The sequence below is a fragment of the Calidris pugnax genome, unplaced genomic scaffold (assembly GCF_001431845.1).
Source record: "Calidris pugnax isolate Ruff unplaced genomic scaffold, ASM143184v1 scaffold211, whole genome shotgun sequence".
Lineage (NCBI taxonomy): Eukaryota > Metazoa > Chordata > Aves > Charadriiformes > Scolopacidae > Calidris > Calidris pugnax.
This window is the reverse complement of record NW_015091083.1, coordinates 1391943-1453300: the sequence shown is the minus strand read 5'-3', so window position 1 is coordinate 1453300 and position 61358 is coordinate 1391943. Positions and strand designations below refer to the sequence as shown.

Here is a 61358-nt window from a genome sequence, read left to right as displayed (position 1 = left end):
AGTGACAGGACGAGGGGAAATGGCTTCAAGCTGGAGGGGAACAGATTTAGATTGGAGATTAGAAGGGGGTTCTTTACTGTGAGGGTGGTGGAGCACTGGAACAGGTTGCCCAGGGAGGTGGTTGAGGCCCCATCCCTGGAGATATTCAAGGAGAGGCTCGACGAGGCCCTGGGCAATCTGGTCTAGTTGGGGGTGTCCCTGCTGACTGCGGGGAGGTCGGACTAGATGACCCTTGGAGGTCCCTTCCGGCCTGGGAAATTCTATGATTCTATGATAAATATGATGCCCATCTACAAGAAGGGCTGGAAGGAAGATCCAGAGAACTACAGGCCCGTCAGTCTGACCTCGGTGCTGGGGAAGGTTATGGAGCAGATAGTCTTGAGCACCATCACATGGCACATACAGCACAACCAGGTGATCAGACCCAGTCAGCATGGGTTTAGGAAAGGCAGGTCCTGCTTGACTAACCTGATTTCCTTCTATGACAAGGTGACCTGCTTAGTGGACAAACGAAAAGTCTGTGGATGTAGTCTACCTAGACATTGGCAAAGCCTTCAATACCATTTCACACAGCATTCTCCTGGAGAATCTGTCTGCTCATGGCTTGGGTAAAAAACTGCCTGGATGGTTGGGCCCAAAGAGACCCAAAGGTCTTTTCCAACTTAAATGATTCTATGATTTTGAAAACTGCTTGCAAGCACTGGTTCTTGCATCCTGGCCTGCTGCGGCACTGGGTAACTCCACCAGTTTGAGAGTGGAGTGGAGTCTGGGTGGTGTCTGGCAGCAGTACCATAGCAGGAAAAAGACAACATTGCTGTTGTCTGTGCAGGCTGGAGTGGTGCTTATTCCTACACCGGCCTCTGGAGGTTACAGCCACCACCTGGGCTCTTCTAACCAGGACAGAGCTGCACACTGGGAAGGGCAGCACGGGGGTCTTGCACCCTGCCCTCTCCAACATGAACCTGTAAGCATGGGGACTCTCTGCCTCTGAGCTCTGTAGGTGCATTGTTTGCTTGAAGAAATGGCTTGGATTGCGATTTTTTTTTATTTTGGGGGTGGGTGAGGGAGAGGGCGGTCCACACAAGTGACATTGAGGGGAATGAATGAGCTTGTTCCAGCTCCAGCTAAACTGCATTGCTGTGAAGGCCTTCTTCCTTCATGGTCCTCATCTTCAAGTCCTCTTCCTTCACTTTCTGACTCCTTTCATAACATTGCAGTACCTTTCCCTGTGCTAACCCTTTGAGGCTGGTGTTCAGTGAAGATGATTCTACCTCTTCCCTTTTTAAACTACCTTTCCCACCACAGTGCCCCCCAAGGCTGCTTCCAATGCCCTGTCCCACAGCCCACATCTCCGTCACTGGTCCCTGAGTTCAAGTCACATCCTTCCCAGCGCTGTGTCCTGTTTGTCTCTGACCCAAGCCACAGAGCGGTGGCTCAGCAGCAGCTCCTGCAGTCACTATGGTGACAGCGATGGTGCAAAACAGGGCATCGGTTAACTCAGGAATTTGGGGCTGCTTTGGTGAAAAACTCCATTCAGTTCTAGCAATAGTAACCTCCAGAGGCTTGTTGCTGCTTTGGTATCTATTTGGGGGTCAACTGTTTCCCTAGCTGTCAGTTATATTTCTAGTGACACCTACATACAAAACCAGAGGAAAATTAGGGGTTGTGGAGTTCAAAACCACTGCTGCCAAAGTTCCTGTCTTCATGGTGCCTTTTGTTATATCAGGAAAAGTTCCAAAAAACGGTAGCCTGGTTACCACTTAAGGAAGGGTTTGTGGTTTCTTGCTGACGACTTCTTTCTTTCTTTATTCCTTTCTTTCTTTCCTGTTTTTAAATAACCAAGAGGGGATATAGTGGAGCAAACCTTGTGATAATTAAGCCTCTGCTGCATTGTATCTCAGTACATCTGATACAAAAACACCTACTGACATGTGCTGTGATTCTTAGTGCTGTTGTAAGCTGAACTGCTCTGGGAAAATTTCCAAGGAATAATGGGCAGAATTCTCAAGGACAAGACAAGGAGGACAGCACAAGGTATCTGTTCAACAGCAGTCCTGGGAAACTAGTGTGGCAGGGAGGCTGTTGTAGCAGTGACTGGCATTAATAATAGTGTTACTCTTTATCTTGATGTGCCAGCGGAAAGATTTAAGAGGTTTTTATGTGTGGATGACCCTCGAATTAAGGGCAAGACTTGAGTGTGGATTTTGCAGCAAAGACTTGAAGTTATACAGCTGTTGGGGGAATAAACTATTTTCACTGGAGTAAAGACCTGCAGCTGACTGCTTGGAGATGGTCATCTCTGGTAAAAACATACCCTGTGACAGCAGTCTTTGAAGAGCATAGCTGCAACAATTACTTCTCTGCTGTGAGCTATCTCTGGGTGTTTGATACAAAGGAGTCTACAGACACATGCTGCGATTTTTAATGCTGCTGTCAGCTGAACCACTCTGGGAAATTTTCCAGGGAGCATTGGGCAGAGTTCTGAAGGACAGATCGAGAACAGCGCAAGGTATCAGTCCTAGGATACTACTGTGCTAGAGATGTAGCCTGAAAGGGGGTGTGTAGCTTCTTTTAAGTTAGTACAAGGAGGCATGATCAAGTGCTTGCAAACAGCTTGTGTTACGAGCAGCCCCCAATACTCCAGTTTAACAGTATCTAGGCCCATGCTTAAGTCCCCTTTTCTGTACATGAGTGAAGTGGAATTTCAGATATAAATTCAGATATAAAGCTGTGTGTGTCCTTTCTTTAGGTAGAGGAGTATATTATGCCTGAAGAGTGTTGTAATTCTCAAGGCAGTAGTTGGAGTATGACATACTTCTCCAGTGTTGCTTTGTCTGCTGTTAGTGAATGTTATCTAAGCCCATCAGATCATGCAGTTCATGTTGATTTTGGAGCCTGGTGGGTGATACTATCCGGTGGTCAGGGTAAACAGTTCACGCTGCAGCCAAAGTTCACTCTAGTGGGTCTGAGTTGTCATCTCTGTTTCCAGTTTGCATTGCCAAAATGGTATAAAAAAGGGAGGGGTTTAGTAGAAGCGGGTGAGGCAATTCAACTCGTATTGTTGATGTGTCCATTCAAAGGGCAACATCAGAATCAGCTGAGCATGAGTAAATTCCCATTTATGAGGGTCTGACCTTAGACTCTGAACCTCCACAGCTGGGGAATCACTAAAGGGCCGCAGAATTATGTGTCCACTGAAACAAGGATGACTTGAACTTTGATGTAAATGTCATGTCCACCTCTGCTTTGTAATGTGCTCTGAGATAACAGCATGTGTTACTTCAGAGGAAGTCACTTTGCCATCTCACCATAGACCTGTTGGCTGGGACCATCCAAGGGCCAATGCTTTTACAGAGCTTATCATCTCCAAAACTTTCTGTTCAGAAGACAACTCTAGGTGAGGAATTTCTGCTTCCTGTTAAGGCTGGGTGTGCAGCAGATTTTCTCTGTTGACATTGGCAAGTCTCTTCAGGCTTCATTTTAGTGCCTTTGTAGTTCTTTGCTTGGATGTTTCATTCCTTCAGTTGTATGTCTTAAGTTTTAAAACACAACATCTTCATCCAGAGCAGAAGGGCAACAGTCTCTTTGCAATGACTTCCACTTATGAGGGACAGCAAAAATATTGGTCCTGTAGCCAGGTTTGAAGGCTTTGGTTTTTCCAACTTCTACCAATTCCCTGTCTTTCAGATGCTCTGGAAATGGACCTGGAAATGGACCAGATGAGTTAGCAAGTGAGACAACAGAGAGGGCTGAGTGGCACTTCCATGAAAGATGGCAACAAGAGAAGAGGGGAGGTAGAAAGAATGGGACCAGAACAGAGGTACGAGTGGCCTTGACAGGAGAGAATAACAGGCACAGCGATGGCCCAGGAGATGGAAGTGCAATAGCCAGTGGAAAGTGGAGACTTTGGAAAGATTACTGAGACTAAACTGTACTGAGGAGGAAGGACCTTGGACTGAGATTTCCAGGCAACTGAGCAAACATTGTGTCATGTAGTGAAGGACATAAACACACATACTCCATGTGGTAGAAAGCACAAATTGAAAAGTAAGGGATTTTTATGTTTCCTCCCCCACTTTTGTGAAAAAGTTTGCCCTTTCTCTAGAGTTCCTGACTTTTATTCTAGAAGCTACTTCTTCAGAAGCCATGGTCAATTTTGCAGTTCCCCAGAGTGTGGACTTTAACTACATTTGTCTGTATAATGCCTTTGTTTGGAGAAGTGTTGTGCGAAAAAAGAAATCTGAGTTTTTACAGCTGGTAGAGTAATAAAGTCATAATGGTCTAAAGGGAATTCCCCTCTCTGTACAAATCAAGGCATGCCGAATTCACCCCTCCCCTGAAGCTTGTGCCACCACCCGTGCAAGCAAGGCAACTAGTTGGAGCCAGTAACATTTCTTATCTGCTTTGAAGTTCCAGTCAGTGGCGGATCAGACCCACTGAGGGACTGAGTGAAATCTGTTCTATCAGCTCTAGCACTCACTTAGCAGGTTCACAGGGTTGATATCACTACACTGTTGACTCGGTAAAACTTTGAAACTGCCCTAATTTTGCTGATTTCATTCTGTCTTGGGCCCTAGAAGTGGCATGCAAGAGCTCAGGTGGTTGTTTCTTACCTTTTTCCTCAAGTTCACCCCAGTATACGTGGAGGACTGGCCCTGCTTTCCCTTTGACAATCTAGGAAGGGCCCCATTATTCAGCTTTGCCTCAGGGAAAAGTTGAGGATGGAATGTCTTGCTGCAGGAGCACAAAAGGAACATGAAGCACCAGGAATGGACACTGTCCATCCTCCATAACCAACACCATCTTCCACGGTATTTCCAGTCAGACACCACACTGAAAGAGTTTGGGGATAGGTTGATACAGCCAGAAGAAAGCTGGGGTTCATTCTAGCCACTACTGACAGGCAGTGCTTTCCTACAGGATATGTCCCACATGGGTAGTGGCAGCTCTCAGCTTGCTCTGGTCTATATGACAGCTGGCACAAGCTCAATCCAAGATCTGCAACTTTGGGGCTGCCTTTGGCCAGATGCTTCTCACAAGCAAGATCATGAGGCTTGGTTGAATCAGAATGACCTCAGTGAAGGCCTCAGCATTCAGAACAGATGGTCCCTCTGGCTTAAGAGCTTTGGCAGATGCTCCTGCTTTCATGTTCTCTTATTTTGCATAAGAGGGGTTACTTAAAAGAAGACTTAAAAACCTGGCACTCTAGACAAGGTGCTTTTGATGCTGATTGTTTTTACCTTATTAGAAAGCTCTTTGCTCCCAATCATGGATGACTACCCCTCACTTCTTAGATCCTCTTTGCTGAGCTTTTTGGGATTACTTCAGACCTTGGAAGTAAAAGGAAGGCTCCTAATAATTTGAATGATTGCTAGTTTTTGCTAGCTGAACAGCTTTTACTGTTAAATACCCACTACACCGTAGTCTACTGAAAGAGAACCACTGATGGAGGGAGCACTGGGTCCAAGAAGGCTGAAGAGCTGGAACCGAGGCGTTACTGACCACCACAGGGTCTGAGAGAACTTGGCTATGAATTGTCAAGGATTTTGTACAAGTTATGAACATAAAAGATTAACATTGGCCTTATCTGCTAAATAATAAACTCACGCAAATATTAAAGAGACACCCAGGACCTGACAAAACCCCTAATAGTCCACAGCATTGGCTGCAGGTGAAGTAGTAAGTCCATGACTGAGGTGTAGAGAGGAGTCAGCAAGGGATACTTAGGATTCTCCCTTTCTTATGCTGAATTGCATCAGAAGAGTGAGTTGGCTCTCTAGTACAGGATGTAAGAGCCCTGGGATACAGCACTAAAGTGTGTGCTGATAGCAATAAACAAGCTCTGTGTGTTTTGGGTGAGGGGAGTTGCCACACTAATCTCAGCTGAGACCATGGAAGAAAAACAGCAACAGAGTTGAGTAAAGAATGGGACACTGGGAGAGAAGAAAATAGGGAAGCAATTTAATTACTACAGGGCAGTACAGTAGGGTCAAAGGGCATACAGTACCAGTGTGTAATCACAGCTAAACCACTCTCATTAGGCACATCATCTGCCTTTCAGCCTGCTTATGGTTTTCATCTCACTTATTTCCTCCTCCCCCAGCTCTTCTCCTTGAGTCATGAAGTGGACGTTCTGTTTACAGAAGTGGACGTTTCCTCAATATGAAGTGCTAAAGCTGCACATCACTTGTCCCAAGTGCTCCCCTCTCCTTGTGCATTTGTTTAACAAACAACTTTCATTTAGAGATGCTGCTGTAGTTCAGTTTCCCTGGATATGTCCTTGGCAGATGAATTTCCTCATTTGCATGTGACATTGGGTCCCAGAGGAATAACTACTCCACAACTGTAGCCTTCTCTGTGCAGTGCATGCTCTGTGTAGTCTGAGTACACAGCATTTGAGAAACCTGGCCAAGGCAGCCTGCCCGGCACACTACAGTCCTAGATGCTCCAGCGGGAAGTAGCAGCCACTTCTTGCCATTGCTGGGGCTACAGCTTTGGTACGCAGGCTCCTAGGCTGAGGACTGGAGCTGTGTCTGCGCATCTAACACTGCCACTCCTGAAGATCCTTGATCGAACTACTTTGTCAGAGCCCCTTTCCTTCTGAGCCCCAAGCAGTAGCAGCTTGTCTTAGGATGGGTTTCATCACACTGAAATGGAGGTATGCTATCCAAATAGCCTTTCTGTGCTCTGCACACCTGGGATGGATTAAGCTGCCCTCTGCCAGTGCCATTGGTTGGCGGTGAAGATGAATGGGTTGAACACTGGAGGAATCTCTCCTTTGAATACTGTGATGACTAGCTTTTAGTAGATTCCCAACATAGAGAAAACTTGAGTTAAATGAACATATTTCTTCCTTCTTCTCATATTTATGTATTGAAATAGTATTTTCTATTCAGCAAGTCAATTACCTGTGCCTGCCACTGTGCAAGAAACATTGGAGTTTGCTTTGATTCTTCTTTCAGAAAATTCTGCTTATCCTGCCTATATACAAGATATCTACCTACAGCTTACTTAGGAGACCTCTATTGGCATGCAGTGACTATATGGTATTTTGGAATAGCTGATTTGTTTGTCCCTGGTAGTATGTTCCTAAAACAAACTTCATGAATGGGGTGGACGGTGGGTATAAGAACTCTTTCAGAACTTGGAAGTGTTTGGTTTGGTTGATGACATCTTGTCATAAGTGACACGAGTGAACTTGGAGGAAAAAAAATGAGATGTTATTTACTGGTGTGTTTCAAGAGGTTTACGCTGCTGAGTTGGCAACTAGCCCTGCTTTTATTTCACCCAAAATCGAGGCATCTATGCTTCACATCAATTTTAGTGTCAGCTACAGTGATTTGCAATCTTCCATTCCAGAAATGAAGTTTCTTAACCAATATAAATGAGCAAAAGATGTTTCTTGACAGCCACTTTATCTGTCCAGAAGTGATAAGAATTAATCTGACGGACAGAGGTATTTCATGCTTACAACAGTTTGGGAATCTTGCTAGGAAGTGTTTTCTGATGAAAACATAAGTCTTTAGGATATGATATTAAAAAGGTCTTCATACTGTATCTCCTTCTTTCCCAGAATAGCCCTAAATACTGGAGTGCAAGTCCTTGCTATTCTTGGTGATACTGGTGGCAAGTGCAGTTCTGGTGGTTAGTGTGATAGGGACAATCTTCTTTTACCAAGCATTGCTTTGTAGAGGTGGGAAGTTTAAAAGACATGGAAAATCGGAAAAGCACTTGTCATAAAATTTTACTCATAATGTCTCCAAGGTGTTTCAGTGTTGGAGAGATGGAGGAAAATGAGGACAGCATAGGGAAGATTATTACAAAAGCAGAGATGATCTTCCTTACAGCTATGGTAGCTCCACCTGTCTCAAACAGGCAGACTGGCAACTTCTTTTTCTGGCTGCTGGAAGCTGTGGAATTGATGGGCTGTAGACATCTGGCCTCACTGCTGTGGAGGAGACCATCCTCTAAAAGCAGCCTGCCTTCCAAGGCACTGATGAGTGCAGACCTTCCATGTTTGGAAAGGCACTGGTATGTTGCTGATTTGTGGAATTTCCATTTCCTGTGATGATTTTGTCTCAGAAAGGACAGCAGGGGCTAAGACTGGAGCTGGAGAGATTTTGATTTGTGTGGGGTTTGTAGGGGAGAAGAGGGAGGCCACTGTTACCGTCTCAGAGAGGCAATGGGAAGGAGGACTATTTCTATGAGAAGTGCAGATATTTCCTAGAGTAAGATCTCTGAAGTACCTGCTGGCTGAAACATTCCAGGCATTCCTGTGCTGTGCTGCTAAGCTCACACAGCAGCAGCTAATACTGATCAGGCTGCAGCAGCCTGGCCTTGGCAAGTGGATTTTAGTCACAGACTCTCAGATCCACTGCTCTAATTAGCAAATTTACTATATGGAGTAGCACTGCAAGCTGTGAATTTCCAGTTGCAATTGCAAGAGAAGATGGATGTGGTTTTAGTGTGTTGCTGTCGTGAACAAGCCTGCCAGAAGCAAGTGGAAGGACTTCAGTGGGCTATCCACCACTGTTTTCTCCTAAAGTTTCCTGGGTGCTTTTAGCACCATCCAGAAACTGTAGTTCTCCATAGCCCTTACCTCCCCCCCATAGGTGCTGTGTCAAGTTGTGTTTACATGTACTGTAAGGGGCAGAGATTCAGACCATCTCAGTGTCAACAAGCTTGTAAATCATCTACTTAATAGTCACAAGTAAGATAACACATTAAATACTAAAGGCACTAAGAAATCCGTCCCACCTCACTCACCCTCCCCACCAAGTACTGAATCTTGTCCAAAGCTGCACAAACAGGATTCTGAGATAAAGACCTTGGGTAAGAATTACTAAAACAAACAGAGTGTGGAGTGGTTTGTTAAGGGACTGGCCTTCTCAAGGCTGAAGGGTGGGTGTGGAAGAACACACCTTACTGAAAGGAGAGCTCAGAACATTAAAAAAATACATCTTGGAACAAACAAAGCCCTGCCCAGAAGTCTGTAATATCTTAATTAAATCTATGTTGCGTAGAGGGAGAATCATACAAGTATCATGCACTCTGTGCAAAGTATACTGTCTGGGATTTCAGTAGTTAGAGGCACAAAAACTTTCTAGAAGCAGAGGGATCCTATTCTGCTTAGCGTGACGCAGTGCAGCAGAGTTACTCAGAGTTAACGCAGCTCTGGCAAGGAATCTACATGCTCCAAACTACATTTTTGTTTTTCTTTTAAAAGTGCTTTAAGAGAATTTACCAATTATCTGCAAACTCACTGCCCGGCTGTGAGCCCAGAGAAAAAAGCAGAAATTTCCCAGTTTACCTCTTCCCTTCTCTGCCATATGCAACAAACCCTTCTGTAGCAGTGTGTTTCCTGGGGGCACGTTAGTTCAGTCACCGTGTGGTGCCTGTCTATTGATGACTGGCTTGATGTCAGAGTTTTCTATTTTTGTTGTCGCATGGATGAAATCCACTGCTAGAGCATTATCTGCTATTGATGGGGGCTATGTTATGATTTAAAAGCAAAAAACTCCAAATCTGTGATTTTGCTAGCCTGTGATAAGGACCTGGGGGAGATACTTGTAGGTGGAAAAGGATGGACCATAGGACTGTAGTTTTAGGTCAATAACACCTCAAAACCTCTTCCTTTTGTAGTTTTTTCCCTAGAAGAATATGTGTTCTATAGCTTTAGTCAGAGCATAGAGGCAATGGCTACATCCCCTTGACTTAATGCTTGTTTAACTTTCCTGTGCTGCTGCAGAGCTATTGTTAGTTTGCCGATAAGGCAAGTGCTATCGTTTTAGCGCAGTCTAAAAGAAAAGGATAGGAGGGAGTTATTAGATTCTCCACTTTGTTACTCTCTGCCTGGTAGCAGGGTTGTCCTTCACACTGATCTCTCAGCTGTGGTAATAATAACAGTAAAGCTTTGTTTTTACTGGTTATTAGCCAAAAGCAAGAGCTAGGCTACACCAGAAAATATCATCCCTTATGCTTTTGCAGCATGTGTGCTGAATATTTGTGCTGATGCTCTGATACTTCTCTAGATCTTTCCTGAGGAGACAAGGGGACACAGAGATGTTCATCCCACCCCAAACAACCCGGTCTACCAAACTGTGGCCTCCTGACCTCTTCTCAGGAGACTGATGCTCTCCTGCCCTCCCAATGTAAATCAGCAGTACCTCCCTTCTCTCCTATATTGTTTTGCTAGGTTTTTTACAGCTGCCTGTAATCTGCCTCTAGCTGTTGCTGCCTCTGCTTTCTCTATGGGCATGACAGTCTTTCGTCTTTTCAAGGGGGCCCTATCACAAACAAGTCGCCAAGTCGTCTGAAACTGAGGAAGAGGAAGGATGTGTGTCTGACCAGAAGCCTCTGAAGGGGCCAGAACTGGGAAAATACATGGACTTGTCATGCGGGCACTTTGTGTCTTTCTGGAGTGCAGATGCTCTTTAAGGAAATAGCAGAGACTGTCCCACCCAAGGTGTTGAGGACCATACTGAATTTAGGTGGATCTAATCTCATTTGTTTATGCCGTGCTTTTAAGGAAAGAGAACCTGCTGCAAAGGTTACAAAGCAAAAGCAGTAGGCCCTCCTACTGGAAAAAAAGAGCATGCTCCTGGCAAGCTGATGGCACGTGGCTCAGCTTTCCCTTCATTTGTGCGGACAGTGGGAAAATAATCAGCAGGCAAGTCGTGTTCAGACAGAATTCAGAGTCACTTTGGATGGTGTTCATCTTCATTCTAGTCATCTGCAAAATAGATGTGTACACCCAAGCTTCCTGGTCTGAGTTCCTTTAATACCCAAAGGAAAGAAATTGGCACTTGTTTGAAGAATTTTCAGGGGTAAATGAACCTTGCCCTTGGTGCTGTTGACTGTACACAGGAATTTGGGCTGAGCTGAAATGCCTATGTCTGTGGTGAAATCCCACCCTTAGTGTAATAAAATCTGGGAGGAGATCCTGGGCCTTGAGTTGTTCTGCACTGTGAAAGAAACATGTGGAGCACAGGAAGACTGTAAACGAACACTATCAAGAACAAGAAAGTCTTGTTAAGGTTGTGACTCTACCAAGTTTACGTACAGATGGATAGGTTTTGAATAGGGAAAAATAAGGCTAACAGGCCACTGTGGACTTCAATATGGATGACGAAACACTGCAGACAGCAAGTCATCCATTTCAGGAGTAGTTTGCTGGATTGTGGAGCCCTAGGACACTGGTAGAAAGCCCCTGCAGGGCCTGCCAGTAAGTGTAAATGATGGAAATAGGATTTTCTAGGAAGGCAGGTGGTGATTGAACAGCGCTTCTATTTTTGATTTTTGAGGTCACTCTATTTGTTTTGAAGTCATTCTAATTCAGGGCTGGAAGGGAGCAGGAGTCATTTTTTTGGCTACAGACTTTGTTTGAACTTTAACTAAGAGGCGCCTTTCTATGGCAGTTAGCCATGCAGCCACGAGGAAGGATTTTGAAGGGCAGCTAGAGCCAGCACGGGCAGCATCCCTCAGGCTATGCTGACAGCCCAGTCACGCGTACGTGCCAGAATGGTCTGACCCAGGCTGGGGCCATCACCGCTGAGCCTCTGCCTCCCAGCTCCTCGGGATAACACGACCACTGGGGCTGTACCAGGGAACACCAGCTGCCTGGCAGGTATGTGGACACTGTTACCCTCTAGGGACAAATGCACAAAGTCCCAAGCCAAACAGGCTAATGACAGGGAAGAGATGGCTTGGCTCTGCACTTCTGTTGACATGCTGTGTGGCTGTGTTTTTGTCTGTCAGGTTCTCGAGAGTGGACCTCTAGGAGGAGGGGAATGGTAAGTCACAAGAAAAGAGGATAGCAGCATGTTTCAAGACATCTTCAAAACATGCATACATGGGGAGCACCTTACCAAGATCTTTCCAAGCTCCTGTACACTCTGTCAATGTGCTAAGCGAGTTATCCATTCTTGAATAAAACCTTTTTTAGCAATAGCCTTGGCAGCCATAGCCTCAGTAGGCACAAGTGAAAAATGGAAACCTCTTATGAAGGCTTAAGTAGGCCTTTTCATCCATTCCTCAAGGAAAAAACTTCTTGTCCACTAGCGGGTTTCAAAGAGCCTTGCAAAACAATGTCTGGCAAAATCAAGAATAAGGAAACAAATTGCCTACTTGTGCTTGGAAGAACTTATACTTATTTGAATGTGCCTCTGGAAGAGAGCCTCCCGAAGACCTCAGAATGACAGTAATCTTGCAGATATTGTGCTTGGAGTCAGAATTAATTTGGATTTTTTTTCTGTTAATGTGGAGCCCTGTAATCACAATAATTTTTAGTTTACTTGGTTGATGAGCTAGAATTATTTCTTGTAGTAAAGCCAATTGCTGAGATAGAGATTTATTTTGGTACTTGTCCATCTCAAGCGTGCCCAAAAAGCATACGTCTTAACTCTTACATGTTATTGTTTAGAAGCTGGGAGAAAATCCTCTAAAAATAGTAATGGCTGTGACACTAGTACAAAATTGCCCCCTTTCCCTGAACCCAGCATGAGAGAAGGGCTGAGAGTGAATTACACAATAATTGACCACACCTTGATTAGAATACTTTCTCTGCTCCAATGTTGCACTGAGAACTGCAAAGTGGCTGAGGAGATCTTTTTTCCAAGCAGGAGAGGTGTGCATCAAGTCCAGAGCAGCACTTCTTGTAGTTCCTACATTAGTTGTTTCAGCCTATGTCTGACGTAGTTGTTCTGCTGGGTACCACACAGCTCTACTTCCCCAAGCTGATGTTCACTGCCACTGAATTTGCTCCTGGCATTTCTTCAAGTGGCAGTACAAGCTCTTCCAGGCAGCTGGGGTGCAGATGCCACAGTAACATGCAGAGGAACAAGTACTGTGGCCCCTCTCATCCTCCTGCTCAGATGCAGCAATGAACCTCTGGGTGCATTACCTGATGACTGGCTGTGGAGCATGCCACGCTTTGGTGAGGTGCATAGCTGAGATCCCTGACCTCCCCCCTGGAAGTCGTATCAGAGAGGTCTCATAGGCTGCTGGAGTTCTATGCTCTCTCAGGGTAGGTAGATTTTCCAGGCCCATGTCAAAGCTTGAGGAGAAGCTGAGGCATATCTCCATCTGACCAAATCCTTCCCAAAATGGACCTCCCAAAATGGAGGCTCATTTTGAAGTGAACTGTCAAACAGAATTCCTGTGGCAGATAAGGCAGCTTCTGTAGGGAAAAAAAATACGGCTAGAGACCCTCTGGAAACCAACAGAAGTTTGTTTCAGCCACAGAAGCTAGCTTGCAATAGCAAAAAAAGTCCTTAATACTAACTAGTTTGTCAACCAGTGGACAAAAGAATTTCTTGCACAATTCAGAGCAATATGCTAGCTAACTGCATATGTAAGGAAAGGGTTTAAATTGCACAATGTGCTGAGGAAGTGGGGATTTTGTCTCACAGCTATTGGCAGTTAGAAGGAATGGAGAGATAACTGAATTCACTCTGCCCTTCATTCCATGGAGTGTAGGGAGACTCAACCACAGCAGATACCGCAGGCCAAAAAGTATTCAGTTCACATGCATGGGATGTGTCCGTGGCAAGGAGAGTCTGTGCAGAGAGCAGTTCAATGCGCAGTGATTTTTCTGCATGTGCTGTGGCGCTGTGAAAAGCATATGGTAGTGACAGTGTCACTTGGAAAATATTTTGGCGGGTTAATTGGATATTAGGAAAAAGTTCTTCCCTGAGGGCATGGTCAAGCACTGGAACAAGCTCCCTGGGGAAGTGGTCATTGCACCAAGTCTGTCAGTGTTGAAGAAGCTTGAAGTTTGTTCATTGGACAATGCTCTTAGATGTATGGTTTAACTTTTGGGTTGCCCTGTGTGCAGTCAGAAGTTGGACTCAATGAGCCTCATGGCCCCTTCCAGCTGAGGATATTCTATGATTCTAATTACTCTGAATTCAGTGGCTAGTTAGGTATTGGTTATTTACTTCCAAACTTTTGTGATTTATGTCACGTCTCACATGGTGTGATGCTCTAAGCTTTGATTCCAACCACTCCTCTTACAAATTTTACTAAGAAAACAGTGTTACTCTGCAAGCTAAGACAATGCATAGGTTTACTTTCTGTGCCTTTAGAAAAGCAATGAGCTAATATAAGAGACAAGGGTATGCCAGGCTTCCTACATTTAAAAGGTTGAGATCTTTTGATGTAAATGTACTTATTTAAAGTGCTCAAAACAAGAACTTAATTTCTGTGATGTAAAATTTTTAAACATTTGCTTAGTGAATTACAATCACAGAGCCACTCTTAAACGTGACTATCCAAAAGACTTGGAGATTTAGAGCAGCTGGCTTGTGTTACTCACAGTCCACTTACTCAGACTGCCTGGAATGGAGCATACACGCTCTTTTCTCTACTTGCTGGCTTATGAATTGCTAAGACAGAAGTGCCCAGGGGACTTCTGGGAAACTCATTCGTGTTTAGATCTGTAATTGAAATGTATCCAGAAGGATCTGTGTTCATCCTACTCAGAAGAACGACTGGATTCAAGGCTAAGGGAAGGAGATCTCTATACGGCAACAGGAGAGTAGATTGCTAGTGTAGATGTGACTCACAATAGTTAGTGTAAAAACAAATGGGATGGCACTCCTTTTCCCTTGAGCTTCCTCCAGCTGATGAGAGACTCCTGTTTTCCGAAGTGTGGAAGATAGCTTTTCATTTTGTTGTTGGATGTTTCCTTCACCTCAAATTCCTTCTTCTGGATTTTTTGGGTAGCAGTTGTTATGGCATCTGTATGTCAGGAAAAAACCTGCATGTCTCCCTCTCCTCCTGCTTTCAGTGCCCCACAAAAAATAACTTCTTGTGTCTCACTCTCCTCTTCCCAGATGTTACATCTATCTTGAGTATAAATGACTGAATAACTTAGTACTTATACATGATGTGGTACCTTTGATTTTAGAGCATCAAAAATAGATTCTGATATAGAGAGTGTCAGCATCAAAAGTGAAGGGAAATGCTCTGTTCTCATGAATTCAAAGTGAAGTAAGCACTTTGTTGTGAATCTCAAATGAACTCGGGAGGGAGTGGTCATTTCTAAAGTGGTTCAGCCGGCACCTGTAACCTCTTAAACTACACTCATATCTCTCATGTGATTCAATATTTGAACCAATATTTACTTAGGACTCAGGCATGATTTATATGGGAGTCTTGGTATTGCAACAACTTCTGTGTTACTCAATCAGATTCCCAGATGACTGGTTAATACATAACAAGACAGATTTGCAAATTCAGTTGGCACAAGTTATCATCAGATTGGAAAGGACAAATTCATTATATCATGTAGTATTTAATTCATAAATCTATTAAATACCTGTAATGGAGTGCAATGTGCCTTGTTTAAAGAGACAATGGGTTTCATTCTATTTTCAGAGGGTTCCTAATCTGGATTAATTGCTTGGTGACGATTTTCTAGTTTTCACGAGCAATTGTGTTATTCCTCTGTGTCAAAATGGGGGGAAAAAAAAAAAAAGTAGGATTAAATTAGTTAATTACAAAATGCCACAGTAAAAAACCTTTACAGTGTGCAACACTATTCCAGTAACAATTAACAGTAAGCTTAATTCTGGGGTGAAAACCCAGCAGTTTTTAAGTTTAGGTATATCACAAAATCACTTTGGCTGTACATAAAGTTACCCTCACCTCTGCGGCATTACCAGTGATTGTTTCTAAATGAAAGCTATTTGTTGGGATGATATGGAGTGTTTCACAGAAAAATCAACCCCACTAATTTTATGCCAATATGGCAATAAAAAGAATAAAGAAAGTCTAAAGACCTTTACAACAATAAGATATTGTTAGTCAAAGATACTAGGGCAAAGAACTGACTTTGTAAATGCTATTGGATCTTTTGGAAGAGTGTTGTTTGTTTTTTTTTAATGAAATAAATCAGAACAGGAAATTTAGAGCGGTGTGTTTCCTCCTATAAATGGAAATGATGTGTTAAAACTCTTCAGACAGGCTAAGAAATCTTCAGTGTCTGTGTAAAACAGACAAGAAGCCTATTGTTTTCCAGGTTTCAGCCTAGAACACTTGAAAATCACCACGTGTGCGTGTGTGTGTATATCAGGAAGAAGAACACAGCCATCTCCCTGAAATGCTTTAACTTCTTTGTTCTGCTGATCCTCCTGTATTTACCCTGTCTGCTCTACAGCACGTGTATGTTTTAAGTCCAGTTACCACTTCTTTGGCAGGCAGTTCCCCATGAATAATGATACTGCTGCATATTTGGAAACATTTTCTAACTTAATGACCTTCCTTTAACCTCAGGCTGCTAATTTTTATCACTGGGAAGGAACAAATGTCTCTGAGTGAGGTGAATTGCTGAAGCTATTGCCTACAGCATGTATCTTGCCGCAGGCTCTGCCAGCAAGAGTCCCATTGCTGCAGGCTTGGCTCCCCAAAGATTTGGAAACTTCTCTCTGCCACGTCCTTACTCTGATTATGCCCATGGTAGAGGTTTAACAGTCCATGAGGAAATAACCAGCTAGAAACCATTCTTTGGCTTAAAGAATAAACTCTGCCATAAAAATGGATGCCATAAAAACTACACCAATTACTTAAGTACAATCAGTGCCCAAGTTGAAACTACAGTGTCTGGAATCCGTATCTGGAATCCACCCTTTTACATCTTAACATAGGAAAAAAACTGCAGCATGCTTGAATAACCAGCAGTACTGGAGTTGCAAGTTCCATCACAAATCAGTTATTTCAGCTTGGTATTAGTTGATTGCTATGCATGCTTAGCATAGCAAATTGTTGCATAATGAGCAAAAGGGGAGAGGAAAAAAAAAGATATTTTTGAAGTCCAAGTCATTTTCAGATTAGTCTGTGATCTACGTCATTAGTTGGGTCAATAATAGATTTTAAAAGGTTTTAGAAACATACGCACATTTTTATGTTACTACTGGCTGTTGTTCAAGCAACATATTGATGTGGGTGTGCTCTTGAATCTTTTAATTGCATTGTATATAAATAGAGAACATTTACTATCATGTTAATGGCAGACGCATGAACATAAGAATGAAGTTTTCTAATTCACTTTGCTCCTGCTCTGTCCATGCTTCTGTCCAGTGAATGCTCTTGGGTTCTTCACTGCATACAGGCTCTGAGCATTTAACACAAGCAGACAGTGCCTGATGCCCTGTTATAGTGCATTACCAGCTTTTTCCTACACGATCCCCCACAGCCTTTTGTTAGTGACTATTATTACATCCATGGTAATTAATTATGTGGCTTTTTTTTCCCCTCCCTAGTCACCACATCATACCTACCTCATGCTAGTTCACTTGGTGTCTGGGGAGCTTGCCCCAGCTTGTGCAGGCGATTCACCTGTGTTGCACGCTTGAAACAGCTAGAGGTGGCTCTGGCACGCTCTTCCTTAGAGCAGGTTTCTTTGGCTTCCAGCTATAAACTTCCACACTGGAATTAATAATGCAGAAAACTGTTAGTACAAGGCCTGGCCACAGTAGACATACTGGAAAAGATGCAATTTAGCACAGTTTAGAACTTTCTGAGTATTTTCAGTGATTAATGTGGTCACTTTTAACCCTAGGAAGAGTTGCAAATATGTGCTGTCACAGAAAATAGACTGTATCCAGTTTCTTTTTCCACTATCAGGCTGAAACCTATGCCAGTGAGGTTGCAAAGGATGTGCAGGTGAGCTTATGGACCAGTGGCAGGTCTGGTCTCAGACAACATAGGGTTCTGCCACAAGCCAGGGGCAAGAAGGGAAAGCAAAGAGCTTGTTCCTCTGCAGCTTGGGTGGCTCTGTCACAAAACAGCAGCGGTGGCAAACCTCAGGCAGGACATCCTCCAGCAGGTGAAGCGAGCAAGCAAGGACCACCTGATGGGCGAGGACTCCCTGGTGCCTTCCACAGGCTCCTCCAGCCCATACAACCAAGTGCAGCCCTGGCCTGATGAGCTGCTTCTTGCCCAGAACTAATAAAACCAGAGAAGATTAAGAGGAAAGAGAGAGCCAATTCAGTACAGGTAGAGAATTGGTTACTATAGCAACTGTTTTCTTCTTTGAGCATAGCTTGGGAGGACTCCCTTGCGAGGGGATTTCTGCACAGTCCCCAGGCTGGGAGGGGAGATTGCTTCAAGAATCTCGTTTGACAAAGGCTGCGTGGCTGCACTCTTGAACTCTGCTGGGGATCGGGGGGAGCCGGGAGAGGTTTGTGGAAGAGCTCGTCCAAAAGTAAAACAGATGTTGAAGTGCCTGAACTCATGGGAGAGATTACTGAACTGGGACTGTATTAAAAGTGATATCACCTCATGGTGTATTGTTCTGCGGGTTGCAGCTACGTCTGAGGCTGTTACTATACCACAGTACCCTGCACAACCAGGAGTTTCAAAGCTGGGGCTTTTAAAAGAAATAAGAGAATATTTAGCTAATTCCTTACTGGATTTTTAAATCTCTCTGACGTCCTGAGAAAGTTCTCCAGCTGAGTATCCTCAATGAGATGAAATTGGTGCAGAGCAAGAAATTAAGTAACTTGTAATATAATAAAGGCTTGGTCAGTCTGACTCCAAGAAAAGTCATTGTCTGGGACTTGAGCCAGGTAATGTTATCTCAGCGTACTGCTCGGAGTACCTGGCACTGTACGAGCTCTGGATCTTTGTGGTTATCTTAGACCAACATAGCAAATGAATGAGCATATTATCCTTTCGGTAGGGCTGCCTTCTGCTGTAACACTTCCCTTGCATTCACAGGAGATGTATAAATACCAAGTCAGTGCCGAGGGTAAATCTCTCATCTTTAGCTGTTGTTAACCCTGTGTGCTCTGGCAGGTATACTTCAGGGGCCAAAGTTGCACCTTGTTTTTTTGCTGGTATTTTGTGCTCAAAACTAAACAAACACAGGAGGAAAATAAAACAACCTATGATAATCTCAAAAGTAGTTCTGAAATTCTCTCTCTCTCTTAAAATCAACGCACAGAAGATGTTGCAAATTCTCTTGATAAAGGAAGAGCAAAGGGGGCTTTGGGTGAAATATTCTGCTCCCCTATTCTCCTCCCTAGGCTGCTTATTGCCTATTTTTCCATGTATTATTGTTGCTGGAGACACAGATCTAGGAAAATGTTTTCTGCCATGATCTCGCTACCCTTCCTATCACTGAGGAAGATGAAGAGGGGATGTGCAGCCTGTCTCTTGCAGCTGTATCTTGCCTAGGTGGCTAACAGAACTTCAAACATTCATAATCCCTGGGTTTCAGAGTAGCATTTTAATTTTTTTGGCTGTTGATGCAGGGAGTAAGAAACAGCAGCCTCACTATCTGTTTACAATTCATCAAGGGTCTTACCAGATGTAGAACCAAGAAGTCAAGAAATGAAAGCAGTCTCCCTGGCGCAACTTGAACCCAGAACTAGGCTGAGAACATGTTGCTATCGCAAAATGCTGCCCTGCGAGCAGTGTGCCCAGGAGGGGAGCCAAGAGGCCAAGGGACTCAAGGACAGCCCTGAGCTCCCACCCACACTTGCAACAATTGCACACTTCCCAAGGCAAAGTCTCCGGCCTCAGCCTAGTTTCAGAAACGGGATTCACAAACTCAACAGCAACCTGGTGCCGGTCCATAGGGAATGTTTGTCGACATTTGCTGTTAAGAAGTCTGCAAGCTCTTCAGCTTAAATAAGTATCTGCATCCTTCTACAAAAGTGTCATTCTCTCTGTGCCATGTGGCAGATCTGGTCTTAGCTGGCATTTGATCTTGCCAGTAAAATCTACTGCCGCTCAATATAATAGCGAGAAAGACTTGTGAAAGAAAATTAAGTGCTTTATGAGTCAGAATTCTAGACTTAGCTCTTTTGTGAGCAATAAGCAATTTCTACTGCACCAATACATCTGGGGTGAATAAAATCATGCGTCAATCCAACTTTGCTGCAGATATACAAGTATTACAGAAAACTGGGAAAAAAATATTCTAATAAGCTTTAGTAAATCACACAAATTAATAAAAACAAATCGTTCTTGTTATACTGTTACAGAAGAGACATGTGCCCTTCTGACTGAATATGTGATGAAGGCTGCATTCAGAACCAGTGTAAAGTAGAAACTTTGTGAAGAAGTGTCCCCTTACTTCAAAGGAAGTAGTGGACTCACTGACCATTACATTCTGTTCAGCCACTGACGTAATAGATTACATGATCATGGTATGGGGCTGAGGGAAAAGTAAATTACAGAGAAAGAAAATGTTTTTTACTGTCAGGGGTAGGGGGGGGAAAGAGATTCCTGGGACAAGTAGTTTTGTCTCCCTCCATACTGACAGCGGAGGTCATACAAATTCTTAAGCCTCTGCTCACCCCAGAAGAGGGGACCTTAGTCCAGATTGTACCTTGCTTATGGCGTAATTAGTCACTATGTGTTTTGTCTGTGCCCTAACCCTACTTATCTCACCACTATTTCCTTCACAGGCTTTAAAGCTAGGTTATCTGGGGGATACGGGCAGCTGAAGAATTATTCTCTTAATGGGTCTGATTTATTAGATCCTACTGTAGATTAACCTATTAGATGGAATCAGAAATTGAACATAGATACAGAACCCATGTCTGCTATCTACAAAAAAAGTCTGCTAATGCAGTTTGGTTGCTATGGTGTAAAATCTGATATCAGGAACATGAAGACACGTTTGCCTCTTTCCGTTACTTAAGACGACGGCTGGTTGATTGACTAATCCACTGGGTAAGATACTACATTGTTACCTAACAAGAAGGTGCTTCTAGTGCACAAGAAATGGAAACAGGGGTCAGTTGCTGCTGAGAACATAATCAAGTCCAAGTCCAGTATTCTAACCATTCAGTCTTGGAGTGTTTGAGCCAGTAATTCAGTACTTAATTCCCTTATTTGAGTTTTTTTTTCTGATGCCTTTTGGGTTTCAATATATTCTGATGTTAGCAGAAGCCTTAGTTTTGTTGATTTTGACTATATGGGTTATCTAAGTGTAACAGATTTCTCCTTAGGAACAGAAAAAAAATCACATATACAAGTAGAAAAAATAGGCTTGTTTTTTTTTTGATCGTTTTACTTGAATGTGGACATAAAAGTTATGAAAAGTAACATCTTAGTAGCTCTAGAAGACCCTCTCTCTCTGTTTATCCATTTAAAATATACTGCATGAAGAAGAGCGGTATAAATTTCTCATACATTGCTCCTCCTGTGTGCTTTCAGCCAAACCAGGGAAGTTTTTGGGTAAGAGCAGAAATTTATTTATTTTCCTGTATGAAAAATAGGTGCTCTATAAACCAGCACCTTTCTTTCCACATACTCTGCTGGGGTTTGTATCATGCTCTCCAACCATTCACCTCTGGCATTGCTGCCTGGGCTTTCAATAAGACCAAGTTCTCGCCACTGCTGCCACGTGGCTTCCTGCCCGCTCAAACCAACTGCACTTGAAATGCTCAATGGTGAGATAAAATGCCTATAAGGAATTATTACCCACAATTTAAAGATGAAAGTCCTCTTAACCAATAATGAATTCCCTAACCAACACTTACTCTCTGGGAATAATGAAAGAAAAAGAATTTTGGCAAGCAACATATCAGTATGCCTACATATCAACTAAACCTGCAAGCTTATGATTACTCACTTTTATTTCTACCATTACTTCCTCTACCGCTTTGTTCTCACCTTTATTGCACTGAATACATTTGTGGCTCCCCAAAAGATAGATCATGTTTGTTGTAAAACATTCTGAACAGTTTTAAGTGAGTTACACCCTTTTTGTAAACTCAACAATAAATTACAATGAGATACTAGCTACTAATGAAGTGTTAAAACAACAAATGATGTAGTGAGCAGAACAAATGTCTAAGGAAATATGTGCTTGGGCTTCATATGGATCCAGGATACTTATCAAAACTGAAGTCATTACAGGACTGAAACCCAAGATAGACTGATGCTAATAAAGGGTGTGTTGTAATCAAAAAGATATAAAACAAATAGAGTAATAATTTTTCCTATCTCCTTCTGAATTCTCTGAGGCTTTGAAAGAGATTATTTGAGGTTTTGAAGCAAAGCTTAAGACTGGGTATGAACAAATGTCGGTGAAATGGCCAGTATCAAGTTGGAGTTTTCTTATCTAGTAAAATTGGATAGAATTCTCTCTACCCAGGAAAAACATTATTTTTATTTCTCTGACTTTTCTGCCTTCTCTTTCCACACTAATAGCAATCTAGAAAAAAATCAGTCCTGGTACCCATAATATGACAATGTAGTGTGAAACTTGAGCATGTGGAAACAGAAGGGCCAGTTTGAAAGACAGTTTTCTGGTATTTTCACCACTTCTTCCCACATTTAGAGATATCACCAGCGTTTACTGCGTCCATAGAACTGTTTTCTGGTATTTAGCTATTCAACATAGAGATGTTGTCAGGTACTTACTTTAGCACGGATCTGCAGAAGAAAGGCCTTCTCTGCAGCCCAGTGTTGCCATCTCCAGCAGCCACTGCATGTCCCCTCTCCAGCATCCTGATCTGCGCCCAGATTAAGGGATTATTTTTTTTTTTTTGTAAATGAAGAGCTGAGGCACAAAGGGAAGAAAAGAAATTCACGTCACTTCTGTTTCAGTTTGGCATCTGTAACGCATACATAACTCTTCCTCTAAACTAGGGTCTGGTATGCTGCAGCTGAGAGCATTCTGGTTGTGCTGAAGCTGCTTTGCCAGCAGAAAGCAGTTCTGGAGCTTTCCTGCCACTTCTCCCTGGGCTATATGGGTATTTCCAGCACTGGTGTGCCAAAGTGAAACGTGCAGACAAGACAAAGGATCAGCCCATGCGGTGAAATAGTTTGGGGAGGGAAGCAGCATATCAGGAAATCCCTTGCAAACCAGCTTTAACAATGATCTCCGGGATGAGAACTATTATCCAAAGAGCCCACAAGCTTCTATTATATACAGTAAAAGACCATCAAGGGAGAGCAGCCAAAAAATCCAGGAAGTGCAAAGATTGTTCAAAGCTTAAAGATGATTTATTCTTTTATTGCCCATTTATGACAAGGCGATATAACATATTAGGCAACATTCTCATCCCCTCTGGCTGCAGGAGGGCTGGGAAAGCTGGGGCTTCTTCCAGCTGCCCATGACATCACAGCTCTGACAATCCCCGTGTGCTGCGAAGGACCAGAAGGCTGACGTTTCTGTAACAGAATGTCTTTCTGCCACCAAAACTAACAAAGAAACTCCACTTTGAAGCACTGCATGTGGAAATTATTTTTCTTCTTGTAGCTTACCCTTCTGTTCAGGTATGATCTTCTCTTGAGCCAAGAGACCAGTTTACCATATAGGTATGAGTCAGCCCTCGCACATGATAACTAAGTAACTCAGTAACTTTCCGTAAGAAGTAGAGTTTAAATAAACATATTTTTGGTTGCTGTAATCCTCTTTGTACAGCACAGAGATCTCTCACGTGTTTTCGTGGCATGTCACGGGAATGAATGACACCAGCATCTTACGCAGCCTTGGCACGGCCGGCCCTGAAGGAGCACCAGCTCAATTAAACACCCCATAATCAAAAAGGCAAGGAAGGCAGCTTCACCGCACAGCCCACCGTGAGGTGACCCAGGCCCCGGCCCAGCTCCCTCCCTCAGCCCTCGGTGCTCACCTCCCGCTCAGCCCCACAACCCGTTTGAACCCCCGCTGTGGCCCGAACCTCCCCCATTAAATCTTCCTCAGGCCTGAGCGGAGTGGGAGCGCCGGGAGGGGGCCGAGCCCTCAGCGACAGGCACAGTGGGGGGGCTGCGCCCGGCGGGAAGGGGAAGCGGGGCACGGGGTGGATCTGACGGGCCGGGGCCGGCGGCCGCTGTGAGGAGCCGGGGGGGAAAGAGGGGGTGTCACCTTGCACTGCGCCCCCCGCCCCGAGCCGCGCGCGCTGGTCGCTAGGGGAACGGCCAATCGGTGTGCTCCTTGCCCGCCCCTCGCGCACAGGAAAGGGGTTGGGGGGGGTGGGAGGAGGGCGGCGAGGGCGCGAGCCTGCTCCCTCTCCTACCAATCAGCAGGCGTTCCGGGCGCTGGCAGAAGGCACGCGCGCCCCTCGCGCTCGCTCGCAGCTTCTCCCCCTACCCACCCCCGCTCCGGGCGGAGCCGAAAGCCGGCAGCCAATCGGGATGGAAGGAAAAGGCGTGAGCCGAGCGGGCCCCGCGTGCCGCGCTGCGTATAAAAAGGGGGGCCGGGAGCGGGCGTGCGGCTCACTCGCCGCTGGCGCTCGAGGGGGAGAGTCGCGCTGTCGCTCCCGCCCGCTCTTCGTCCGAACGCCCGCCGCACCCCCCCTCCACCTGCCTCACGCCATGAAGACCAAGTTCTGTAACGGCGAGACCGACCCTTCCCCGCTCGGGCTCCTCCTCGGCTGCAGCCCCGGCTCCGGCGGGGGCGGCGTCGTCCTTCCTGCGGCCGGCCAGCCCCCCTCGCCGCTGGTTCCCGGAGACCCTGAGGGGAAAGACCCCGTCGCGACGGGCAGAGGCGGGGGCGCCGCCACCCCGCCTTCCGCGCTGCTGCTTCCGCCGCCGCCGCCTGAGGAGGAGCCGCCGCTCGACCCCCGAACGCGGCGCAAGGCGTATCTGTGGTGCAAGGAGTTCCTGCCGGGGGCCTGGCGGGGGCTGCGGGAGGAGCAGCTGCGCATCAGCCCCATCAGGTCAGCGCTGAGGAGGAGGGTGGCTGGGCTCTGCGGGGAGGGGGCGGGGCCGGCTGGTCGCTGGGAGTCTGAGCCCCTTCCCGGCACAGGAGGTGCGGGGAATGAGGGTCTCCGTCTTTCCCTTTTTCAAAAAAAAAAAAAGGAAATAAAAAAATCTTTGTCAGATTTGCATTTCTGGGCGGAGGGCAGGAGGCTGAGGGGACCGGCTGCGCATCCGCCTCCGCACTCTCTCTGTGGCGGCGCGGGCATCCTTCCCCCGCTCCGCACACCGGCGTGGGGCGGCGGGGCGAGGCCGGACCCACCGCCTGGGCCCGGGGAGGCCGGGGGGCTGGCCCGGGGTGGGAGGTGGAAGGGCCTGGGTTCGTTGCGTCAGGCCCCCCCTCGCCCGGGGGAGGGTGGCGGTGCGGGGTGGCTGGTACTGCAGCGCCTCGGCCCGGAGCCGGGGGAGGGGCCGGGGCCTTGACGGTAACGGTGATGGAGCCGGTAGAAACAGCTGCAGCGAGCGTGGAGCCTCCCTCCTGAGATAAAAAGTGCCTATTTTGGCGTTGTCCCGGCCGTTCTGAAATTCCGAGGTTAGCAGGTGAATGCGGCTAATCGATGACGTGAATCATCTTTTAGCATATATAGTAACAAGTACTTGTGACTCAGCACGTTGGCAGCTTGCAGGAGTCTGATTTTTGGCAGCAGAAGGATGTAAATTGGGGATGTTCTAGAAGCTGTATGTAATGTGTTTGAGATCCCTGCTGCCTTCGTGGAATAAAATAATCTGGCTTTTGTATCAGTCCTGTATGCTAGTTACCTTGGTGTTAGTTCAGAATTTTGTTTTTACAGACTGCTTGTCGAGTGCCTCAGTGTGTGATCATTCTACCGGATCAAATATAAGGTCACATACAGTTTCAAAGGATATGGTTGTTAGTTTATCCCCTTGAGTCCTTACTTTGCTTTCCTAATGTTTCTACTTTTGTTCATACACAAAATACATACAAATCTACTCTCCAGTTAGCTAAGAGAGCATAAACTGTTGGCAAAACTCTCATATATAAATGCATAATCAAAACCCATTGTGCTTACTTCTAAATGTATTTTTAAAACCTGATTAAAAATGAGCAACTTACTGCAAGCCAGTGCAGATAGTATTTGTATCATTTCTCCTCACTTGGCATGATCATAATAAGTTTATAAAGGGAGAGAATTTTTAGAAGACTGCTACTGTTCCTAGACAGTAGCCCATTCTGATAATGTCTGCAATTTGGCACTTAATTCTGTTTTCATCCTTATTAGTGTGTACTGCTGACTTTGGTACTTACTTTCTAAAGCCTTAAGTTTTAGCACAGTTACTCTTGCATTTCTTGGAAAATTCCCCTCTGAGACACCACTTCAAAATGACTTGATGGTTTCTGGATTAGGAGGAAGAGGGGATGGGCTGGAATTTAAGAATGTGTAAAAACATGCTAATTAGCAGTTGTATTTACTTTGGCAAAAGTATCTTCACCACTTATCTTTGGAGGACTCAGCATCATATTGGTTTGATTCTAGCTTCATAGAAGTCAAGCACTTGATGTGTATTCTCCACTGTCAGTATTGCCATTTTGACTGCGTTAGGGCAAATGATGTTGATGAACGGCTGTTAGATACTTGGTATCATAGGATGAAAGGGGTCAGTCCTTACTGTTTGAGAGCAAAGAAATAAATTCACATGTAATGAGAATGCAAGTATGTAGGCACATCTAATTGCTGTGTCTGTGATTTGGGGAAAGCTCTGGGAAGCTTTGAAAATAGGTGACCCTGTTGGAAAGGCTTACCTTTAAGTAACTTCTAGCAGTAGACTAAGTGGGAGCTTTATCTGTATAAGGGTGAGGTGTGACCTTTTCACCCTTGGACAAGCTGTTGAGTCTACTGACCTTTCAGGAGAACAATAGCTTTTATTACACTCCTGAACTGATTTCCTTCATTAGAGGTAACCTTTGAAATCCGAAGTGCATAAAACTGTAGTGAAACTTCTGTTTAACGAAGCTCAGCCTCAGTAAGACACTCCTGCTTGGCTGGAGAGATATGAAAAAGTTTTCTGGCTTTTGTGCACTGTGTGCAGGCTGAACATTGTTTAAACACAGCTGCTTGTACAGGATTTTGAGCTCTAGTTGGATATTTTTTTGTAAAGTGGATTTCAGTGTGTTTAGTTCTTCTATTTAAGTATTGGTATTTTCACCAAAGTCTACTGGGGCTTAGTAAAGGTGACAAATCTTTTTTTTAAAAAAAACTGTCTAGCACAGTTTAGATGAAGTCAGAAATGTAGGTGGTATAACTAACCAATGTTCTGATTGTGTCTGAATATTCTGGCTTTGCTCTTTGTTTGATATCCTTTCCATCTGTCTGTTTTTCCTACCTGTTCACCTTCATGGTTCAAAGTTACTTCATATCTCTTGTCTCTAAACATCATTTTTTTGGATGCCTGCCAAGCCACCTGGTTCTCTTCTGCCTTCTTTCTTGAGCATATTGTGTAGCTGCTATTTTACCCTATTTCTTGAGATATTTTTTTCCCTTCTCAGTTGTTGACCTTGGATATGCAGGGCAGCTCTTCTTTCTCTGTATCATCTCAAAGCTCACTGCAAAGTAGTATTAAATACTTGGGGTTTGGGTGTTATGAAAACTGCATTACTTTGTGAAAAAAATAACAACATGACAGAGGTACTGCTATTTAAATTCTAGAGTTACTGCAGTAAGTCATGTAGCATGTTACAAGAAAAGTTACTTTTAGAATCTATGCAACTTCATCCCTTTACTGCTAGCTAGTATATTGGGATTATTCTTGAAAGTCCTTTAATGGTGAGACAGGTTTTTTCAGTAGAGCTGATTTACATTGTTTTGCAAGCAAACAAGAAGTTTCAGGACTTTTCCTTCTTAAAGTAGAGCAAAATCTATTGCAGAAAGGAAATTTGAAAACTTAGTAATGAACATACTGATAATGAAGAAGATGGAGAAAGGCAACGTAGTAACGAAAATGTGGGTTGAGTAGACTGGTGTTCTTAGTGGGCTACTAGAAATCAAGAAACTTAGCTTCTTTAATGTAGTTATCTATCTAGCTTGATAAACCTGCAGAAAAGAAATGCTGTCACGTTTTCCTGTCACTGTTGTAAAATATTCACTATAGGAAAAGCGAGCATGCTGGTATAACCCCTGAATGATCGAAGCACAAAACACCCTAGTCTTAAAGAACTGCTATAATTCTAAATTTCAAAATTGAAAATGAGTCCCTAAGAATGATAGCCTAAGTACAACTTGTATTCACTGCTTAAGTTTATTCTGCCATCTTCTTGCTTGTTTATGCAGCCAAGTATGTCTGAAAAGACCCCAGCATCACTTCCTGGAAGTCCTGAGAATAATTAACAGAAGCCTATATCTTAGTTGCGTGTTAAGTTTTACATCACTTTGTTCATAGGTTGAGCTGTAACTTGAATAAATAGATCTTGATGGTGAACTATAAATTAAGAAGCATGAAGCTGCTGATCTTTTTATTGAAGCCTTATGTATTATGAGTTATTTGTACTGTTGGAAAATTGTTTCTCAGGTTGGAGCAAATCAGTTCATATTAAAAGGATGATTAGTGTGCCTCTAATATGTAGAAAATGAAACATATATGCTCATCCCAAGTTAAATTTACCTTTTTCTTGGTAGAGGTGGCCTCAGCAACATGCTGTTTCAGTGCTCACTACCTGATACCATTGAGACAGTCGCAGATGAACCGCGGAAAGTTCTCCTGCGCTTATATGGTGCAATCCTGCAGATGGTGAGTACGTAGAGTGATTTGGGAGTGGGAGGGTTTCTGTAGCTTAATTGTAGTATGTTTGGAGATCTTCATTTGTGACACACTGCAGGTATCTGCTGCTTTATCCTTTGGGGAATGTGTTTTAGTGGTAGCTGGGTAGATTGCTAGCTTAAAATAGTTTTCTTTATTGTTGTTGTCTAGAACTGACACTGCTTTCTATACAGATCCTGACTGGCGTGTACCAGCTGAAGGCTCACTTGCTGTCTGTTTGATCAGTAATGTTTTGTTTATGGTGTTAAGTTTGGACTGTGGTGTTTCAGAAGTTATTAAAGTTTGCTTCTGTACAGTATGTAGGACTTTGGCATAACTAGCAAGATTGCAAGAGACTAAACCACTTAATCTTGGTAACACTTAAGAATTTTGGAGATAAAAGTTGAAGATTGTCAAACTTGTACAGTGCTCAAGCATTTAATAGAGATCTCATCGGTAATTGTGTTGCTGGAAAATTTGATCTACAGTGTTAGAACAAAAATGAAGCACAGCCATCTCATTCCAAAACATGCTTTCCTAAATGTGTGATACGCCCTGTAGCTGGCATAGAAGTTTAACCAGATGTTTGTCGAACTCTTCTAATGTTATTTTTTCTTTTATTTGGTTAGTAAAATGTAAATAGCATTGAAATTTGTCAAACCTTAAGAGAAGTGGTTGGCAAATCTTTTTCAAATTGTAAGGCTTAAAATCAAGAGTATTTTGTAAAGGTGATCTCTTCCAAAGCTTACAAGCAGTTATGGTAGGACTATACAGCAGATCTTCTCTTACCCATCTCTGCTAGACACTTGATTATATTGTAAGTAATTAATCATAAGTGTTTAACCCTATTAAAAATTGCAGCTTCATAAAATTATATTTGGATGTTGGCAATTGTTTCTATTTGACTTACAGGGTCTGGTGTTATTATCCATTAATTTGATACTTTCCAGTACTCAGTCACTTGCTTTGAATAACTTAGCCAATATTTTCAGCAGATTGTTCCTGAAATTTCAGCCCATTCTTCCTGATTCTGCTGCCTTGACCAAACTTATTATTAGATCTCATTCGATACTGACATGTAACTGGCTTTAAAGTGCTCTTTTATTATGCTATGAGAGGTATTAACTTTCCCATGGTAGCGAACTTTACCAGAAATATGTAAAAGATTCCAGTGGTTTGAAGTACTATGAAACACTTGGCTACACCACCGTATGTGTGATGGGAAAGTTAAACTGATGAACAAGAAAAGTGTGTTTAAGTTCATTAATTCAAGTTTAAATAGTCTTTTCTTTAGTTTAACAGAAACTAAAAGCAATTTGGAAAAATGGTGGTGAGAAACCTTATTTTTGAAATAACTCCTAGGGTTGATGCTAAGAATTTTTTTGAGAATTATTAATAGCTTTAATATAATGCTGGCTTAATATGTAGAAGGCTTGAGTAGGAACATGGGCTGTAAAACTTCTGTAGTGGCAGAACTTGTTGCCTAAGAGCTGTGAAGAAATGTGGCCTTTCCCTTATATTTCAAAGGAAAAATAGACTCTAGAATTTGGTTGCCCTCCTCTTCCCTCAGGGTTTTTTTAACTTGCCTTTTCTGTGCCCCTATCCACTGAAGAAATCAAAATAAAATTTTGGGCTCTAAAATCAGAACTAATTTGGTTTGAAAATTGAAAGTGTGTTCATAACTTTCTAACCTTTCTACTCTTGGTGTTGAAGGATCTTTTGAGATGTCTAACTTCCTTTATTTCCGTAGTGGCAGTGAAATTGACTGCTCTTGTTGGTGCAGTTCACTAAAGGTTAAGTAAGCAGAGAAAGTCCCAAGGTAAAACTTTCAGATTGCATTGAGGTTCACAATTTTTGTCAACAAACATTTGTCTCTTCCAGCCCCTCTACCTTAAATGCAAGTTAAAATATAAGCAAACTGTTTTAATGGGGTATTTTAAAACCTCACTTAGGATTCTTATGAATTTCTGGGTGGCATAAGCAGAATCTTATGACAAGCCTGTTATGAGGGAGTAATTTGATATTTTTTAGTAATGTTGCTTAAGTTTAGAGCCCTATAGAAATTAAGGGACGCTGCTTAAGTAGAGTTTTGAAACCTTTTGCTAAAATCACAACTTAATTCTCAATGACTTAATTGTAACTGCCACTGGGTATTAGTAGTTACCACTTGTTTGCTTGAGCCTTTTGTAGCATGTTTTAACTCTTGTCCATTTTACTTTCTGTTGAAATTGGAACACAAAATAGTGATAATATCTTCTTATTTCTTTGCTGTAAATACTGTAGATATATAGCATATGCACCAAATTGTTGTATGTACAGGACACAAGTTTAAATTTTGAATAGAAGTGAAAAATAGATACCTGATACTAACTTGAAAATGAATGATACTGGCACCATAATTCTTTGAGCCACCTTTCAAAGGAACCTTTTTTGCTGTTTGAAAATAGCCCCAGTTTGCTTATTATGAATCTTGGAAGACACAAATGTCAGTACATGAAACTCATCCAATATAAACCATGCCAGTTGGCTAGAGCTGCCACACAGGGAAGGCTTTGTGCCTTCCTCTGTCATAGCTGATACGTTTAAGCCAATTTTTTGTGTGCATGACTGTTTTGGGGGGAGCTGGGGGGAGACTCAATTGAACTGGCTCGGCCATTATTGTGAATGGTCGCACTGGCATGGATGTTTAAAAGTCAAGGACTTCTCTTGAGTATATCCTTGAGCAGAACTTTTTTTTAAGACAAGTATTTGTGCTTGTGACAGGTTAAAGTACTAACCACATTAAAACTCAAATGTTTGAGGCACAATGCAGATATGTTCTACATTGAAAAAAGGGAAATGTCTTACTCTGCTTCACTTATTCTTGCTCCAGCTTAGTTGCTAAATTTAAAGGGGAGCATTGAAAGTAAAACTTCCTCATGTCTTTAAATGTTGGCTATATTAGTGGTAAAACAACCAAAACAAAAGGTTCTCCAACAATATGCCATTTAATGTTCAGACTTTAAGATTGGATTTCATATGCAGGTTACTGTAGTGTTTTTACTTAAATTCAGAACAACCAAAACTTCCTAAATCTTAGAAATGCTGATATGATTTCAATGTAAGCTAACCTCAACAAAAAGATAAAGCAGCTCAAAATAAGGTGAATTTTTTGAAGTTCACCTGTCAAAAGGTAACTGGGGAATTGATTCCCATTCTTTTACACATGTCAAAAGAACCTTGAACTCTGATCACTGGGGCTCTGTTACTTTGCAACAGCCAAAACAAAATCTTGTATATAAATGGGGAAAACCAAACCTGTATTCCTAATGTTCTTCTCTGGTCTCTCAATTTCTATGTGAGCAGACACAAAATAAGTAAAATGGTTGCCACAGTTCTGTGGTAAATCTTTTCCATACCTGCCTTGCTGCCTTTTATTTTTTGTAACTAAATAAAATGCAGACTGCTGTGTAACTGTAATTATCAACGTCTTCTGTGGTTGTTGGTGTCCATGTCTGTTTGTAGCATGGAGTAACTACAAATCCCTGGCACTGGCAGACGGCTTGAAAGAAACCAAGCACCTCTTACGGGGATATATTTGTGTTGGGTGGAGTTAAGGGTGTTCTGGGGGTAATGTACCACTTTAGTTGTATATGCATGTGTTCTCTGCTGCAGGCTTGCCCATGCGATCGTGCCTAGAGCACTCTGGTTTCCAGGTGACAGACACGATTCACGGTATAGTATGAGATCTCTGAAGTTGGAGCATTCTCTACAGCTTTCATTTTCTTTAGTACTGGATTTCATTGTTTAAAAATAAGGCTTAAGTAGCACCAGCTACTGTCTGTGCATCTGAATATTTACAGAAATAACAAAATACCAAAGTACTGCCCCTTCCTTTCCTCTGCTCCCTCATGAGAGAATGGTAACTTGAAATGAAGAGGATTAGAGATGTCTTTTGTGGCTATTGTAGGGCTTGAACTGGGAATTCTTCACATGCTAGATCTTAAAACTTCAGCAAATTAGTATCAGTTCCTTCAGATCTGGCAGGGATCAGTGATCAACAGCGGATTATTTGAAGGAGAAGTATTTTTTTCTGAATCTAAAACTGTGTTCCTATACCATGAATTTCAAATTGATGTCTTCCAACAGCCTCTAGAACTAAGAAAACTTCCCCTACATACATTGGTTCTAACCTTTCAGGCAGTTCCTTGTAATGTTGTAATTCCTTGGGATTTGAATTCCTGGGGATTTGTCTAAAATAAAGTATTGCAGTATTTTCAAGTCTTGAAAACTACTAGAGCGGAGTCAACTCAGAAAAATGGAGTTATAATTCAAGGTTTAAATTTTTGGGCAGAGCTAAGGGTTATTTGGGGGAAAAAAGATAGCAAGTTTCTCCTCTATATGGAATTACACTGCCAAGCATCACCTGGGATTTTTAATACAGATATTACCTTCCAGCTACAAGAGAAATAAATTTGGAACATCAGGGAGAAAATGATGAAGAAATTATGTCAAACTGCCAGATGTATAAACAGTCTGGTCATCTTCTGATCACAGATCAGATAATGTGGAATGACTCCCATTCTAGGACTTTATTATACCTGCAGCCTCCTGCCTTAAAATCAGTTTACATGATCACTATGACAACTTCAGTTGTCTCTATGCATATAGCTGTCCTCCCTTACTAAAATTGTAGTTAGCTTTCTTAATCTGCTTTGAGAGTAAACCTTCTTGTAATAAAGAAAGCACTGAACTATTAAAAGAAATCTTAAAGATGTAGAACACATTCTATATGTAGTCCATTCCTAGTTAATATTTCCATACAGAGAGAGTGATTAAAAACCTCCAGGGATTATTCAGTGATTCTCTTATTTGGGTAATGAAAATCTTGTTGCTGTTGGAAGTAAATAGCTCCCAGAATTAGACATAAATTGGAGTGAGCTACTAGAGTTTATGGAAAGACTGAAGCTTTGGTTGGTTTAGCCAACGACACATGAGCTAAATATATAGATCAAGTTACCTCACAGTAGGAGATCTTTCACTTTAAACCACTGTTCTCACAGGTGATTGTGCAGTCAGAAAACAATCAAATCCTACCACTTTAACATCTGTTAAACTCTTAAAAGTCTGTTGCATAAAATTGCATCCTGCTTGCTTCATTTTCCTTGACCACACCTACTGGAGACTTTCCTAATTCTAGGCTGAGTACATGGCCACTTGTGAAGACTGATCCTCTCCAAGCTCCCATTCATATTTGCAAGTTAGTTACATATTACTTTGAATTCATTCTTCTCTGTACACAATGATGTATGCTGAGGGAACAGAAAAGAGGAAGGGATGATGCAGAAGTCTCCTTTTCTGATGACTCTGCAATACATATCCCTAATTGTGTGTCTCTCTAATGGCACAGTAGATGCCATTAGGCTATCTCCAACACTAATTTGAGGTGGACTTTTAGAACTGGCTAGCTCTTCGTACAGTATGACTTCTGGAAAAGTGGATGCCAGTTCAGGTTCTAGGGAAAAGCCTAATCTGCTTACCTTCTGATGAACTGAACCATTCTGAGAGCACCATTAATCAGGAAAGACTCCTGGATGGTGAGTAACTTTCTGACTGTTCAAGAAAAATCTGTAAGATGCAAGAGTGGTATTGATGTAGGACATGCTTGTTCAGAGAAGCCCTCTGTAAATGACTTTAATATTATTGAGTAGTTATGCATTTAGCTTTAGTGAATGTTTTTACTTTATTAATTTCCTTGAAAGGAATATAAACTAATAGTAGTTTTCATATTGTCTGGTTTTAAACTTACTATCCTAGTGGAATGGGAAATACTTGCTGAAAGACCATCGATTCATGATAACTATACTTCTTCTATAGCTTCTGAAATACTGTAACTGCATAGCTTGTGTAAATCGTTAGCTTGTTGTATTGTACTTAAGGCAGCTGGTGTTGCTTAACTGTATTCCATTAAGTTCATATTTCCACCCTTGTTTTGGACATGTTAGAGCTTTGGAACAGAAAGGTATGCACATGGTTCTATAAATGGAATGTTTTTGTTGAGAAGGTGGAGATGCAGGCTACCTTTATGGGCCTCTAAAGCTAGTCTGGTTTAAACAGTCAATGGTGGAGTTGCAACATAAATAGCAGCCACAAACTGTCACTAATTCTAAGCAAATATTTGCTTTCTCTCCTCCTTACCTTCAAGCCCTTTAAAGGACAAGGTTTTTATTACGTTTTGAATTTTAAATGTGCAACTCTATTAAAAGCATGTGCCATTGAGGGTACAGTTGCTGAAGGTATGGTTCGGTACTCTGAAACTGCTTTATAATGGCTGTTAACAATCCTAGCACATGCATGGAATTTGTTAAAGATTTGCTAGTATACTGCAGTTCTTACTGAGATCTCTTTAGTTTACATGGCCAGTTCATTCAAAGAAAAATCTTGGATTTGCACGGCCAGTGGTACATTTTACATGTAGCCTACAGAACATAATGTAAATAAGGAAATTCTAGTCACAAAAAAAAATCTGGAAAATAAGGTAATAGAAAAAAGCGAGCTTCATAACATGCCTCTTCTAATAGTCCTCCTAAGGCTTTTATGTAATCTCTGTAATGCATCTTTTAAGTTTTATGCATCATCTTGCAGTTTTAGCTGCAAGAAAAATATCATCCCAGATGTCATGCAGAGGGATTTAACTTTTGGTTAATTAAAAATGTTCATATAAGCTTATGATGCATTGAAATCTTGCTTTGAAATACTGGGAAACAATAAAAACATACCTGAAAATCAGCTCTCAGACTATTGGAGTGGCTTGGTCTCAGTGGCACATCCTTTTGAAAGATTTTGGAATTGTGAAATAGTGTGATGGTCAGAGGTCAGATGGATACTAGTGCTGTAGCTGTCACAGATCAAGACAGTGAGACAGCTAGTTAATTGTAGCTGGCACTTCTACTCCCTTTGTTCTGGTGGTTGCAGGTTAATCCTGTTAAATTTCATCTTCTCATTGTGTTTGCTTTTCTCATTCATAGAGGTCCTGTAATAAAGGAGAGTCTGTACAGTCTCAGAAGGAAAATGACTTGCAAGTGAGTAATTAAATTTGCTTATTCCACAGAATTTTATAGATGACAGAAATGTGGTGATCCTGCTCAGTCTAAACCAGTTGTTACTCCCCATAGTGTCTGGACTGTGTTTCTAAAAACTGTAAACAGTAATGAAGAAAACAAATCTTTCTGCTCATAGGAGTAATGTAATGTGAGTGTCTACATAGTTTGGAAAGATGTAAGCACTCCACATTAAGAAGAAACACCCTCCCAGTTCTACCCTAAATGGTTTCTTACCATTTCTAACATTGGTATCAGTACCACTATTTCTCATACTAGGCTCTTTTTTTTTTCAGAGGAGGAAGATCAGTACTCTGCTTTACCTAATCCCTATTTTATAATATATTGATGAACTCTTCAGAGGAAAGTATATGGAGCTGGAGAGAACTTTTTGTATATGAAGTGTTTCTGATTAGCATTGTGCTTGGATCATCTGTGTTCTGCAAACTTTATAGTTCTTGCCTTTGGAATCATTTCTGCTTATGCAGCATAATGTTTAGCTGAGTGTAATTTTTCATAAAGTCATCTGAACAGAATTTGGTAATTTAGATTTTTACCCTGGCAGTATTTTTTCAGTAAGGGATAACATTGCAGCATGTTAGCCAGATGCTTTGCTTATTATGTGCTATCGTTTTTCAGCTCTGTAATGGTTTTGGCAGAGATTAGGGCGAAGTACGTTTTACTCATTTGATAAGAGCTGGTTTTCTCCCCTTGTATTTTCTGCCTTGTGGGAATGTCATCTGAAACAGTTCAAGCATTTGTTTCTTTTCTAGTGAGTTGAAACTGGTTCTAAAATTTTTGTTGTTGAATGACTGCTTTTGAAGTTTTGTTGAACTTTCAGTTAAATTTACTGGAACAACTTCAATCAGTTTAACCAAGACTGAACTGAAAAATGTGCTGGCTTGATTCTTCAGTTTTCTTCAGTTGAAAAATGGAGGTGGCTTGATTTCACCCCCACCCCAAACCAGTAAAAAAAAGTTCCTTAAGTTGTAAAAGAAAACAAAAATCCAAGCAAGCCTCACCCTGGTGCCAGCAGTTCACAGAAGTTTTGCAGTACAGGAAGCAAAGTTTTGAACTTAAGAACTGTTTGTTACCTGAAAATAGTGATTCTATGCTGGTAGGTTATTGTTTTCTGCTATTAATCGTACAGTGCTGAAACTTCAGCTCTTGGATTGGTGTTCTCAAATCATTCGTGTCAGGATGGATTTGTTAATTTTCCTGAGTCTAGGCAAAAATTGTATGTAAGCTTCATCAGAGGAGTTAATGTCTTCCTTTGGAGAGAAGACAGACCTCTGGGTAATGCCAAAATGTTCAGGATCACTAGCAAAAACATCGTAACTGTTCAGAGCTACCTGGTGTTTTGACAACTGTGACTAGAGACGGGATAGTCTTTTGTCAGCTTACAAAGTCTTTTAACAGGCATTATCTATGTTTTATCTTAGTTTTGCTATAGTTAGAGGTAATTTTCCTCAAAATTATTATACAATCTATTTTTAGTGAGGTTTTTGTTGAAGCAAGAATGAAAGCAGAAGCTTCAGTTTCAACTGAAGTACAGAAAGGCTTTTGATCTTTCCTTGCCTGAATGGGAGTTGCATACTGGAAAAGCCTTCTAAAGAGTGTTTATAATTCTTAGGCTTGAAGTGCAACATTTAGCTGTAAGTATTTGTTTAAAAAAGAGTGCTCAAATCGTCTCCAGAAGCTTGTTTTAAATAAAGTGCTAATGGTTATCACTAGTTGAAACTGACTAAAATTGAGAGCTTCAGAGCTTAAACCAACAGATTGTTATCTTGGCAGTGTAAGTATATTGCAAAGTATTTGAAGGCATTGGGGTACATAATTTACCTAGTTGAGATGCTTAGTTCTTTATAAAAGTCATCAGGTGAACATTTAACTACATTAACATTCTACAGGATACTTTTACTAGTTTATTTCCACACCTATACTTGACAGTAGCTTATGGAGTGGAGACTTGGTAATGTGTGTGTCGGCTATTATGGAGAAGCTTTTGTGCCTGAGATACATAGATGATGTTGTTCCAGAGCTGTCACTGGATTTGTCCTCAAGTGACCATTCTGTTACAGTAGAAGTTCTTTTGGTGCTCTATAACTTTTTTTGTCTCTTTAAGAGTCAGGCCCCAGAGCATTCAAACTTGAATATTCTTGTAATACTGCTTTTAGATATTTGCCTGTAGTTTTTAATCTTGAAGTAGATCTTTTATGGAGAGATGCAGCCATCTTTGTTAATGCTCTGACACACAAGTTTACAAACTTGCAGTTGTGTAGTTGTGGGTTATCTGAAGGTTCTAAATTCTTAAGTGTGTCTTAAAGGGCTAGGGCTAGGCAGGCATGTGGCAGAAGTAAACTAGAAGTGCACTGTTTAGTAATTGGAAATTTCACTGTTTCTGGTTGTCACTTGTGATGCATTAAGGCACATCTTAATGAAGAATAGGCATGTGGTATGTGGAAAAACATGGCCTCTTTAAGCTCTGTTAATAAAACTTCAGGTTTTCATCTGTAACTGAAGGAATATCAAAAAAAGCTGTGATAGTAAACTGGAGTTTACTTTTGTTAATGGATCCTAACTTTTCTTTAAAGTTTCTTAGGATAAAGTTACCAAGCTAGGTGAGTTCAAGGAGTATGAAGAGGGTGAAACCAGGAAAAAAAACCCCAGATTTTTCCTCCTATTCTGTGGAAAAAGGATCAATCACATCAATAGGATATTTTCAGAGATTAAGAACAATTGAGTAATTTTGGTTATGTGTAAGATACTGTTCCTTTTTTTTTTTTGGCACTTGCTGTTATCCAAGTATCATGAGTGGGTTTTTCATTAAGATGTGAAAAAAACAACCGACATCTTCATGGGACAGCCACAGGATTGTGGTAATCAGACTTTTAAAACACTCTGGTGTTGTACCTGGCACAGACAAAGTCAATATTGACTAGTAATGGAGTAGACATTCAGTAGCCTGTATCTAATTTACTTTTTGGTGTTTGTCATGTGCAATGATTAGAAGTACCTATTTTTGGTGCATTAGTTCTGCTTTGAGGAGTTGAGATGAAAAACAGTGGAAGACATGGATGTAATACATGCATATACAAATCATCTTAAACTCTCAATTTATATTCTTGATGACTTTTACTTTTTATTGAAGTTAATGTTTCAGAACATAGTTAAGTGAGTTGTTCTACACTTCAGTATGAAATGCTAGAATTTCTTGAGAAGATGGCAGAATAATGAGATGTGTGCCAGTAATAAGAATAATTAATCAACAGAACTGCCTGGAGTGTACTCAAGAGTGGAACTTGTATAGAAAGAGTTACTTATTTTTCTAAAACTGGTGTGACTACAGTAATGCAAAAGGCACTATAGTCCAAAATACCTGAGAGCTTTCTTAATCTTGTGCTCTTAATTCTTATGCTTTTGAGTGGCATGGGCCAGAACTTTGAGATGAATTGCTCAAAAGTAGGCAGAGGCTTAGCAGACTTCTAGGATTTGACTGAACCTGGGTTCTGGTTGACGAAATTGCTAAAAGTAGTTTTATACTGTGGCTTCTGTTTATTGCACATCTTAAGTGTCAAGAAAGCTATACTTCAGTGACTTCTAAATGTCTTTTTGAGACTTATTTCATATTTCTATTTTTAAGCATTCATATTAAAAAGCTGTGTGCTTGTAATTGTTATGGGCTGAGTTTACTGATAGAAGAAAAGCACTGAAGAAAAGTTATTGGAACTTGAGCTATGTTTGGAGATAGAAAAGAATATTTATTCACACATCCCCAGATTTTTCCTCCTATTCTGTGGAAAAAGGATCAATCACATCAATAGGATATTTTCAGAGATTAAGAACAATTGAGTAATTTTGGTTATGTGTAAGATACTGTTCCTTTTTTTTTTTTGGCACTTGCTGTTATCCAAGTATCATGAGTGGGTTTTTCATTAAGATGTGAAAAAAGCAACCGACATCTTCATGGGACAGCCACAGGATTGTGGTAATCAGACTTTTAAAACACTCTGGTGTTGTACCTGGCACAGACAAAGTCAATATTGACTAGTAATGGAGTAGACATTCAGTAGCCTGTATCTAATTTACTTTTTGGTGTTTGTCATGTGCAATGATTAGAAGTACCTATTTTTGGTGCATTAGTTCTGCTTTGAGGAGTTGAGATGAAAAACAGTGGAAGACATGGATGTAATACATGCATATACAAATCATCTTAAACTCTCAATTTATATTCTTGATGACTTTTACTTTTTATTGAAGTTAATGTTTCAGAACATAGTTAAGTGAGTTGTTCTACACTTCAGTATGAAATGCTAGAATTTCTTGAGAAGATGGCAGAATAATGAGATGTGTGCCAGTAATAAGAATAATTAATCAACAGAACTGCCTGGAGTGTACTCAAGAGTGGAACTTGTATAGAAAGAGTTACTTATTTTTCTAAAACTGGTGTGACTACAGTAATGCAAAAGGCACTATAGTCCAAAATACCTGAGAGCTTTCTTAATCTTGTGCTCTTAATTCTTATGCTTTTGAGTGGCATGGGCCAGAACTTTGAGATGAATTGCTCAAAAGTAGGCAGAGGCTTAGCAGACTTCTAGGATTTGACTGAACCTGGGTTCTGGTTGACGAAATTGCTAAAAGTAGTTTTATACTGTGGCTTCTGTTTATTGCACATCTTAAGTGTCAAGAAAGCTATACTTCAGTGACTTCTAAATGTCTTTTTGAGACTTATTTCATATTTCTATTTTTAAGCATTCATATTAAAAAGCTGTGTGCTTGTAATTGTTATGGGCTGAGTTTACTGATAGAAGAAAAGCACTGAAGAAAAGTTATTGGAACTTGAGCTATGTTTGGAGATAGAAAAGAATATTTATTCACACATGCATGCTCCTTAGCAGGAGCTTAAATTATTCTTTAAGAAAAAAAGATAGAGGAAAGATGTAAAATGTACTCAATGGAAGCAAAATCCTAAGTCAGTTTTCTAAATGAAAAACTGGTTAGTTCATTCATTTACTTCATTCACTTGCATAGATAAAATGTCCTTTTGTGAGGCAGTGTTCCAAAGTGTGTTAAAATAGCCAAAGATAATATTTATACTTCCTGTGCTTCAGTAGGATAAACTCCTTCAGGAAATTAATTTGCAGAGTTCCAACAGGTTAGGAAGGAGAGGTTGTTTTGGTTTTTGCATAGTTTTCCTTTGACCTGGCCCACCAACAGTACCTGTTAAGTAATACAGATTTTCCTCCCTAGCTTTAAACTCGAAAGCAAAATATTTGTATTGCTTCCATGCTAACTACAAGTTGTTATCAATCAAGAAACTCTGGTTAGTAAAATGTTGAATCTTCTTTTTTAAAGCCAACCCTAAAATTTCTCACTTAATAGTGGTTTAGCTATTGTGCACACCTGGGTTAATTTCTGTGCAAGTATCAACTAATGCTTAAATTTTATTTCTTTTTGTAGGGGGCAGAAGCCATGGTTTTGGAAAGTGTTATGTTTGCCATTCTTGCAGAGAGAGCTCTTGGCCCAAAGCTGTATGGAATCTTTCCACAAGGGAGACTGGAGGAATTCATTCCTGTAAGTCCTGTTCATGATTAGTTAGTGGGCTGGTAGCTGTTTTAATTGATCGTGACAAGAAAGTCTCTGGACTGCCCAGAAAAGAGAGATGTGGGAATGGAATACTTAGCAACATGAGTAATTGCTAGCTGTAATATGATACAGTTATAGTGGGTGTTGGAGAGCCCAATTATAGCTCTTGCCAGGGAGTGATATCTAAAAACTCTTCAGCTGTAGCAGAGACTAATAAATGAAGATAAAAAGGCTGTTAGATACCAAGCATAGCATTGGAAACTGTGGAGTAACACTTTCCTTTAACAGCAACAAGAGCAGATGCTTTTGGTGTTCTTAAATATTTATACCCAATCTTCTTTGAAGATATTCTTAGTGTGACATGTGATGCTCCCCAGGTCTTGATCTAGAAGAGAATTGACTAAGTCATAAGTAAGCTAGGCTGGCAAACTCAGCTTTTCCAAAGACATCAATTTCATAGTTCATTTGGGATGAAAAAAAGGGTATTGCTTAAGTACTATGTTAAGTATTTTCTAGTATAGTATGTAGAGACTGATGATAGTGTTTGTAATTAATCACACTTTTGTAATTGATTAATTAACTGTATTTTAAGAATACTTTTTATTTTATTTTATTTTTATTTTATTACAGAGCAGGAAACTAAGTACTGAAGAACTAAGCTTACCTGACATATCTGCTGAAATTGCTGAGAAGATGGCTAGATTTCATGGCATGAAAATGCCATTTAATAAAGAACCAAAGTGGCTTTTTGGAACGATGGAAAAGTAAGTTATGCAGTACTTCAAAGTATGGAGAAAAAAAAGGTGACCTGTTGTAGTTCTGATAAGCAGATCATTCTTCCTGAATGCCCGAGAGCTCAAGCTCATCATACCCAGAAACTGGTTTCATGATTGAGGAACTTAAGTTACCTTGAAGAATAGTAACATTTTCTTTAGTAACTCTTTTGTTAAACTTTCTTGATTTCAGTTTTAAATGATATCTTGGTATGGGAAGACTAGTAAACTTATGGTCATGAATGCTGTACTATTGTCTCTATTTTTCACAGATACTTAAATCAAGTGCTGAGGATTAAATTTACCAGAGAATCCAGAACTAGGAAATTGAACAAACTCCTCAGTTACAATCTGCCCCAGGAAATGAAAAATCTGAGGTAGGCCTATTTTGTCTACCACTATCTTCCAATTTGCACAATTTCAATGTGAAGTTGTTTGCTTGTTCAAACACATCATATAGTGGAATACCATATAAGTTGGGGATTGTTTTTTGGTTCTGTAACCAACCTGAGTCTCATGACTACAAATTAATACGGTCAATTACTGATCAGTTAAGTCCAACTTTGTTGTCCTGATCTTGGGCTCCTATTTGAGAAAATAGTCTTGCTATAAATGAATGGCGCTTCAAATTCTTACAAAAAATCCATTCTTTATTTGGAAGTGGACCTGAAATTAGTGATTTCTTTCTTACAAGATCCTATGTTATTTTCTAGAGCCATGCTTGAAGCTACTTCATCACCAGTTGTATTTTGCCACAATGACTGCCAAGAAGGTAAGTTGATAATATTTAATGACCTTGTTCAGTGATGCAGCATTAAGTCTTTTCTGGTCACTTGTTTGCTTTCTGAGAGGTTGTCATGTTATCGAGGTACTGCCCTGGCAGCTCACCTGAAACAGCAGCCTGTGCACTCCCAGTGTGCAGCAGTTGGAAAGCAAAGTGCATTGCCTTCAGTAACCCTTCAGGCTAATTAAGAGAATATCTAGTATCATAACTAAACTAAGCCAAGCATGTACACATGCTCTGTTAGTACAGGTCAGTTGGTGATGGGAGCCTTGGGTGTTTTCTGTTAGGACTGTACCTTTTTTAGCTGTCTGCAATATACATGATCAGGATAGGGTATACTTTAGTCCTTTTAAATGAAAGATACTGAAAAAGTACAGTGAATGGTGAAAACAGACTAGGGTAGTTTGACTCAGCTTGTACTGGGAAGAAACATTAGGAAAACCCCGTCTACCTAATTTTAGTGTGCGTTCTTTCTCTGGGAGTCATGGAGGGAATAAGAACTTTTCTGAGCCAGTTCTCTAAAGAGATAGAGGCAGGGCTGAAAGTGTGAGGTGTTAGTGTTCCCTGTCACCTGTGCAGTGGGTAAGCTGGGCATGAATACTGTGCTTGTTCTATTGGTGCAAGGATATGGCATCGAGAACAGATGTACCTGTGGAGAGGGGACAAACTATTGCAGAAGTTGAAATTGCTCTAAATTTATTTACTAGCTGGCACCTGACAAAGGCAGAGCTGGTGTTTTTCCCATGAATTATAGTGACAAAAGTAAATTGAAAGACAGATAAAGCAATCTCCCTGTTAGGGTGAGCTTTTCTATAGGCGCTGATTGTGCCACGTATTAGAATAGCAAAGTGATCATTCTGGCTTTCAGGTTGCTGAAAAGCAATTCCTGTCCCAAGTGTGTGATCAATGATAGTGCTATGCAGGTATGAGAGATGTTGCATAATTTAGATCTCAAGCTGTGGAAAGAAACAATTCAGCAAGGACTGCTAAGGCTGACGGTGTCTTCTGAGTTAGCTGCAAGGTAAACTCTGGAGAAGCAGGACTCTTTGAAGAACAAATCTACCTGTGCCTGTACAGAAGAAAACTTTCTTCCTTTCAGCTTTACAAGGTTTATAGTATATAAAGTATATAGTATATATCTCACTGTTCAATGAGCTGATATACAGCCAATACAACTTTGCTATTCCTGTCATTCTTCTGTGCAGATGTAAGGGATAACTGGGACTATCTGAACAATGTTTAAGATAAAGTACTGCTTTTCTGTAATTTTCCTGGGACTTGATTGAATATACTGTATTATCTTAAAATTTTCAGGTAATATCTTACTTCTGGAAGGCAGAGAGAATTCAGAAAACCAAAAGCTGATGCTCATTGACTTTGAATACAGCAGCTATAATTACCGGTAAATCACTGTATTTTTCTATTCAGCAGAAAGGTGTATTACTTTCTACGTGTTAGTGAGAACAAGTGCTGCACTGCTGATTATCTGTTTGTTCCAGTGAATTGTGTTCTACTCTATTAGTGGGGGACAGCAAATATAACTAGTCAAAACAGCACTGGTCCCAATGGTTTTGAGTATAGGCTTATAGCAGAGAGAAAGTTGTTGATTGTCCAGACTAGAGGTGGTGTTTATGCACGAATGGCTTCTTGCTTACATGTCAAAATTTCTTTCTAGTGGGGAGATAAGGAAAATGGGAGATTGTGTACATGCATATGTAGGGCAAGTGGGATATGTTAAACACTTTGACCTCTTAGCCTCCAATAATGCTAGCATTAGAGGTGCGTCTGACATCATGCTGAGATGTAGTGCATACTGAAATACCTTAACTGTTTTCCTTTGTATAAAACTTAGTAGCAAAGTCTAGTATTTTCACGTAGCTGGTAGCTTGCATTCTTAACTGCCTATATTTACTAATTAATTTTAATAACTTGCAAAAAGTTGTATTCTAGTCATCAATTCTCTACCTTTGTTAGCAGAAGTGCTGTAAGTTCTAAGTAGCCTTGTGCTTTTAAACTTGATTTTAGGTTTACTTAAGCAAAACAAGATTGCTAGTATGCAAGTATTGAGGTACTCATCCTTTATCTTGTTTTCAGAGGATTTGACATTGGAAATCACTTCTGTGAATGGATGTATGATTACACATATGAGAAGTACCCATTCTTCAAAGCTAGTGTTCTTAAATATCCTTCAAAGAAACAACAGGTAGGCAACTAAGACATAATAAAATGCCAGCAAATTAATAAAATTCCAGTGTTCACAGTCTTCAAACCTTAACTCTCTTCACATTCTGTTTTGGACTTACTTTGTCCTAAGACCTTTCATCCATGACTTCCACTTTGTGTAATCGCAACTATCTTTGCTTTAAAAATAATAGAAACTTCATAGTAGCTATTCAGGATAGAATATTCACTATGTGTTTATGTAGCTGTCTACCACAAAGTCCAGTAGTTGTTGACTGCAGCTGTGAAATTAGTTGTCAGTAGCAAAATGTCATCTGTTGTCCTAATACTGGGCTTTTCTTAAACCAGACTTCCAAACAATTGGTAAAACCACCATTTATCTTAGTTAACTCCAGCACTGTAGATGTTTGGAAAAAAATAAATGACAGCTTGTTAAAAGTCCTGTCTAGTTCTGAAAGAAGCAAATATGTCTTGAGAGGAAGAATTGTAACTCTGCTTACTTGCCTTCCAGCTTCATTTTATCTCCAGTTACCTGTCTGCATTCCATGATGGCTTTGAAAATCTGAGCAATGAAGAGAAGTCCAAACTAGAAGAAGAAATGTTGATAGAAGTTAACAGGTAACTTGTCTTTCACAACTGTATCTTGAAATTTCCACCTATACTTGTATACCTCACTTGCTGGAGAAACTTCAGCCAAGAGATACTCTTAAGTGATTTATGTGGTAACCTTTAGATGTGTGGTATTCAGTATTAGTTGAGTAAACAAAATACTACTCCATGGGGAAGCTAATGGAATTATTTTCATAATCATACTTGAAGAAAAGGCATGGACGTTCCCAAACTAGGGAATACTATTCTAACAGGATATTGAAATAAGGTATTGTGACTTAGCTGAGTATTTCAATAAACATGGCCTTGTAATTTCAGGTTTGCCCTTGCATCACACTTCTTCTGGGGTCTGTGGTCTATTATACAAGCAAAGATCTCATCCATTGAGTTTGGTTACCTGGTAAGTTACTTCATCATAGTGTCAGGTAGTTACAAATGTATACTCTCAAGTAACCTGTGGTGCATTATCAGAAAGTAAATGAAATGGCCTCTCACAGTAACTAATATCTTATAGGTGAAGTAAAACTTAAAAAAATCAATTTGTTACTAGTTCGTGCTCTTTTCTTAAGAATGTAAAGAACACCTAAAATTGAAAAAACTTCAGAAATTCTTCCCATTGTTACATAGCGAGACTGTAGCCTTATGTGTCAGGCCTTGCAGTGGGATGATGCCTTGCAGAGAAGCAATACTATTGCAGTGAGATCCTGTGCAAGAGGGAAGCTAGCGTGCAGCAAGTGTGAAATTGGAAATTGAGTAGTCAAAGTGCACATGTAACAACATCTTGATATTCAGTGTGCAGCAGTTTCAGTGCCAGGTAGGTGGTTCTACTTGAGAAGCGGATCAGTCTAACTCTTAATACATGCTTAGTGTACTGTAAAGTGATAAAACTTTCAGGTACACTGAGTATCCTGCAGGAAGTGTTGCAGAAGCTATCTTTTAGTAAAATCCTGACTTTTTTTAGTTCCTGGGGTTGGGTTTTTTTTGTGACATGCTGGCAGCAGCCAATAGTGTTAGAGTTGAAATAAGGTTGGAGGAAATTTTGAGGCCAGAACACCTCTGGAGAGATAATCCTTTCCAAGTAGAGCTAATTAATGCAATGAGATGCTGGATTTGGAAGGTAACACAGATAATGCCTTCATTATGCTTCCACATCCCCAATAAGCAAATGCAGCTGCGTTTATTGCATTGAGTACTGAATGTCCCTTATTTCTCCAGGAATATGCGTTATCCAGATTTGATGCATACTTCGATCAGAAGAAGAAGCTGAAGGTGTGAATGTGGGAGGAGTGGCCTGTTGGTTACTGTACAAAGAGGGCAGCTGGACAGAATTTACACTGTGCTTAGGCTACTGTATCTCTAACGAAGGTGTCACTGAATTCCAGTTCCTTGGAACACTGGTGTACAGTACTGAAGACTGTATAAAAATGACTTGTTTACAGTTTCATAAATACTTGGAATGAGATTGGGAGGCAAAAGTAAAATACAACAGTGCAATATCTTTAAATCTTTTTGCTCTATAAGGTATTTTATATTATGGGAGAAGCTTACAATTAAGTGTCAATACCACATGCATCAGAGCAAATGGTGTTACTGTGAGTACATTTTCTAGGGGGGTGTTGGCATTATGGCTTATGTTGTAAGCGGAACAGTTGTAAAAGAGGATTCATTGTAGACACTGCCTCTTAATGAGAAAGCTAAGTGGAGACAACTGTTAAACTGTGAAGTAGGCTTAAAATCTTACTGTGAGAGTAGGTTCAACATGCCCCATGAACACTATCTTCAAAGCTGCTGATAAGTTACACCACTTTAACCATAAAGCAACTAAACACATTGAAGCGCTATGCTTTAAAGTGGTATCTACATATACATGAATGTTTCTCTTCAGCTGGTGTGCCTGTGAAGTATGAATGAACATTGAACTGGCCATTCTGAAGGAGTTTGTCTTGAACTGTTCATTCCACATCCTTCAAGAACATGCTTTAGCCCAGCCTGGTTCTCTCAAAATGCTGTGTCCTGCACAGGGGGTTCTGTGGGCTGGCAGCACTGGGAAGAGTGCCTTGAATTGCTCTAGCAACTCCCCAGATAACTGGATTGGCATTGACAATACTTGTAACTGGAGCCCATCTCTCTTGTGTTGCCTCAGTGTATGGCTGTAAGAAATAGTAGAGCCAAAGACTGTGGAGAACACTCGAGGAAATTGCTGTTCTGCCCATCCAATGCTTATGTGGCTTGGGAGGTGATTTTCTTGCACCTTCAGTTTTCATCAGGTTCCAGCAATCCAGTAAAGTGGAGCATCTTGTGGGGAACAATAACATGTATATTGAAACTTGAGTATAATCTGTGTACATGTCATCTAAAGATTTCTTTAGATTTTTGAGGACTTGTTTATTTTGAATGTTATTTGTTTGTGCTTTCTAACACACTGTATTATAAATAATAAACTTCTAAGTCTACCCTTTTTCACTTGTATAGCAAATACTATTTCAAGCAGCTGAAACGTGCAGCATTTGATGTACTGTATAGCATAACTTGTAAAAGCTGTCATTTTATTCTCTAGTATAGAGAATCATTTTCCATACACTCAGTTATTAATACTTTATAATAAATATAAAGCGCTTAAAAACATCATAGTACTTAAGTCTTTGTTATATCTGAGGGATAAAATGGATGCTGGTTTTGGCCTTAATCTATGCTGGGCATATTTTCTTGCTTGTCTTCAAAGGCAGACCAATTTAAGCTTTACGCTCAATGCTGTGGGATATACCTTTTACTTAAATGCATCTAGCATTTGTTGTAGAACTGCATGCTAATGGAAAGCATGGGGAAGAAAGGCAGTTAAAGCAAGTGATGAAAAGTAGACAGAAGATCAGTTATAAAGTCTGTAGTTTTAGAGGTGGGAAAAGGTTTAGGTTTAAACACTTTACTGTGTTGGTCCTCTTAACTATCCTGAAAACAAAGGTAAGAGTTACCAGCATATATTGAGTTTTACTGGCACATGAGATAATGTATTTATAGTATGAATAACCAGATAACTTCTGTAGGTTATTGAAGGTTTCATTTCACAGGCACACAGTAAACCCAGTGGGAATGGCAGTGGGATGATGCTTTGCAGAGCTGGAAAGGACTGATAGGTAATAGGTGCCCTGATTCTGTAAGAATCCCAAGGGTAAGTTCAAGTTCTCGAGAAGCCTGTGGAGTCCTTTGATTCATCCATTTCATGCTTCTCAAAACAAAAAAGGGAAGGAGACTCAATCACAACAGCACTAACTGTCATAAAAGGTTATATCAGAGGGGAAGCCCTTTCTTAGAGCTGAGATGGGTCTTGTTAAACGAATTCTGAGAAGCAACAGCTATGAAGTTCCCTGGCAAGACTGGTTCAGATGAGTCCCAGAACTGCAGCTGTACTCTAGCATTGCTGCTGTGATTTCTGAGAGTGAGGGGAGGAGAGGCCCTGAAGGAAATCCAAGCTGCTCCCACTGGTGCCTTTTGTAGTGTAAATTTGTTTTAAAGAGGGTAGAATTCCCCCATGTTGTGTGGTGGACTTAGTGGGGTAAGTCAAAACAAACAAGCAGAGAGCAATGCTTACTCTCTTCATGGTGTGATTTTCTTTTTTTTTGGGGGGGGGGTAGATTTACCTTTTAAGGGCAAGTTATTTAAGTTTTCTTTGAGAACTTGTAGTCTACAGACAGGAACTGGAGCACAGTTGTCTTCTGCTCATAATCTCCGAATCTTAAAGCTGACTTAAAAGCTGACCAACCAGCTGCTTAAATGTATCGGCAGTTCTGTAATGGGATATTCTCTTGTGAAGCTCTATTCATAAGACTTGGTATAAATGTAGTTACAGCATTTCTTAGTTCTTTAACTCCAAAATAGCTATAGTCAATCTGCTTCGGTTTTCATAAAGGCATCTTAAAAATACTGATTAATCTTCCCTTTGGTTGATCTGTAAATGCAATTTGTGCTTGAGCTCTTTTTTTTCTTTTTTTTTTTTTTTTGAAACTCTGCTACTAAATAGAATGAGACTCTTCTTTTCAGAGTTGCTGTTCATCTGATAATTGATTCAGGAGCCAGTTTGTTTCCAGCCCTGCCCTCCGTTGCTGCTGGAGGGGAGAAGCTTTGATGTAGTAACTCCTCCACTTCAGGGAGAGACCCACTGAGTAGAAGCAGAGGCACAGCTGGACCTCAGTGCACGGATTAGGATGGAGCATCAAACTGGTATGGCTACAAGGTCTGTCTTGATGGTCTACTAATCTGGCATTGCTTGGATGAAGTTGCACTATTAAAGTTATCCAGAAATGTATATTAATTTAATTGCTAATGCAATTCATTGGAGTGGTATGACGTGTAAGTCATGAAGCATTGTGTGTATGTTTTCTCATCTAGTGGTATGTATGTGCTTGTATATAGAAGTTAAAAGCTTTAGCAGTAGTTTCTATACTGATGTAGCAAACTTTGTTGTGGTGTCTCTTGCAAGAGGACATGGAAGTCAAACCTGCTATGCCCTCCCTCAGACCTTGCTCAATACCAAAGTGAGATGCTAGTGCTTCTCTTCTGTTCTAGGGTGTTTGTAACTGAATACTCCTTATTGTGAAATACCGTACCAGCATCCCTTGTTAGACACTTAAGGGTATTTGAGAAGAAGAGGGAGGAGGCAGATTTTACTACCTGCAAGTGTGTTTTTCAGATACTTGATTCTGGTGTAAGAGACCGAGCGTCAAACGCTTCCCTCCTTGTAAAACTATTAGTGCTACAATCTATAGACACATCGGTTTATTAGTTTGAACAGACCAATTCTGTATGCCAGAAAAAAGAAGAGGGTCTGGCAGCTCAGTCTTTGTGTCCTTGGCCAAGAGTGGGAGGGTGAGCAGGGTGCAAGCACACAGTTACTCCTTCTGCAGGAGCAAAGTCTCTCCCCTGCCCACGCATGCTTGGTGCTAATTGCCTATGTGGGTTCTGTGTCAGGAAACACATGCTGCAGTGAAAAGCAAGAGCAGCCTTTGTGCTCAGTGTAGTGTGACTCTTGGTCTTACAACCAAATGGCACACTTATTTGCCGTAGTGGGAAGAAGCTGAGATTACAAATGTTTTCACCAGTTACTTTTTGAGACTTGTGTTGGTTTTCTACGGTCAGGCTTCTTTGCTTAAGGGTCAGAAGCCACCTTGGGAAATCCCCGTTCTTCAGCGCTGAAGATGCTAACAGGAAGAATTTGAGGTGCCATAGTGTTCTGAAAAGCAATAACCTGAAAATGATACTTTGCAGATCAACTTTGTCTGCGTGTCTCAATCTGCTGATATCAGTAAGAATTTCTGCTCTTTTTTTTTTCTCTATTAACTTGGCTAAGGTTGCACTACAGCTTAAATGGAATGAGCTGGATTTCACTCCTTCAGATGGATGTAGTCTCTTATCCTAGCTGAGTGTGGCTGTGGGCACCACTCAGGGGCACTGGGGCTTGCAGCCATGTTGTCCAGGGCACTGATTTGTCCTGGAGTTCACTTATTAGGCATGATGATGGGAAGGAAAGAACCTAGCTTAATTCTGCAAGAGTCTATAAAAATGGGAACTTAAGAATGCATCCTCTGACTTGTAAAAAGGAGAGAGCAAATTAATTTCCAGAATTAAGAAAATTGACTTATTCCAAGTGCCAGCACCTCTGAGTTCACGTATTCTGCTTTGCAACTGCAGTGCTGTGCACTCCTGAGGTTCAGTGGATGAGTGATGCTTTGTTAAATCACAGTGACTGAACCTGCTGGTGCCTGAAAATACCAGTTTGTCTTCTCTGCAGACCACATCCTCAGCAAGTTATCGCAGCTTTTTAGTGTTAGTAAAACCACAAGCCCAGCAGCCAGAAGTCAACAGACCCTGCTGCTGTTTCTCCACCTCAATTCAGCCATCCCAGTCAGATACAGCCAGTGCAGGGAGCTGCCAGGCAGCACGGCACAGCCCTGTTTCAGCAGCTCACAGAAAAACAGGTAGGAGGAAGATGCGCCGTTTGCGCCTTACGAAGACAATAAGGCTTTTAAGAATTCAAACCCTCCCTTGAAGCAGCCATGGGCAAGCTCCCTCAACATGCAGGCAGGATTGTCTCTGATGCCAGCCTGGGTCTGCGTGAAGCAGCAAATGGAGCATTTGACCAGAGAGGAATAAATAGCCGTAATGGTTCTGAACTGAAATAAAATACAGCCAGGGCCCTGGCGTAATGGTTCTGAACTGAAATAAAATACAGCATGCACTTACAGAGCCCTGGAAGGGAGCAAAAAGGAGCTACTGTGCTTGGTACCTAGGCAACAAAGTCAGTCACAAGCAAATAGACAACTTGTTCTTCCCTCATGTGACATTACCTTTTTATGGCTTCCATTCGTAAAGTATGCAGAGTTCCTACTGACTCAGCATTAAGTGCAATTGTGTTATAATGTGCAAACAAAACTGTGTATGTGTGTGTATATGGCAGGGAGCAAAAAGGAGCTACTGTGCTTGGTACCTAGGCAACAAAGCTGGTCACGAGCAAATAGACAACTTGTTCTTTCCTCATGTGAAATTAACTTTTTATGGCTTCCATTTTTAAAGTATGCAGAGTTCCTACTGACTCAGCATTAAGTGCAATTGTGTTATAGTGTGCAAACAAAGCTATGTATGTGTGTATATATGATTTGTATTTGCCAGTCTCATTAAATAGGCATCAGCAGTCCATAGACTGAATGCAGTCCAATCTGCCTTTTAAGAATACATTGAACCCTGCCTTAGAAGAAAGTGTCCTGACCAGGAGTTGGTTTGAGCCTTGCAGTGGTGCAGCACTGAAGTGCTTGTCTGAGGAATGGTGCTAGAAAAGGCAGAAGGGCAAGCGGAGGTGATGGGATTTGTTAGAGGTCACAGGTGGTCTCAGGCAGAGCCAGGAGGAGCACAAGCAGTTGCATCCCAGTCCTGGATGTGCTGGACTAAATGTTTTCTCAGAAACCCTTACAAATATTGCTTCTGCTGCTAGTCCTAAGGAATGAATATTTTTATTCATTGTTCCCTTATGGAAGTAAAATATGACTTGGGAATCAGCCATCCTTCCTAATTTTCAAAGCCCACAACTTTTGAGGTGCTGTAAAGTCAGGTCTGGCAACTGCTGTCTCAAGTGGCCCAGTGGCAGAATTTAAATGGCACACAGCAGAGCTCAGGAGCTCTGGCATCCTGTGAAAGCATCCCTGAGAAGGTCGCAGTTCCCACAAGTCAGGAAAACAGCAGAGCCAAAAGGTACAGCCTTGAAGAGGGTCAAAATATTACCACTTTCCTGCATCCTGCCTTGGAGACTGTGACCTTCCCACCTAGCAGAACTCTTAACCTCTGCTTGCGTAAAGAAAAAGCACTGCCTGCAATCATGTCAGAGCAGAGGTCAGCAAATGTTTGATGTCTGCCACCCGGAAACTCTCAGTTTCCTCTGCATGCATTTTTTTTTTCTCCCTGCCATTGCACTTCCTTCTACAGCCTGTGAGGAAGCTGCCATGCTGTATTTGTCTCTACTAGGTATACTGAAGGAAAGGGTGTTGCAGCTTCTGTGTTAAAAAACCCAATCTTCCGTGCTGAATAGTTCCACTGAGCCCATGTTCTTCTCTCTTCTTGCTGCATCTCACTGGATCATGATAGGCTGGGTAGTCAGCAGAGACTGTGGCCATATGAGCCTGTTTCAGGTGTAAATAAAGAGAACAAGGAAGGGAAAGGAGGAAGGAAGCCTGCTGTAATTACCCAACACAAAGAATATTAAATAATACAATAATTTCCTCAGGAAGAGATTATAGAGGATTGTGTATAATGTCTCAGGTCTGAAGGGCTTAAAAATTCAGCTTAGAATGAAAGTCTAATTAGAAGGCTACTGCTGTAATGAAAAATAGTTAGTTCATAAATCCCTTGGTAGAGTTGTTTGGAAAAATACTGGTTTCTCTTTAGGAATAAAATACATCAAACCATTCATTGACACTCATTTACATGTTTTGGATGAAGATTCAAGACTCAAACTTCAGGTTTTTGAAATTCACTGTGGTCTTTTCATTCCAGTTTGAAAGTGTGAACAACCTAAAGTAAAATGAAAGTTTTCCATAACAGCTTCATTTGGTTTGCTTTCTGCTGCCCCTCCAACTAGTTTTGATTTTTAACTTCATTTGGTTTGCTTTCTGCTGCCCCTCCCCTCCAACTAGTTTTGATTTTTTTAGTATAATTTTTGCTAGGTTTATTTATAAATATCAGTCTTTTATAAAGTATTTATATAAATACGCATTTGTGTATCTATAAAAGTATTGAGTAACTAAGAGATAAGGATATTTCACAGGAAGCAGATAGATATAATGGTTATGGTCCTTTCTACTGTTCAATTTAACCAAAAGAGAACAAAATAAGAAATATTAAGTCATCCCTCAGCAGCAGTTTCCATGGCTGCATGTTCCAACTGCATTACATTTGAAACCACTGCTTGTGATACAATTTGTGTTCTCACTTCCCAAGAAAGACCTAAAAAGGAGAAGGGGCAGAAAAGACAGAACTGGAGTCACTGCAACTAGTGGTTGTACGAATGTTCCTGTTGAACAAGTCACAGGTTCTCATTGGGCATCCTCAAGGCCTCCATGCCACCATGGGTTGATGTTTGATGCCAGAGTGAGGCAGCAACACAGCAGTGTGGACCTTCCAGGGAAGGAGTTCCCCCATCTCCAGCTCATGCCACTTCTGCATGAGCAACAAAAGAGAGTGGTTTTCAAATGAACCTGGGATGCTGGAGCGGGGATCTAGAGATGCTCTAGACAAGAACGCTCTGAGGAAGGGGACACCAGTATCACTATCTTCAGACACCCAAACTGCTTGATGTGGTAGTACAGAATCCAAAGAAACTAACAAACACTGAAATGTTTAACACTTGCAAAGAATTTATATCTCCGATCTCATGCTTCTTGGTAATGTTCCCTTTTAATTATCATGTGTGGGAGAAACTTGAGTGTTCAGAGCTCAACTATGAGTTGAAGTCTCTGGATATATGTTCTTCAGTTGGGCTCATCTCCTTTTCCAGTATGGGTTTGTACTGGGCAGCACACACGTTTTAGCATCCTTACCTTCAGCACAACACCACTGCCTTGAGAACCTTCTTGTGTCAAGTCTAAGCCACCTCTGAACTGCTCAATGTACCAGAAGTCTTAACATGGATGTGACCAAATCTGTAAGACATTTACTTTCTGTTCTCGCTGAATATTTTACTGGAGGAGTAACCTTAGCTCCAGTGTACTTGTGCGTCACGGATTCCTGCAGTGGTAGAACAGTGTAAACCTGGCAATGTGCACACATCAAACTAGCTTTATTTTGGAACACTGCTATTATTGCATCACCATATAGTCTCTGGCAAAATTGAATGCTCTGCGAGTACAAGCTTGCTGACCTCTGAGAAGTATAATGTGTTGGGATTCAAGGTACACGTGTAAAGTTGTAAAGGCACTGGGCAGGAAGCATGGGCTTCAAAAACCTATCTCCAGTGAGTCAACAGAGCCTAGAGACGGTCCTGTAGATCTTGGTATGCTTCCAGCTGAAGCAGCAGTGGATGGTGATGCTTAAAGAAATTATTTTAATTGCTGTAACTGGTGCTCAACAGAACCTGACCTGAGGGAGCAGGATTTGGGATCTAGTAGAGCTCAGTGTTGCTGCTTTGTTGCTGGAGTTCAGTGGGTCAATAACTTATTTACACTTTTTTGTCCCAGAAATTGCAACATAGCTTTGCCCATCCTGACTCTGCTCCTTCCCAAGGGGGATCTTTGAGCTTAAGCTCTGCCTACGGTTCTCAGCTGCTTTTGAGTCACTGGGAGTGAATTCAGTGCTTTTCCCTACGTCCTCCCTGAAGAATGAAGGGCCGAGTCACAGGAACAGGCAGTTCAAATAAAGCCCAACTGCCCTTTGTGTAGGATTTCTTACCCCACCACAGAACATGAGGATGCTGCTCAGAAGGGGAAAGGTTATTTTTATAGAGCTCTCTCCTCAAGTCCTAGCTAAATTACAGGTTTCTTGGCTTAACCTTTACCTCTCACCAACACAGAACAGAAGACTATATGCTCATCACTGCCCTTTTGATTAATGCATCTGTATTTTTATTATATCACCGTTTCCATGAAGACTGTGACCACTGACTAGTTACTGAGATGCCGTTCAGCCCTGCCTCCTATGTCTAGGAGAACGTTATTTGGATTCTGCATTAAGGTGTGGGGAAAGGACTGCAGAAGCTCTGCAAACAGATGAGAAAAGACAAAGAACATTTTTGGTCCAGTAACCTGAATCTGGTCTTCATTCATCTCCTGTGTGCCGGGCGATGGCCGCAGACTTTGCTTTTTGTTCAGTGCCAGTTTTCCCTTCCTGCTGCTGGAAACCCTGGGTCCTTTCAGTTGATGGCACCAGTTTGTTTGCAGAGCTGGCTCGATGTGTCCTGTGTACACACAAACACACGCATTAAAAAAACCCTCTCTTTCCAGGCCATTCAGGTCCTGGATGTCCTTTTCAGCAACTGATTTTGGCTTCAGTAGTTGAAAGCAAATAGTCTGTGTGTGCAGTGAGAGCCATCGACTGGAGGGCAGGCTGTTCCTGGGGCAGCTGATAAAGATGCTGGGAGAGCCCCTGGGGCAATGTCCTTGCAAGGCAAACCACCAGCGTGACTTCTGGGCTTCCAGCTCTCACTGGCTCCCTTGTCCTCGGCCTTAAGAAAATCAAAGCAAGCTCTGCCTTCCAGGATCACCAAAATGTAGCTAGCTGGCACTTGCATGTTTGAATATATAAATATTAGAAACGAATTACCTTGGGTATGCCTTAATTAAAAACTTCATGAGTTTTTATGAGCTCATTGTATGTGTAAAACTGAGGTGAGGGCAGATCTGAAAACCACCTGAACTTGAGACCTGCTCAGCAATCTCTGTATGCTTCTTTGTTAAAAGGGGATGGTAGGAGGAATGCAGGTGACAAACCTTTTTTTGGGTAGGAAAGACACCAAACCAAAGTCCTCATGGGATGGATAAAGTTGAAGTCTGGTCCTGTAGCTGGGGGTGGGATGGATAAAGTTGAAGTCTGGTCCTGTCCTCACTGAAGATCAGTAGCTGGGGAGAGAAAAACACCTTTAGGGGATGAAAGCAATAGATGGATGGCCTGTGAGTGGTCCCTGCTCACCACTCTCCCAGGCACGTCGGGACCGTGCCCGTATCCTGGTGGCCTTTAACGTTGCTTCCATCTACAGCCCTGCCTTCTAAACTGCAGGGAAATGGCGTATTTTATGGTTAATGATTAAGACGTCCTTCTGGGAGCCGTGACTTTGCTTGGAGGCATTGGCTTGTTCATTAACACATGCTTAAAACCAGATGTCAAGGGCATTCTCTGGAAGGCACCCATTTAGTGTGGTTTTGAACCAAAACGGTAAAGTCTCTCTTTCTTTTCGGGAAGGAATCAGTTCATTTCCTGTGAGTGAGAATAACAAGTTTGCAGACTGTGTGCTGTGGGTATTTTCTCAAAATCCTACAATCTTTTGCATCACTTATGCAAATGGCCGCATTAGGGACAGGTCAGTACAACACAGGGCTCTGGAAGAGTCTGGGATGGTGAGAAGGGACCATCTCTGAAATGTCAGCCCTGAGTCCCTATGCAGAAAGCCTTAAAAAACCAACCAACCAAACAAAAAAAAACACAAAAAAGCAAAAGGTATTATTTGCCCTTTAAACACCCTGGAGACTGGGATGAAAGAGCCTACCTAATCTTAAGTAAACAAAGTGAAACTATTACCTGAATTGGGCAACAAACAGTCCGGGACGCCAGCAGCGTGGTTATTTCTAAAAATGTAAGTGAAGGTCTTTATATAGCGGGGAGCGTGAGGCTGACTGGGGTGCCACTGGGGCTCCCGTCTCCACTGCAAACTGGTTTAACCAGTGCCCCCCTCACCAGGTCTCTGCAGTGATGGGAACGTGAAGCTTGTGGCAGGTCAGCTCTAGGCTCAGGTGAACCTTGGAGCTGGGTCCAAAGCAGGTCTAAAACACTCAGATCTTGGGCAGAGACTCCCAGCTGCGCGATGGTGAGCACCAAGTGTCTCTACAGAGCAGAATGTATTTTACAAAAGGGTGTTTTACAGTTGGTGGTGATTTGGGCAGACGACTAGATAGTCTGAATTTGGCATGTGGTCAGCTGGGTTTTATTTTGTTTTCTGTTTAAGAAACTCCTTAGGCATGGAAGGACTTTTGAAACATTTTTCCATTATCTGAATGCTTCAGGAAAACAATTTTTCTCTGTTTTGATGACGTCTTCTGGGGACCATGTTTTCCCATTTCATTCCTGGTTAGGGGGAAATGGCCAAAGCCTTTTCCCTACTTTTCAAAAACTGGGAGCTGTGGTGGTAGGAAAGATGACCTGATTTTTAAAAATACTGTAAAGGGAGCTAAATCCCTTAGAGATGTAGCACTTCCAAAATGAAGTCTGGCCCTGACCAGAAGAGTACCAAAGACACCACCTAATGGGTTTCCTTGGGAGCCAATGTGAAATTAGGGGGTGAATTTAGGACTAATCTTGGAGCAATACTGGATGATGCTGGGATGCTGGGAAGGTCAGAATGGAGTTAGAGGCAGAGATCTCCCTTTCCCGGAGGGAGTTTCCTAGGGAGGATTTATTGGAAGGGGAAATCCAGAAGAAATAACATTGCTCTGTCTCCTTGAAGACTTTCTGCTGCCCAGGCTCTGGACGGTTGCCATACTGCTAAACAGCGGTACAAACACAGAACCAATTTACAAGCAAAGATTTATTCTAGTTTAAAAGCTCATGGTACTATTAAGCAAATGCTCTGGAGTATGTCCCACCGGCTAGTTGGTCTTTGAACAACTGGGGACTGGGGTTTTGGCCTCACTGCTCTCTCAAAGTATTTCCCACTCTGGGACTGGAAGGGTTTGCTTCCCTCCCACAGCTGTTCCTATAGCTTGAACCCTGTGTACACACAGGGCACGCTGCAGTCTCCACCAGCTGAATTCATTCCAAAACCCTTATCAATATTTCTTAATGCTCACTTAAATGTATTTTTCCAGCTGTCAGTCTTGCTTAACTAAAAAAAAAAAAAAAGTGTTAGATTGATGCCCTTGGAGACAAGGCTCCAAGAAACATTTGCAGGCTTCTTTTGAGTGAGAATAAGAGAAATTCAATGTGCACTGGGGTTGCTGAGGTGCTGGAGCAGGGCTGCAGGAGAGAAATCCAGTGGGAACCTTCATGCCCAGGAGTGTACACTGTGTGCAGAGAAGGTGCAAGCTCCCCCATGGACCTCTTCCCATGTAACCCAAACCTGTCCCATGGGTGAGAAACTCAGTTGTCTTATAGTTCACAAAACTGGCTAAATTTGGCGCTTTTCCCCTCTGTACCTGCTCTGCCCATGGGGTTGCTGTGGCGAGGGCAAAGCTGCTATCTTTGGGTCACTGTGCTTTAATTGTCTGGAGATCACAAGTGGCTGTCCCCAAGCCAGCACTCTGCTTTGGACTAGAAGCTGGGTTATCTTCCTGCTGCATCAGGGCTGGACCTCAAGCCAGCTCCATAGTCTCTCTCTAGACCTCTCCTTACGGACTAGAAAATCTCTGTACAATTAAAAAAGACTTTACAAAAATAGGCTTCCTGGGCCCTGGGCCAGATGTCTCTTGTGTCTGTGCCAGATGCTTAAAAATGAGAGTTGTGAGGTTCAGATGTCCAAACTTGACACTCAGGTGAGGCTTGATTTTTCCAGGGTGTAGTCACGTTTTTGGGGAAGTCAGATGCCTTTACTATGTCAGATTGGTTCTTCAACTGCTGGGGCACCAAAAAACATGCAGTTGATTTAATTTTTTTCTCAGTCTTGCCCAGTTGTGTTTGGATGTCAAAACTGTCCCTGTAGGACCAGGGCTGGCTCCAGGAGAGGGCAACAGAAGGGTTCATTCCCAAGGCTCTTTTGGCCATGGGCTGAGCAAAGCAGTGTCTTTATTTCTCTTCAAAGAACAAATTGAAGTCTGTGCTTGGCTGGATCACTGGTACCTGAAGGAGACTTCTCCCTGGAGTCTTATTTGGCTCACCATAACATTTCCTCCTTATACCTCTCCTCTCCATCCACCCTACACAGACATTATTTCCAGCGTAGTTTTTCCTGCCACGTTGTTATCCCCATCGCCAGCACAGCAAGATATTGCTCAAGCCAGAAGTTGGACAGTGTGTGCATTTGGGTCAGGAATTCCTCCCTCCAGCTGGAGGATATGTTGTGTTTGTTGTCGGTGCTGCCTGCAGCCAGAAAGCACGGAGCAGAGGCGGCCAGAGGGGTGCCAGCAGTCATGGGGCTTCCCCTCTGCCAGCTGGAAAAGGGAGCTGCTGGGATCGAGCGTGAGATCCTTGTGCCTGCTGGGACTGAAAGCCAGGCTCAGCCCGCAGAGGGATGCTCCTCAGGCACCAGCAGGCACAAGCTGAGCCTCAGCTCTCATCAGCTTTCACACTGGAGGGTATGAGGGAGACAAGGCTACGGGCAAAGTAAGGGGGATCAAATACTTTGCCTTTGGCCCCGGTGCCAAATCCCAGAAGCGTAAGAAACTCAGATTTCTGTTTCTCCGAAGGATACAGTTGCCTTTCATCCTCTCTCCACTGTCCCAGCCTGTTTGTTTTTAGAAGCCTCATTTTAAGTCGGTATCGCAAACATCACACTACTACCAGATAGCAACCTTCATATTCTCATTTTTGCCACAGCCACAGGGTGGTTAAACAAGACAGTCTCCTAACAGGCTCCAGGTGAGAAACGGCTTGTAGGGGGTTCAGCTGCACTCCCACCTGGAGTAAGGCTGCCTCTGTCTGTGACTAACGAGCACAACCAGGGCTCTGCAGCTTTAAATTCTCTTACTTCTTTTATAGCAGGCTTTCTGTGTGATTTCGGTCAATGTGCCCTTATCTCTTGCATGAGATAACATTCACCTCCCAACTAGTTTGTTGGAGAAGTTAAATCAGTCATGAAGCCACTTAGATGCCTGATGAGACTCTTGGAAAAGTAGACAAGTGGTGTGTGGGAAGCTGATTCTTATCGAGAGCCAAGCAGCCCCTGGAGGCTCACGGGTCAGGCTGATGCTGCTGCTCTGCTCTGGCAGGGGACTGACTGCTCCTCCTTTGGATGGCTGTTGTCTTGGTGATGCTGCTGTGGGCCCTGCGAGAGCTGACACACTGACACAGAGATGCTGCCTGGTCCCCTGCCAGCTCCCTGCAGTTTATTTTTCTAAACATGTATTTGAGTTTTATTTATGTGGGGTAAATGCAGGTGGAAGGCAGCACAATTTCTCACTGCTGGCTGTTCGTACAAGCCCTTGCTTTGCTTGCCTGGATGGGGTCTATGGACCACCACCGCCTGATGGAGCTGGACGAGGACCATATGGCAGTGGTGTGACATCAGATGAGGAAGCAGTCATGGAGCTGGCCCAAGAGCTCTCTACTTCTGTCCTTACAAGCAGAGAAAAATCCTAAAATATACGGAGGAACTCCCAGAGGGATCATTTCCCAGTGCAGAGTATGTGAGTGATGTTTGGGGGTATGCAGCTGAGTGTGGGCAGGCATGGCCCAGGGAGTTTTCTGACTCCCTGCTTTTGGCCTCCTAATGGATGTGATGGCTTAACCTTGCTCTGGGTCTCCAGTTTGGGTGGGAGCTGTTGCCCAGCATCAGGTCTTGCACGCTGGAGGCAAGGTTTGGGCAAGATCCTTGTGATTCCTAAAGGAGTGGGGCTCTGTTGGCCCTGCTGGAGATGGTCCAAGGTCATCGTGAACGCTCCTGACAAGGGATTGTTCTTATCAGGACTGCTTTGGCCGTGCTGGATTAGGAACAATCACATTCTTGGTTTTTCCAGAGAAGCCATGGCTACTGGTTTTACTAGCAGGAGCCAGTGGCGTGCAGGGAGGGGAGGAAGGAGGGGGACAGGCGGG

At 42.0% G+C, this 61358-nt stretch overlaps 1 protein-coding gene and 1 long non-coding RNA gene across 2 annotated transcripts; one reads left to right on the top strand and one right to left on the bottom strand.

The window, feature by feature from the left end:
• Positions 1-15319: 15319 nt before the first annotated feature.
• Positions 15320-22507, bottom strand: LOC106897161. The gene is made up of 3 exons (XR_001413740.1): positions 22384-22507; positions 17280-17427; positions 15320-15447 (listed from the first exon to the last, which is right to left on the bottom strand). It is a non-coding gene; the product is annotated as an uncharacterized LOC106897161 (long non-coding RNA).
• Positions 22508-24184: 1677 nt separating this feature from the next.
• Positions 24185-48057, top strand: CHKA (choline kinase alpha). Its single transcript, XM_014957558.1, has 12 exons — positions 24185-24626; positions 28299-28410; positions 35427-35480; positions 40959-41072; positions 41715-41848; positions 42130-42234; positions 42571-42629; positions 43956-44043; positions 44736-44844; positions 45334-45440; positions 45750-45831; positions 46647-48057. The coding sequence occupies exons 1-12, from the start codon at positions 24283-24285 to the stop codon at positions 46704-46706; spliced, it is 1368 nt and encodes a 455-aa protein (XP_014813044.1). The 5' UTR covers positions 24185-24282; the 3' UTR covers positions 46707-48057.
• Positions 48058-61358: the final 13301 nt, after the last annotated feature.

Coding starts and splice junctions, on each gene's coding strand:
- CHKA (XM_014957558.1), top strand. CDS start 24,283: ATGAAGACCAAGTTCTGTAACGGCGAGACCGACCCTTCCCCGCTCGGG. Junction 28,411..35,426: donor ATGGTGCAATCCTGCAGATG/GTGAGTACGTAG, acceptor TCTCATTCATAG/AGGTCCTGTAATAAAGGAGA. Junction 41,849..42,129: donor CTTTTTGGAACGATGGAAAA/GTAAGTTATGCA, acceptor TATTTTTCACAG/ATACTTAAATCAAGTGCTGA.